Below are 70069 nucleotides of genomic sequence, written 5' to 3' on the forward strand. Positions count from 1 at the left end.
AGTGATTTTGACTGGTAGCCTTGCGAGTATTTCCACTATAATGTCTTCAGGAATATTGGAGACCGAATCCATCTTAGAATTCTCGAGAGCTTGGTGCGCGAAGATCACTGATGTTTATGGCTGAAGATCGTGAAACAGAGTTCTGCAGAAGAACAAGCTCAAACAGAGGAAGAATTTGACCGGATTTTATTAACAGAGGTGTTTGGTAGCATTCATGCATTTACATGAGATTTAGTTTCAGAAGTTTGACAAAATGAGATTTTAAAATATGATTGGTATTTAATAGATTTGAATTTGAAAAACAATAAAACTATTTTTAGTCTTAAATTTATATAACTTACTCATAAATTTTAAATCTTCTTCAAATATTTTACAAAACATCATTTATCCAAAATCTATATTATCAATTCACATGATTATATTATATATAAAATTTGAGAAAATCATATAAAAATATTTATATCTAAAAAATTCAATAATTATATTTTTCCTTCTTAAAAAAAACTTCATTTTCATATGTACTAAGCAATTTTTTTTTAAAAAAAATTTTATGATGTGGGAATTGGTTTTCTATGTTTTAATTTACTTATACGGATGTATGAAGCAGCACAAAAAACTTTACTGGTGTGAACTCCTAAATGACACATGCCACAAGGCACAAAGGCCAGAGTGAAACTGAGTTTCCAAAGATTCGAGTTTTTAAAACACCTTTTCAAATAGATTCCTGGAAAACCTTCAATATGTCATTCCGATATGTACTGTGAAAGAAATCGTTGGTTTATTAGGGTAAAATTGTTCGGTAAAACATTTTCTGCATGGAACTTGATTTGTTGAAACCATATGGTGGATAATGGAAATGGTTGGGGCAAGGACATGGAGAAAGTGATCACTTATTCAGAACCAAGAAGCATTTACACTAATGAGAACTGAGAAATATACAATATCAGATGTTATGTTCCACAAAAAAAAACATTTTGTGATTGCCAATACCAATTCTGGGATGCCAAGAAATCGCCGTGATCCATTAAAAAGCATCATTACAGGATACCCAAAAAAACATAAATGTTCCATAACAGCAGTTCTAGTTTGCACGAGCCAACGACCAAGAAATCACCGATTTTCCAACAAAAAACGGCATTCTAGGAATTCCACTTTCACCAACTGGAACTTCGTAGTGTCGGCAATCGGTCTAGAAGCAGGACCGGACATTAAGCATGCTTGAAGGTCAATTGGCATGTTCCTCAGTTTTTTATCATCGTGAAAATGATCGACCACATTATCTAATTCTATGTGACCCAACATAAAAGGACACTATATTTATCAAATGTCATACTAAGGAGTTAATTCTTGTTAATTATGAAAGTAAAGATGAAAAGATCCACAAACTATGAAATTTCATCAACTAATCAAAATCGAAATATATCCGTCTGAGCAAAGTTGGTGATAGCAATTTAGCCAACTATGGTTATCAACCAGACCTTTTAAGGGAAGAATTGGTTTGAGAGATAACATTATATTCCACAGCCATTTATAGATCCAAAAGTGAATAATTTTTCGCACCAAAAATTAAAATACTTGGCGAAAAAGGGATTAATGTGATTGCAATTTATGGAATGAACAACACACGAATACATTTAAGCAAGAAAAGAATGGTAACTATTACTTGCATGAATGTTACTAGACAAGGATGAGAAAATCAAGACACAATTTCCATTTACAACTCAAGATTTTCATCAGCTTCCTTCCAAGCAAATCACATAATATATTGTGTGCACACATGAAATAACTGGTTTATGCCAGTTGATTCAGTGCATTATTTGAAACTATGAAACAGAAGCCGTCATTATATGTTCAACGCCTGCTTGATCCTAAATAACATTATAAACGACAATAAGGAATAGGTTGTCATCCGTTCTTAGAGAATTAGCAACATACTATTTTTTTCTAATGGAATCAAATTTATAATGCCATCATAATTTGAAATACTGGTTTATGATATTAAATGACATACAATACCAAGAAAAGTATAGGCACCTTTTCTGCTATCAATTGAGATTATCCTTTATCTTCCATTAGGAAAAGGTGAAACAAGGCTCTCAAAATAGATATCCACTTCCAGAAACTTCTCGACATTACTTATTTCAGGAATCCTGACAGAATTATCTCTCGGATTGTAAACTACAAAATGCATCCCAAAGACCAACAACAGTTCTCCATTTTGTAGCATGAACAATGGTTTCGAGTACAACAATTTCCCAGGAATATCCATGTAAGGGATGGTAGCCACTTTAGTCCAAGACTGCTTAACACCATACTCTTTCAAAACCCACAAATCTGCATTGATACATTGATAGTTGCAAAGAACACAAATGCAGTCTCCCAGCACCCCTAGAGTTGAGCCAAATTCTCTCTCGCCATAATTTGGTTGCTCCACTATCCCATAATCCTCATTTTCCATATCAAGAGAGACAATATCCCACCGGAAATCCAAACCAAGTTTACCAGAGGTGGACCAGTGAAGCTTCCGCTAGCAAACTTGCCCGAATCATCTAGAGGAACACCGCCCTTGAAATCATCCATCCTCTTCCAAGAATTGGTCTTCAAACTATAAATCTTGACCATCGACTCATATGCACCCACATTTCCAAACACACAGTAAATTCCCACAACCTTGTAATCGTCATCACACGCATTATAACCAAAGCCATATATATTGTAGAAACCTCGTTTGATATTGACATTCACAGGCGGCAATTTTTTCGATTTTCTGGTGGATGGGTTCCAAAAGAACAATTCTTTTTCATTTAAAGCCACGCAAATCAAACCATTACAGGAACCCACAAACCAAACAGCTCTTTGCCTATATTTTTTAGGATAATCAATGCTACATGCATCAGTAGAAGGTTCTTGCATCAAGGAGCTCAATGGACAATGTTTGAGGTCAAAAGTGGGGCAGCAGATGGTCAACATGATTCTGTAATTCGATAAATTCCCATCCACTCTAAAACTATCGAGGTGGCTTTTGATGAATTGACGGCTATAAATTAATGTGAGCCACGATTTAGAAACACACCTGAACTTCAAGAGTGATTTGACTGGTAGTCTTCCAAGTATTTCCACCATAATTTCTTCAGGAAGAAAGGGAATTCCTCCATTGACGAGTGTTTGAGCTTCAGGGGGCGCTTTGATTTTCTTGGACTGCTGATGGGCTGAAGAATCTGGCGAATCTCTCCCAGATTCCATCTTAGAGTTCTCGATCGATGCTTTTATCTAGACGATCGAAAAATTACCCTAAGGTCATTGAAATGAAAAAGAATATCTTTTCTGTTGCTTGTTTGGTTTTATTTTTAAAAATATTAAATTATTGGCGGCAGAAAGGTAATTTCAGCTATTACGGTGGACATGGTCGATACAAAAACCCTAGCGCCTATAAAAGAGGCCCAACTACAAAAACCCGACACAGAAAATTCCCTCCCTTTTGCCCCATTTTTCTCGCATCGAAAACACACATTTGTGGTGAATTCACGCGCACATATAGATACACTCACACACATTATACGTTGTATATATCTGAAAAGTATTTGTTTATGGATCAAGATCAGCAATGGCTGATCAACTGCTTGAACGCGTCGCTCGATCCCGACCATCAAGTTCGAACATTCGCGGAGACCTCACTTCAGCAAGCGTCTTCGCAGTCAGGTCCATCCACTCTGTTTTTCTGTTGATTGAGTCGATTGTTAAACGTGATGTTTCTGTCTTTGATTCTGATAATCTTTGTTACTTGGATGGTTAAAAGGTTTTTAATTGAGGATTTGCAATTCATTTCACGTGGTGATGTGAAATTGGTCGGTTCGGTTTAGTGTGCTTTTTAGTTTTTGAAGTCGGGTTTTCCATTGGAGTGGAGATGAAACTTCCGAATCTTTCAAAGGAAAACCCAAAGTCAGGAACTTGGAGATGAAACTTTAAACTCAAATACATGCAAATTGTGTAGTTGAATTTAATTTTTCTCGATTAGCGCGTTACCTTGGAGGATCGAAGCAGGTATATCGATTATTTTGATGCAATTTTGTAATGATTTGAGAAATGACATGAGTATTACTGTTTCTGAAAAGTCCTTTTATGATTTGTTTTTATGCTTCCTCATTGAAGTATGGGAACTGATTTTGTTTCTCTTTAAATAGGCTTTGGTGTGGCCTTAGCTTCCGTTGCTGCAAATCGGAAACTCTCATTTGGATTGCGACAGATATCCTGTGCTCCAGTTGTTTTAATAGCGGATCTTTTCCATGTTTTAGTAAAATAAATGTCTATTCAGTGAGTGCAGTTTGTTCTTCTTTCCTTTTGTATTTTGGTTGTGTGCTTAACAATCTTTACTTAGCGGCAGTCCTGCTAAAGCAATATATAAAGAAACACTGGGATGAAGATGAGGAAGGCTTTGAGCATCCTGTTGTTTCCAGCGATGAAAAGGTTATTCCTTTTTCTTGATGCATGTCTCCTCATGGATCAAATCTACGCATTTCAGTAGAAATGGGAATGCCTTGGTCTAAAGATCTCGACTTTGAATTTTTTACTTCATTTAGTTATCTAAAACTTTAGTTTTACTTTAATTTAATTATCTAAACCCTCTTTAAGGTTGCAGTTTTTTGTGTCCTTTAACTGCTATTTGTTATTGTTTCAAATTTATCACATGCCTAACTGGAATGGCCACAATTGTCTGAAACTTGGGCCTTTGAATCTTCTTTCCGAACTGATTCCATTTCATACTATGCTTCCCCGGGTTGGTTTCATAAAGTGGAAACTGGAAACCACAAGAAGTTAGATACCTTTTAACTCTGTTACATATAAAATGACCCTCATTCTGTTAATTTTTCAGGCATCCATACGTGGAATACTTCTTTCATTGTTAGATGATCCACAAAAGAAGATCTGTACTGCAGTTAGTGTGGCTGTATCAACAATTGCACAGTATGACTGGCCGGAAAATTGGCCAGATCTAGCTCCTTTCCTTCTTAGTTTGATTAATGACCAGAGTAAACTGAACGCTGGTGAGTCCTTTGTTTTCCTTTGAAGTTTTGGATTCATTTTTTGTGAGTGAATCTAATCTTTGTTGCTGATTGTCCCAGTGCATGGGGCTATAAGATGCTTGGCACTTATTTCTTCGGATATGGATGATAAGATCGTTCCTAAACTTATACCAGTTTTATTCCCGTGCTTGCTCACTATTGTGTCATCTCCTCAGGTAAATGTCGTTATTACCTCCATATCGTAGTTATCTAATAAATTACAAATAAGCGATTGAAACACTGGTTTAAAACTTTTAGGCAATAACTATCATGTTTAGACAAGCAATATAAATTGTATCAGTCCATCACTTTATCAGCAAGTATTGGAAACTATGGCTTGCGGTTGCACTAGGTTTATGATCCGTCTCATGAGAAGAACTAGTCATATTAAAGGTACAGTACAGGTTTTGGTTAATAAAGAGATCACCAGCACAACTTGATTAATCACTTTATACCCCTTTATTTGTTACTTTACATAATAATGGATAGGCTACAGGTTTGCACTTGTGTACGGGACGCATAATCCTAAATAAGAGCCTGAAGAATTCTTTTGTTTCTCCAATATTTGGCTCTGGGAACCTATGCCTTTGCTGACTTGTTCTAGAATTAGTTATATTTTTTATGTTCTGTACTTCTATTAGAACAATTTATTCTATAGATTAGAAGATGTATTTAATATATAATTTAGAGACAATAACTTCATCCTTGAGTATTTTTCCATGTCAGAAAGGAGGTTGTTTTCTAAAAAGGTGCTTGTGTAGTACTTACTGACTGAAGAATGCTATTTGTGGTGTTTGTCCTCTGATCATATTTTTTAAAAAGGTGTTTGTGTATGACTAAGGAGGGTGTGAATTGTAGTATATTATGTGGCTTGGTTGAAACTCTTCATTTGTCTTAGCTTCACCTGATGTTTTTTTAACTCAACAAATCAGAAACTTGATGCAACAATAGAGGAACTCGAGTTACCTTTTACCTTTCTTCTGGTTACATATCCATGTTCATTTCTATTCAAGAAGTATATGAGAAAAATTTATGCTTTATTTGTTGGTTTGCAAAATTATTCTGAAATGTTTTATTTGATCTTATCTTTGATTTTTTTCTTTTTGGATATTTATCACTACAGATCTATGATAAATGTCTCAGGTCTAAAGCTCTTTCAATAGTGTACAATTGTACTTCAGTGCTCGGGATTTTGAGTGGTGTATATAAGGTATATTGCTTCTATAAGTTGGCTGATTGAATGAATGTATTTTATTATTGCTAATGATTAGTGGATTGATTACTGGTAATTAGATGGAAACAAGCGCCTTGCTGTTACCAATGCTCCAGCCTTGGATGGAGCAATTTTCTTCAATCCTAAAGCACCCAGTGCCATCTGAAGATCCTGATGATTGGAGCATTCGGATGGAGGTTGTTATTCTTTTGGTTTGTCTCTCATGATGCTCTGTGAAAATTTCTGACTTCTAGAACATTTTTTCCATTATTGGTATCAGGTTTTAAAGTGCCTGAATCAGTTTGTTCAATACTTTCCAGCCATAGCCGATACTCATTTTACAGGTATGTTGCAGTAATCTATTGAATGTGCTGATACATTTACTTTCCTTTTACTTGTTCTTGTTCTTTTTTCTTTCTTTTTTTTTGACATCGTGGTGGTGTTTCAGTTATTGTAGGGCCATTGTGGCATACATTTATAACATCCTTGGGAGTCTATGAGCGATCTTCAGTTGAAGGTGTTGAAGATTCCTATGATGGAAGATATGATTCTGACGGTGCAGAAAAAAGTCTGGAGTCCTTTGTCATTCAGGTTAATTATAATAATCACTGTGTAATGATGTTTGACAACTTATAACTGCTACTGTAAAATATGATTGACTACGGCACTGGTGTTCAATGCTGAGATTTGAATTTCCTTTGAAATTTTAAAATTGTATAACATTCTTATTGGTTTCATGTGGTTAATTTTGAAATATCAGACGCTGTTAGGGATTGGAAGTTTGTAATGTCTTGACGACAGTGTATTAGTTTCTTTTATCTCGCGGACTACTCATCCGCTTCTTATGTAACACAAACTAATTATTATATAAAATTAATGTTTCGTATCAAAAAAAAATTTTGCTTTGTGTTTGACACTGGCAGTACCACATTATCTTTACTAGCAAACTTGTGGTCTTGCTTTAATTTCCTCTTTAGTGCTTGATTTTACTTCTTTACTTGCAGACTGAACTTTTCTGTCCTTTTATACATGATTTTATCATATTTGACTCGTTATTTGAAAACTATCTTGAACATATGGACTAAGGATAATGGAATTTGTTTGTTTTTCCTACTGGATTTAGGACTTTATGCATTGGCTTTTATCTTTTAACTTTACGTGTAATGTCCACTTTATTATTTCTCCAAAAAAGTTTTGAGTTGAACATTCAGTGTACAACATTGTTATCAATCATGCATCCGTCTTCTACGGACCAGAAAAAAGTAAAAAAAATAGTTTAATCCAGATCTATTTATCTTTTCTAGGAGTACTTATTTGGGTTTATGACGCAAATTTCTTCATTGGACCTTTTGGCCATCAAAAGACATTGGCATAAGGAAATGAACAAAAAAAGATGCTGAATATTATCAATCAGTGTGTAGAATCAGCATGTTTTCTGACATTTTATATAGCACCAAACCTTTCTCCAAGCAAGTTTATATGAGCCGGCTTTCATATATCTGGTCATTTATAATTTCAGTTAAGCATTCAATATGTGCCTCGTCGATTTATGTAAGGATATTCAGTCAAAAGATTGTTGTGGTAAAATTCAAATTGCAACATTGAAAATAACAGTTTCAGTTTGTACCCTCTGTAAAACCTTCGAGTGATTTGAGAAACTCTTTCATATTGTAAAAATTGGAGCACCTGTTCAGGCATAAGCCTGTGATTTACCTTTTGACGTATGAGTATGCTTTCTTGTAATATTTTCCTTGTTTTTGTTGTTGAGAGTAAATTATTGGCATTCACTTGCTAGCCTCGTGACATGCCTGATTATCTTTGGATGCAGTTATTTGAATTTTTATTGACCATTGTTGGAAGCCCAAAATTTGTAAGGGTATGCTTTGAGACTTTTTAAATTTTTTCTCATTTTTGTTACACGAGGCTGTCAGTTTCCATAAATGTTAATATTTCTCCAATTCAGGTTGTTATGAACAATGTGAAAGAGTTGGTTTACCATACCATTGGTTTCCTACAAATGACAGAACAACAGGTATTCTGTTTATGCTAGTTGGTTAATGAAACTGTAATCCTTTATGTTCTCTTTTATCAATTCTGAAAATTGAAATCTTGACTTATAACAATTAGTTGAAGTTTTTTGAATGGAAACTCTGGTGCTTGGTGTTTTGTTTAGGATGACAATTACTTTAATGTTGCTGCTATTGTTATGCATCCTTAAGATGGAAATCCAAGGAAGAAATAAAGAAAGAATTTGATGTGTTTCGGTGCTTATGTTACATCTTCAATCCTCGATTCTATATTTTTTTGGTTCAGTTACTGACATTTGGTTTAGTTTTTTTTCTTCCAGATTGTCATACATACTGAGGGCCCGATGTCATCATGACTCTTGATTGCATAGAAGCTTTTGATTTTAATCTTGTCACACTTGTAGATGAGCGTCTTTTAAAATTATTAATTTTGTTAACTTTATTGGTTTTTTCTTTGGTCGGGATTGGGAAGGAGATAAAGAAATGTAGCATGCTGTTAGTTGTAGAATCTCTTTCAGTTTATCCTAATTGTATGCATGTTCCACCTTTAGTGACATCACGTTTTGCATAAATTAATTTCACCTACAGATAAAATTGCATCTGTGACTAATTAACTATCTTAAATCAAGGAGAATTAGTACGTGAAATCCAGTGTGTTTCCTTTTTCTTTTCTACTAAAGTGGGTAAAGAAATTCGAATAGATGATGCGACTCTACTTGGTTTTCTAATCATCAGACACAAATGTTATTTTGTTTACCTTGGGATGGTCCTACTGCATAGTTGATTAATGAGTATATTGTTTTCCTTTTGAGTTAATTATTACCATCTTTTTCACATGTAACTTGGATTTAGGTTCATACCTGGTCTCTGGATGCTAATCAATATGTTGCTGATGAGGATGACAATACATATAGTTGTCGTGTGTCTGGTAAGCCAGTGAGGTGGTTCTGGAAATGCTAAACTTTGTTGATTGGTTATTGAAAATGTTTGTTGTGGATACATCTTTATATTGATCTTTTGTTAATGTGCATGTCTCTTTCTGTTTGTTTGCATATAAGTACGTGAGGTATAAAGAATATTGGTGGTGTGCTGGGAAATTATACTGGACATGATTCTATTTTCTCAGCATGTGGACATGTAATTCTTTCTCAGCATGTTAGTTGCATGGCCTGGCATTGGCTAGAATCGTGGCTCTTGGGCAGTTAAAGATTTAAATTGGTCTGACATTCTATATGTGGATGAAAAAATCTTGAATATATAGGTTCTATATTATTGGATAATGAGTTCTTTACATATAAAAAAGAATTTAATTGTGCAAAGTATTTGTTAAAAGTTGGCATATATTTTCTTAATGAGATGAGATAAGTTTGAAAGCTTGTATATGGTTAAGCTTATGGTAGTTTTCATGTTATATTGTCTAACTCTACCAACAATAGAAAATAATTTTCAATGTAATACTGTAATCAGAAGTGGCATATATTAGACCTACATTGCCCGAAGAAAATTTGTCATGGTCAAAGCTTTATAGTTATATGAGTGGATGTTCTCACATATTAGCACAACAAACCGCTGGTCACTGCAACTCAGAAATTTCTTTCATTGTTTCAAAGATATTTTGTGTCTCTCATTAGTAATGACGTTAGATACTATCCTCTCAGGACTCCTTGCTTTGCATTATTGTTGATATTGCCCATAGCTTATTTTAGTGTTGCTCTGGTAGTTAAATTGGCCCTTCATTTTGTTCTGTTCCTTTCATGTTGCGTCGTGGAGTTTAAAATCTGGAAAATCACATCTTCTAGGTGCACTTCTATTGGAAGAGATTATTACTTCTTGTGGAATGGAGGGATTAAATGCTGTAATTGACTCTTTGAAAAGACGAATAAGTGATTCTAAACAGCAGAAAGATAGTGGTACTCCAGGATGGTGGAAAGTAAGTTGTAGTACCACTTAATGATTTGAATTACTGTTACCTAAAAGAGTGACGCACATACTAAAAATTTATGTTTCACATTGATGTGTGTTTGGGATCCCTCCTCAATCCTGATTGCTATAGCATTGGAACGTCCATCTGGTTAATCTTAACTTGCTCATATGCAAGGTCAAAGAGTTATTCTTCCTTGGAAATTTATTTGAATTGGTTGGTCAGCCTCGTACTTTCTGGCAGAAGGAGAATTGTTTTAAAAGAGTGTAAGGCTTTTTTTCATTTTGTTTAGACCATATAAGGACTTATCACCTGAAGGTATGCTGAGAAGCATTCAGGTTATTTTTTTATGGAAGATGCTTAAGCTGGTTTCGATGTCAAATGGAGGATTTACTTTGTTTCCAAATTCTTTTAGGGAACTAAGTTTGATTTCTGCTGTCTATCAAGTTCCTTTATAAGGAAAATATGTGAGAAAAAAATGGGATCATGCAAACTTTATTGCCACACAGTCAACCTTACCGTGATTTAAGACTCCTTTTCACCTGTTTTATCTCTTTATTTAATTCCCTATGTATTCTGACAGTTGCGGGAGGCTACTCTTTTTGCCTTGGGTTCTGTATCAGAGCAGTTGCTTCAAACAGAGGTATGCCATCGCTCCATAGATTTTTTATAATCTGAATGATTAGATTTTTTATAATCTGAATGAGAGCACTGTCAGGATTCGATTCAAAATGAATACTTGGTTTAAAATATAATATATGTGTTCTATGTGTATCTTCTCTTTCAGGCTACTGGACCAGCGATGCAAAATATGCTGGAGCAAATTGTAATTGATGATGTGGCAACAAGTGAGATGAATTTTTCACTGGATATTATATTGTCCCAGCTGTTAACTATGTTTTGCTGCACATTTACCTTGATATGCAATTAATATCTTGTTCATCTGCAGGTGTACATGTCTATCCTTTTCTTTATGCACGCTTGTTTACATCCGTTGCAAAGTTTTCTTCTGTGGTATTTATCTGGAAACCCCTGGTCACTCCTGTTGTCCTTACCCCTGCTCTTTGATATCTTCATGCACAGTCTTATTTGTGTACCTTTTACTGTGCAGATGAACCAACAAGTGACAGAGCATTTTTTGTGTGCTGCTATTAAGACAGTGGGCATGGATGTGTGAGAAACCTGAACTCTCGAACCCTTTTCACTTGGTAATGTTATATGAGAATGGAAATCATCACTGCTTTTTACAGGCCCCCACCTGTGAAAGTTGGTGCATGTCGAGCGCTTTCTGAGCTCCTACCAGATTCTTCTGGAGCAATTCTTCAGCCTTATGCTCTCGATTTATTCTCGTCACTTATAGATCTTCTCAATAATGTGAGTTGGCATTTGATATTTTAAATTGATATAATATACTCTTGCTGACATTATGTTCCTGACTGCTTCATAGGCATCTGATGAGACCATGCACTTGGTTCTTGAAACCCTGCAGGCAGCTGTGAAGGCTGGTTAGTCTAAATAGTCTTGATAAGCAGTACAGTTCCTCATGTAATATGTGAATTGCTTTCAAGGTTTGAGGTTGTTTTCTTTTTAGGTCATGGGATATTAGCTTCGATTGAACCAGTTATCTCTCCTATTATCCTTAATATGTGGGCTTCACATGTCTCAAACCCTTTCATAAGTATTGATGCTCTGGAGGTTCTGGAGGTAAGTATATTTTTTTCAATATTTATTTTTTTCATCATTTAGATAATGTTCTGAGTTTCGCTTTAGTGAACTCTACTAAATAAAATTCGCAGGATGGGTCATGAAAATTAGGTGAGAGGTATACCATATACATAATTGTCAATAAGCTTTTCTGAGACCTAGTGTAAAAAAAGGCAGGTCCTGGATGTTTCATCTTTTTTTTTGGATAGATTATAGGTATACAGTTCATTTGGATGCAATTATGTCTTGGTAGATTTTGAATTCAACTGTCTGAGTTCTCGGACTCTCACAATGAACAATTAAAAATTATTTTATGAGTAAGATCCTTCATCCCAGTCGTACTTCACTAAATGGAATTGTTTGTACCTGTGCTTTTTATGTTCTCAGGCGATAAAAAATGCAACCGGTTGCATTCATCCTCTGGTTTCTCGAGTTTTACCTTATATCAGACCAATTCTCAGCAATGTATGCCCTGCAAAAAAATTTCTCGTATTTCGCTAGAATTGGAGAACTTTAACAGTTCATGTTAGTTTTATTCCTCACGGTATTGTTAGCATTTCTCAGCCACATCAACAACCTGATGGATTAGTTGCTGCATCGCTGGATCTTGTAACAATGTTAGTGAAGGTTAATCACCCCTCGGAGAACTTTGCTTTATATATATTTTTGGTTTATGAGCTATTTAATAGCCAAGACTTTGGAGGGTTTTTTTTACGTATGTCTATGTGACATTATGTTTTCAGAATGCTCCTATTGATGTGGTAAAAGCAGTGAACCAAGTTTCTTTTGACCCTGTTGTTAGAATAGTCCTCCAGAGTAATGACCACAGTGAGATGCAGGTTATCTATACTTTTCTTTGGAACCTCTTGCAATTTGTGCTTGTTGTCTGCATGTTTTCTAGAATGGGTTTCTTCTGGTAAGAGATATGAGCCTAATGGTTTTACTTTTACTCCAATTAGAATGCTACTCAGTGCTTAGCTGCCTTTGTGTCTGGTGGAAAACAAGATTTGCTTGCTTGGAATGGTGATCCTGGATTTACAATGAGGAGTTTACTTGATGTAGCTTCAAGGTGATGCTCTTGTTTCCTTCTGTTTGCAATACTTTTGGAACTGTTTTTAGGTCATTGTATTGTGAAAACTCTCTGTAGAATCTTTATTTTAGGGTTTCTAGGGGTTAGTTAAATATATCATTTGTTAATTCAACATGGTTTTGAGATAATTTTTTGTGGCTGAAACTCAATATTTGTGGTATAAGAAAAGAGTTTGGTGGAAAAATCGACATGGCTGCTATAAAAGCATAGAATGGTGGACTCTATCAATACTTGGAATATCATACAGCAGCATAGCATTGATCAATGTATAAAATATTTGCCTCTCTCTCTCTCAACATGTGTTTACAGAGCTTCAGTAGCTGATAATCAAAGAGATTGTCACTGATTCATTGTTCTACAGAATAGATACTTCTATTACAGTGTTAGGTTGTGATAATTGTTTATCAGTACGTACTGAGACTTAGAATAAGCAGCAACTTAACATTGAGTTGTGCTTCTGTAAACTTCTCCATTGCATGTTTGTGCAGGCTTCTAGATCCTGATTTGGAAAGCTCTGGATCACTTTTTGTTGGTAGTTACATTCTACAACTAATTTTACACCTGCCTTCACAAATGGCACATCATATTAGAGACCTCGTCATTGCTCTTATCAGACGCATGCAATCTTCTCAAATTGCGGGACTGAAAAGCTCATTGCTTCTAATTTTTGCTAGACTGGTAAACTTACAGTATGATATTGATATGTTTGGTCTGTAATGCATGATCACACCATGAGCTTATTCTTGCAACATTTATTTGAATGTGTTTTAGAACATCATGTGTCTTTTTAATCCAGAATGCTATGATCTTTTTAAGTACCTTGAGGAATACTTATCTTGGAGCTTGAGAAGTAAAGTGTATAAGCTCTTCGCATCCAATATATATTTGGTACCCGGTTTGACAGCCACTTATCTGATATGTTAAGTGATAAGTGATTTGCCATACTAGTGTCAACAGAATTACCTTTTTCCCTCATAAAAGCTTAAATATTTTACCTCATCAGATAGATAATTATCTTATGATTGTGGCATTGCCTGCTTTCAAATATTAATATGCTTGGCATGACATGACCTAAATGGTACATGTTCTTCTGCAATGCAGGTTCACATGAGTGTACCTCATGTTGAACAATTTATTGATCTGCTGGTCTCAATCCCAGCTGAAGGTCATCAAAACTCCTTTGGATATGTAATGTTTGAATGGACTAGACAGCAAGGCAAGTAAATATGTCATCTCTATTTCCAATTTTATTTCTGTGTACAAGATTTTGTTGTTTGTTTCATGATACAACTATGCAGCTTAAGTATGAATTGAAGAGTTACCTTTGTCCCATGTAGATTATGTAATAAAGGTTTACTTCGGTGGTTGACTGTATTTTTTTTTACCTACATTACAGAAATTATCTTTGCTATAAATGCTTTTTTAATCGTTGAATTAAATTTCATTAATTAAAAATATATACAAATAAATTGGGCAAATACACAGGAGCATATGTGAAGTTTACTCAACTATATATCATCCACAAAGGAATCACGGGGATGTGGATTATACATCTAAAAATATGTAATTTAATTTAAATAAAAAAAATGTAAACATGCGTCCAAATTTTCAAAAAGCTTGTTATTTCTTGTAGACCATATAGTGTTAAATCGTAAAAGACAAGAATCTGGCTTTCATAAGCTGAGAAGTTTCCTTGTTAACCTTCTTCTACCACTGGAGCATGCTTTTGAATTTGAGAGCATGATTTGATTGATAACTTTCAAATGACTTCACTTTTATTGGAATTTGAGATGCATTGCTTTAAGTCGTAAACGAGTTAAGATTGAAGGTGGGTAAATTTTGAATTTGTGGAATTCAATAGTATCCAAGCAAGTGTGATAAATTTGACTCTCGAATTTGAAGTTTTTTCTTTTCTTTTTTTTTTTTTTTCAAATTCTCTAATCCGAACACATTCTTGCAGTAGTTTACAAATGATTCTATTGATTAACTTCAGGGGAAGTTCAGGGAGCCTACCAAATTAAAGTGACAACCACTGCTTTAGCGTTATTGTTATTGACTGGGCATGTTGAGTTGGGAAATATCAAAGTCCAAGGCCATCTTACCAAGGTTTTTTTTATCTTGTGTTGCTGGCATTTGTTGTTCCTTAAAGTGAATTCACTGCATAATGTATTACCGACAGTCTGCCGCAGAGATAACCACCCGTTCCAAAGCAAAGCTAGTACCAGATCAATGGACACTATCACCACTTCCCGAGAAGGTACTTAACTTTATTTTTGGCTTCCAAGGCTGGGCTTCTGGCGAAATCTTGAAAGTTTTGACAGCTTCCCTCGACTTTTCGTTTGCTGATAACGAGTGAAAGTGGATATTTGAAATTAACTGTTTTATTTAGCTATGGGAAAACCAAGGAAATTGAGGGAAGATGGACTGTCATATAGATGATAGTTTAATTTGGCGAAATAGTCGTATATCAATCAATAATAAGAAACAAAGGTTATTACAGATATGCAACACATTCTGATTGCAGATATATGTTATTTGACGTACTTATTTCTCCCTGTGCGAATAGATTCTGGCTTTGTTGGCAGACTCTTTACTTGAAATTCACGAGCAAGTGGATGGTGATAATGAGGTATTTTTACGTCTTTTTAGCATTTCTATTACCTTGTCCAAGACTTCGTTTATAATCAAAAGTTTTTGCCAATCCATCATGGCAGGACAGTGATTGGGAAGAAGTTCAGAATGGAGACAAAGAACACGAAGACAACATTGACAATTTCCAATATTCGGTTGGCACTGCGTCACAAGGCAGACCTACATATGAATATCTTGATGCCATGGCCAAGGCCTTCGACGTGGTCCGACTATTGCTAAACTTTATGATTTTCAAATAGTGCTTTTTCCCTTTACTGAAGGAGTTCGGTTGTCATAAATGTTTCAGGACCAGGATGATGACTATGAAGATGAATATCTCAGCAGTGCAGATCCACTGAACGAGGCATCTCTTTTTACACACAAATTTATTTTAACCGTCTTAAAATTGTAGCTCAATTCTCTGTGCCAATCTATCTTTTTTCACCCCCATCTTGCAGATAAATTTGGTTAATAATCTCGTAGAGTTCTTCATGAAGTTCTCCGACCGCGACAAATCATATTTCGAACTACTTTTCCAGGTTTGATAATATTTATTTGGTGAAACTCAACATGTGCGCTCTTGGGAGTTTGATTCTTTTATCTACTGGTTTGACCATAACTATTTCTGTGATTTCTAATGCAGAGTTTAACCAAAGACCAACAAAATGCTGTTCTAATGGTTTTAAGACGGTGACAATTGTGCTTATTATTTACTCATTCATTACACTTAAAAATGAATCATCACTGGCTGTTTTTGTGGTTGTCAATAATTTTTTACTGTAGTTGTTTAGAACAGTTTTCACTTCGTATTTAAGTGTGTGTAATTTCACCTACTACACAAATACGCATATGGTTAACTCATAATTATGAAATTACGATTCTGCTTTGATATCAATTTGAATATTTGTTCTTACATTTCCCACCGACTGTGTTTGGTGGATGGTTGTCTCGTGCAAGTTATTCTTTCAACTCTCTAATTTTTCATAGGTTTATTGATTATTTTTATTCAAATTGTATATTGATTTTTTATAGAGGATTTTAGCGAATTTAAGATAACATAAAGGTCTTTTTAAAATATTGTGAACGCAAAATCTTTATTTTTTCCACGTTTTTATTTTATATATATATTTCATGATTTTATTTATGATAATGTCTATTTCATTTTTTTAAAAAAAAAACCAAATCCAATATTTTTCTTCTAATTTTCTTTATACTTAAGATAGGTGATATTTTTAATCTTGACATATCCAACTTCAAAAAAGTATGTTAATTGAATATAGATTGACATCATTTAGGGAAAAAAAGGAAGATTAAGAAACAATACATGAAAATTTTATTTAACTATCAACCACCACTTTCAACTAAGTACTTCTCCTGTTTAAAAAAATGTTGCTTCTCCATAATTTTCAGAAAAATTAATTGATTATCTAGTCGTTTTTTATCAAATAAATTGAATAATTAAATAATGCAATATTAGTATTTAATATCGAGCCTTGTGGCTCTGGTGACTTTTAATTGTCAGTAAATTGAATATAGATTGGTCGTTTACTAAATGGCAATTAAGGGCATCTCCAACCCTTGCATCAAAAGGTGCAAGGGTTGTTCTCCAACGGAGCTCTCCTCTGCGCCAATTTGGCGCACAGCCCTATTTTGTTTTTTAAAATTTTTTTGTTTTTTTTTCATCTATTCCATGACCGGAACAGGGGAGGACCCGCCAACAGTCAAAATGAGTAAACCTTTGAGAGATTTTTCTATTTGCTTTAACCATCTTAACAATCTCACATTATTGGTTTACCCTGCGGCGGATGTCAGCGGTTCGAGTCCGCTTATCTCCAACTCATGATCCTTTTGAAAAAATGAACTTCATTGATTGATTCACCTGCTCGTTGACTAAAAGGAATGTATAAACCAATGCTTCCATAGATTCGATCCTGGTTTACAATTATAGCTTCCACTAAAATGATTGATGTCTCAAAATTGGGACCGAAATTCCGTTATGGTCCAATTCTGACCGGTAATAAATGCCAGGGCTTTGCAGTACCAATAAGATCCCCATGCTTCGTTAGCCCATACTGCTCCAGAAAGAATTCCTATGGTTTTCAATTCGCCTCTGACCATCAAATGAAATGTTGCACCTGGACAGAAAGACCCTATGAAGCTTCTCACTGTTCCCCGGGATTGGGTTTGGGCCTTTCCTGCGCGCGAATCAGAAAGGTACTTTTCAAGTTTGAATTTTTNACTATATATATGTGTGTGTGTGTGTGTCTTTTCCAAATTCACTACAAGGAATAAGGAATAGAATATGGTATTTTCACCAAGTCAATAATATGCATAGTGACAAAACTATCTTGATGTTTCTTGTTAATTTTATGATAAAATATATACTTTTAGAATATTATTTTTCATCAACCATTTTTTATACATTAATAAATTCCATTTTTTTTGTATATATAAAACGTCATACTAAATGGAACAATTATGTATTATTCATTTGGAGCACATAAAATACAAAATTTCAAATCCTTGAAATGGATTATTGGAAAAAAAAAACCAAAGTTAAATAATTCGTAAAAATTCAATATTATACATAATAATATTTACTAATTATGTAATCATATACCTTGCAATGAATACAAATTATGTAATCCTATATCTTGTAAACAATTTTTTAAAAAGAAAAAAAGAAAAGCTAAATAATACGTAAAAATAGATATTGTACGTAATAATATTTACTAATTATGTAATCATATACATTGCAATAAATTCTAATAATTACGTAATCTTATACTTCGCAATAAATGTCTTTTCAATCTTAGATTGACATTTTTAGAAGATGGCATGGGAATAAAAATAAATTTGTTATTAAATTTTAAAAATAATTGGTTTAATAATATTGCTCAGGAAAAAATAATTCAGTTAATATAAAAATTTTTCAGCGATTTATAATATACTGCTTGATTTTTTTTAAAAAATATATTATAATTAACATATTTCATGTAAACAAGAAATATACAGTAAGTTATAAAGAAATATTAAAAATCATTTTTTTAAAAATATATCAAAATTGCGTAATACTTTGAAGGTTATTTATTGTCTTCATATATCAAAAGAATCGTCAAATGATAATTTTGTCAGTTAATATTATTGTAGTTATATATATAATTTTGATACGTGATTGTCATATCATTGATGAATACAGAGACGGACACGGTTAGTGGACAACAAAAATATATATATTAATAAAAGATGTGAAGTATTATAAATTTCAAAAATAACAAAAATTATCCTACTCGAACAATTATTTTAATTAAATATCAAATCTCTCATAGCTTGGATGGTAGAGTACAATTAGCCGCTACCAAAATGCATGTTCAATATCTCCTTGTATCAATTTTGAGACTACAAAGAGCACATGAAAAATAATGGCTGCGATTTTAAGATTAAAAAAAAAATATAGCGTATAATTAATTGCTAAAAAAAAAAATAGAGAGTATAATAAAGTATAATTATAATTAATCAATTGGCTTGCTGACTTTTTTTAATTTTAAAAAAAACGACGCTTTCTATTTACTGGAGTAAATCTTTTTTTAAATACTAATTAGTATTTAGAGTAGGTTATTGTGAGACGGTCTCACGCATTGTCAACTCTACGGATATTCACAATAAAAAATAATACTCTTAACATAAAAATTAATACTTTTTCATTGATGACCCAAAATAAGAGATCCGTCTCACGAAATACGATCCGTGAGAGCTCCTCACACAAGTTTTTGTCTGGTATTTATTGGAAGGAAATTTCATAGAGCCGAAATACCAGAGAACAGAAACTAAAATAAAAATAATTCTGCAGTTCTCCTCCAAGCATAGCACAAGAACAATGGCATCAGCAACACCCAAAGCAAATCCATATTCCCCTATTCACCCTCAGTTCTTTCCGCTCCAAAATTTTAATTTTTCCTGCAACTTCCCGATCAAAATCCAATTTTTCTCAGACCCGTCGAGTTTAAGGCTCGTGTCTGTTCATTCTCACAATCCCCAACTCGATTCCATCAAAATGGATCATACTGCATCTGGGTACGGATCGGGCTCCGAAAGAGATACCCATTTGCATGAAGTTGCCTCGCCTTCTTCTGCCATTGATTTCTTGACATTGTGCCATCGTTTGAAGGCATGTGTGCATGTCTAATGTTGCATGTTCTCGAGACCTTTGTATTGATGAATCTTGTGGTAGTCTGTGTGATGCCAAGATGCGGTTGATTTGTTCAGTGTTTGCTTCGATTTTTTTTATTTTTATTTTTTTGCATATGATGGGTTAGAACATTTTGAATTTGAAAAGTGTTTTGTGGATTGCTTGCATTGTTCTTTTTGTTGAATTCATACATTTTCTAGTTCGGTGATGAGATTCAATTAGGTGGTTTGATTGATTGATTGATTGATTTTGTAAGCTTATTGTTTTGAATCACGAGGCATTTATCTGATTTTCTTTCCAAGAAGAAAGACTGAATCAAAGGGCAAAGTTTAGAAGATCCGTCCTGTTCGTCAGAAATAAGTAGACCATGTTATCAGATATTTGCATAAACACTATGTAAACCATGCTAGCTGTAGTTACCTTCAGGGATGGATTCTCAAAATAAGTAGTTAAATCGGTTCCATTTGTGTGATGTACATGGACAGTATCCATTAGTAAAATGTGGGGGATCGGCATGGTCCTTTCATTTGTGTACAAGTTTCCCTTCAATTCGAGATGATTGGGGCTGAGGTAACTGTAGGATCACACACCGAACTGCAAGCTACAATGAATGGGGCATTCGACTGTATTAAGTTTCCGTTTTCCTCAAGTGTGCACAGAAGTATCAATAAAGAGTTCCGTCTGCATTATTTTTTTGGGCAATCTTGTCAATAAATTATAAATATATATCAGGTGTACATCTAAGGTAGGACTCAATATTGTAGTTACTTGACAGGGAAAATTAAAGAGGAAAAATGGAAAAGAATAAAATGGAAGACAAGATATTTGCTGCTTCTTTGATGGTTTACTCATTTATATTTTGGAAACTAACACATTTTGATGCTGTCTCTCTACAGTCTACGAAACGAAAAGGATGGATTAATCATGGTATAAGGGGCCCCGAATCTATCGCCGATCATATGTATCGCATGGCATTGATGGCTTTGATCGTTGATGACCTTCCTGGCGTTAACAGGGAAAGGTTGTCTTTAATTGTTTCTTGTAATATTTTTTCTACTTTCCGGTCTTTAGTAGCTATGCTAGTTACTATAATGGGTGGTAAGTAGTGCATTTTTGTTTTGGGAGTCCCATATTGAGGGGAGGGGATAATCTTATTGTAAAAAATGCAACCCCAAATAACTCAATCAACCAGCTTTGTAGAACTTGAAGGAAAATTCTGTATCAGAGAAAAAACCAATCCAGCAATGAAGAATAGAAAACATACACGTCAACCAACTCTCACTCTTGATTTCCAAATCCTCTTGAAGCTGTTTACTCAGAGATTTCTTCCTGTGCATGCTTCATGTGTGATTTTTCTTCAACTCCAAAACACCTTGCCCTCCACATTTTGTGTGACAAACCCTTGGGTCTTGGACTCGCGCTAGCTGGGCCATTCACCATATGAGTCCAATCTAATGTCTCAAGTGTCACATCATCTCATGAGAAAGAATTGTGGGAAACATCCACACAACATATCTTGGGGTTCGTTGGTCACGAGCTTGTTAAATTTCTTCCTATTATTTTGGCACGAAGAAGGTGAAGTCATAGAGCCTTGTTTCTCCTTTGAACTACACTGGACCTAATACTGTTTATTTTTTGCTGCTTGCACCTATGAATATAATTTTATTGAAGTGCTGTTTATGAATGCATCCAGGTGTATCAAGATAGCAATCGTTCACGACATTGCAGAAGGTGATTACGTGATTCAGCTTTATTTTTGCTCATTGATTATTAATGTTTTACAGTAGCAAATAGTATCAGTACCTTCTTCATTTCTCAAAAGTGTAACCTACTCACTTTGTATTCGTCCTTCATGCCACCATCCCTTTTTTTTGTATCACAGCACCTCAATATGTTTCATTTGATTTGCATCATTTTTGTAATATAATTATGTTCTGTGTTGTTTTTTCTGCTCATTTACATAGTCTTTCTCCAGTTTTCTTTGTATCAATATCTCAAAACTGTTCCTATTTGTCGGTTTGACAACTTTCTTGAGCATCTTTGAGATAGGCTAAGTTAAAATCATCATTTCTGAAAAGAGTTTGGATCTGCTTGGATTGGACTATTTTTCTATTGTATTTATCAATGATTGGCTATAATATAATGTGATAGGAGAAAAATATGACGTGTTTATTAATCGGAAAGTTCCATGCATTTAAACTGATTGTCAGTTCACAAGTCCGGTCTTATGACCATTCAAATTGTTGAAATTTCTATTCTATTTTCTAGCTATTGTTGGGGATATAACTCCATCTGATGGTGTGCCAAAGGAAGAAAAAAGTAGACTTGAACAAGCAGCTTTGGACGAGATGTGCATGGTTCTTGGCGGAGGGATGAGAGGTTTGACCAAGGCTTATGAATTATAAAAAATTTAATTATATCTTCGTTTCTTTTTTATTGCATCAGCTTTTATGTTTAATTTTGCAGCTGAAGAGATTAAAGAACTATGGCTGGAGTATGAAAACAACTCGTCCTTGGAGGCCAATCTTGTTAAAGATTTCGATAAAGTATCTTATTCTTGCATTTCTATACCATAACTGAATTCAAATCCTAAAGCAATATAATACTTACATGATTTCTAATTTTTTAAGGCTCAGATATACATGTACTAAGCAATTTCCTGTTTTTGTCTATTAAAATTTTACATGAATATAACGTTGTTTTTAATTTTATAAACCTTGGAGAAATATCTATCTGATGTAATTTCATTTCCCTTTATGCATTGTCAGATAGAAATGATTCTTCAAGCATTAGAGTATGAAACTGGTAAGCGATGGGTCACAAAAAAATCTGTTTGGTATAGTTATTTACACAGAAATTGGAAGAATATGTTCAGTCTATGAGTTTTAGATCAGATTTCCATATTTGACAGTAAATTTTTTTGTTTGTAATTTTCTCACAGAGCATGAGAAGGTTTTGGACGAATTTTTTCTGTCGACAGCAGGTAATTCACTTCAAGACCGAATCGATCCTCATTTCATTACACTCAATCTCGTAAAGAATCATACTTGATTGAATATGTCATGCAGGTAAATTTCAAACTGAAATTGGAAAAAAGTGGGCAGCAGTGATCACTTCCAGAAGGAATTCAAGATTGGCAAATAGACCTAACTAATAATGTATTATCCCGGTTCGTTCTTTTTACACAATGACATCGGTTCGTTTTTTTCTTGTCGCGGGTTCGAGATCATGTTCGAGTTATGATTCATATAATCTTGAAAAAAAACTTTGTTTTACTAATGTATTACCAAAATCTGTTGTACTTTCTTTTCCTGGTAAATTAACTCGTGTTGTGTTGATAGTAAGTTATTGGATGTACCCGTCGTATAAACTTTTTTAGAGTAATGCTACATGTACAACCAAATTCATACAACAATTCTTACCAAACAAAAAATTCAATACAAAAATTTCATTTATCAAAATATCACGATAAATTCAATACAAAATCTCACGAAATAATAACAAAATCTCATGATATAATAACAAAATATCACGATATTATTGTTGTACATATCGTTGTACGATATTTTGGTTGTAATTATATCATTATTCACTTTTTTAACACCTTAAAAAGAAAATTAAAAAAAATTAATATCTAATTATTCCTAACTTACGTAAAATCCCATCCAATCTTAGAATCAAATTTAGGTATGGAACCACGTAATTTATCCATCAATAGCTCTTTAGTAATAATATATAATAAATATTCATTTGGCCTATAAGTCTACATGTTTTCGCCTTTTGTTCAATATGATTGATAGGATCCTTCAAATTTATTACATTAGCTTTTGGACAATTAATTCATGAAATGTAGTAAATATATCACGTGGTAGGGAACCTAACATTGTCGTGGAGGAATTCTTTTATTAATAATGGAATATGTGTCGTGTGACTTGATTTTATAGATCTATATTCGTGAGACGTATTGATCTAGTTCATATCAATAATAAAAAACAATTTTTATTGTAATGACCATAGGCTATCCCGATCTTGGGCTCCCTCAAGGGGTCTTTGTCCCTCACGAGTTTTCCCATGCGACATTACTCATAGGACTTTTTCAGTCCAGTCACTGGAGTTTTTACTTTCTCAGGATTAGAACCCAAGACTTCTTGGATATATATAGGTGTTGTCATTAATCTTGGTACCAATTGAGCTAATTAAATATTTAATTTCAATAATTTTATATTTTATATCCCGAAACCAAATGATTCCATAGGAATAAGCGTGCATAGTGGAAGAGTGAAGCAACATTTTTCATCATTGTTTTATCCGAATGAACTTAGTGGTGTAGTATCCTTTAGTAGTTACGTTACATGTGTCTTGCTTAAACTAATCAATTCAGAGCGCACAAATTTTGAATCAAATTAATTATTTTATATTTTTTTTATTAATCATGATTAAAATTAAAAATGATTTATAAATACCAAGATATAGATAAACATAAATAAATATTTTCGTAGTTTTTAAAATTTTGAAAAGTAACAAAATGAGACATAGGATCCTGATTGAACACGATATAATAAAAATGGAATTAGTTTCGAGAATGAAATAAGAACGTGAAAAGAATTATTTTATTCCGTTCATATGTTTGGTATTATAAAAAATGGATCGAATCGTTGAATCAAATGAAGTTTAAGTTTTATGTCGAGATTGTTACGCGAAAGATTAATATAATTAAGGTTAATTGCAGGAGAAATATACGAATAGACATTTCGTTAAGAATGGATATTTTTGTAGAAACATAAAAAGAATGGAATAAGTTCGAAAAGTACGGTCTCGCGAATATTTATCTGTAAAATAATATTCTTACCATAAAAAGTAATAATTTTTTATGGATGACCCAAATAAAAGATGTCTTACAAAATACAACCCGTGAGACCGTCTCACACAAGTTTTTACCAAGTTCGAGAATGTTTATTTTCATATAAAACCCATTTTCAAGAGTACGTAAGACCCGTTGTAGGTAGATTATAATAACTTTATTAAAGCATGTTTTAAGATAATTTTTATTGGTCCATTAGTTAAAAAGATCGAATTTAATGATTGGTTCTTAATATGGGAAGTTGGTGAAAAATCTCCAATCAAAACATTTCTTTGGATTTACTCTCTACCCACAAAATTGTGGTACTATGTCATACAAATTGTGGTGTACTTCATGTGGAAATGTGGTACACTTCATATGGAAATGTGGTACTAAAAAAGTACCCAGGGACTGAACACAAAAAAAACAACGGCTGGGGACGGAAAGCCAATTTCCCATTCTTATTAATAATATAATGATTATACATATGTCAGTGTCAACTTTACCAATATGGCCAAGTATTGTTTTTTTCTTTTTCTTTTTTTACCCAAAAGTGAAATTTAGTTTTAGTTACGTTCAAGGGATTTTCTTTGAAGCGTATATTTTTATTCGGCAGTTATCTCACAATTTATATATGTGAAAATGGTTGGTTCGATCTATATATAGGATAAAAATTAAATTTTTTAGGATAAAAATATTTTTTTAGGCTAAAAATAATTTTTTTCACGGATCAGATTGGATATTATATCAGTATCACAAAAATGACCAGCGAGACTGTCTCATATGAGTTTTTGTGATTTTTATCGAGTAGTTCTCTTGTGAGATGGTTTCACGAATTTATATCCGTGAGACAGATCGACTCGTTCCATATCTAAAATAAAAAAGAAAATATTTTTGTGCCCATTTTCGATTAAAATTAATACTTTTCATGGGTCGAGTCGAATAAAATATAAGTCTCACAAAATTGACCCTCGAAACTATATTACATGAATTTTTGTGATTTTTATTTTATTTTTATGTAGAAAAATATTCCTTGCGTTTACTTAATAAAATTACAATTAATGAAGGGGTCATCGCTCAAATAAAGGAATAGAAATTATAATGATGCAAACTGGAATTATTCGTCCAGGATGATATTTAAGAAAAGAAACAGTCTTCCCAACAGTCATCTCCATGATATATTGCAATATTGCATTAAAATTTTGGATAATACACGAATTATTTGACATTGATAAATTTTTTAAACGAAGAATTATAAGAATCTTAGGAAAATACAAACAAAAATTTATTTTATTAATAAACATAAAATGTTAATAATTCTATTTGAAAATACACAAAAACTAATGGGAGCCTCACAGAATAATTTTGTGAGATAAATATTCTATTTGAGTTATCCATAAAAAAATGTTACTTTTTATGTTAAAAATATTATTTTTTATTGTAAATATGTGTAGGCACGGGCGGAGCCATGTGTTGTTCCACCCGGATAACTTGTTTTTTTCCGATAATTTTTATACATAAAAATTTTGTCTTATTTTCCGGTAGTATGGGGGTTTTATTTGTCAATATTATCTCAACCATAGTTTAGAAAATTATATCATGGATAGAAATGAAAATCTGTCTCCGTCGTTTTATTTAAGGTTGATCTGTTTTATAAATAAAGATTTATAAAATGAAAAATAGACGTACATTTGAAAATACACACTTTCAAAATGTGCATGGCGGTGCTATTTTTATAATAAAATAAAACAAATGATGCATGCGAAAAAGTACAAAATAATGAAATAATAAAATGTTTCAGCCCATGCAAGCAAGAAAAGCCATCACCAGCGCACAAATTTTTTCCTTGTTTTTAAAAAAATTCAAAATTTGAATATTTTGAGAATAAATTTTTTAACATTAAGTTACAAACTAATTATACCTATTTTTTAATTTAAAAAAATCATGAAATTGTAATTTTGACCCGTATTTTGAACTTTGTACTTTTGCGGCTGAATCTAGACAATACAACGTTTAATTGCCATATATTATTTTGGTCTTATATCATGTGAATTTAATAAATTATCTCTAAGAAGATTTTCTTCCATGTGATAGTTTAATAATAATAAAATTTGTACAAGAGAAATAAATTAATTTAGCGTATGATTAAATAATAGCGATTAACATAAATAACAAAATGCAACAATATTATATATTTTTCACCCTGCTTTTAAGTTCCTAAAACTTATAACAAAATTTGGGATAAATTTAATATTTTATATAAAAAAAAATGATTTCTTATTTAAAGCTAAAAAAACATTTACTTACTTATGACCAATGTGGTAAAAACTTGACCGGCAACAACATTAATTGTGTATGCAGATCTATTTTATCCACATCGTATATCACATGGTATTTGCATATTATATTAACTGGTTAATATTTCGAATATTAATCCATTTTTTTTATTAAAAAAAAAGTCTCAAGACACTGTCACTTCTTGTATATACGGATGATAAAAATTTCGATATCCAATCCAAATAGACGAGATTATAAAAGGTTTTTTTTTGGACTTGATTGAATAATCGGTATCTGAGTATGGAGCTCGGGAATGGAAGCGTATCTGATAATATCTTACTTATACCCGATTACATTATAATATATATTTATATATTTTTCATACACATGTATATTTATTAATATTAAAAAAATTTATTCAAATATGTTTTTATGGAATAATGATAATTGGATGGAACTAAAAAAATTAATGGTATATTTCTTATGCAATTTTTGTAGGATAATAGTGTATGGATAAACTATTTATAATATTTTATTATTTTCTTCTATGATATTTAGTTTGTTAATTTTTATCTTTAATTTTTTTTTATTATTTTTATCTTAAGAATTAGGCAAACATGCATGGTTTTATCGAAATAATTCATATTTGAAAAATATAATTGACGATAAAATATTTGAGTAGAGTATGTACATTTTATTTCCGACGAGTATGTGGATGACGATGAAAATTGGATACCCAATATATATGAAAGTAAATATAAAAAATGAATATGAAATGAAATCGAATAATGTTAAACGTATAACCAATATATCACTACAATGATATTTACAACTATTATTATATCACGAAATTTTACTATTATATCGCGATATTTTGTAATTAATGTATGGTGATATTTTGACAAATTGAATTTTTGTTGTTGGAGAAAATGACGTATATATAGAATCACTACATGAAATCCTACCAGAATTCGAGTCATTGAACATGGTCATCCCTAATTTGTATTGAATGCTAGTTTGGTATTTCATTTATGTTTGACAGACCCTATTTTCTGTGTCTCGACTCTTGTATTCAAAATTTCCAAGAAAATAAGAGAAGTTTCCATTTTCGTTTAATAATTAAACCTAGCTGCATATGTAATCTCTAATTTGCTGATGCAAGCTTTGTTTATATTTTCACATTCAAACAGAGGGGATGACAAATCTTGGTGGGATTTTTAGCATTTGTAGTCTATCCTATTGTCCTTCGAAAGCAATGGTCTTCTTGTCTGTAGCATTTGGATTTTACAATATTACACCAGAAGAAATATTCTGCGCGTGAAATTATTGCTCATTCTTTATTGTGTTACTGGTGTTCTCTGGCTAAACGTTGAATTTGTGTTAAGTGGTCTGTGTTTTGCCCGTTTTTGTGTTTGATGATTGGGATTTCTTGTTTATCCTCCAAGTGTGATTTGAGAAGCTGGGATTTGAATATTTGAATACTGATTTGTGGGTTCAGTTGAGAGCTGATTATTGGGGTAAAAATTGAATCTTTTGTATGACTTCTGATGTATTCTGTTCTTGAATATGAAAGAATTGGTTGATTCAATCTCTGATTCCAAGTTATATTGTTTTTGTAGGAATATGATTTAGAATTTGGCTGTAAAATGATTGAATTGGTCAAAGTTTGTTGATGAGATTTACATCTCCATCACCAAATTCACCAATTGTTGATGCTCCCTCGAATCCGCCACCATTTCAGCTGCCCATTTCTCAGAATTCTGGTAGTGCACCACCGCCTCACATTGTTTCGCCTCCACTGCCTGCAGCCACTCCACCACCGGCCACCGTCGTAAGCCCACCAGAGCCATCCTTGCCACCGCCTCCTCCCATGTCTTCTCCACCACCGACGTCATCTCCTCCTCCACCTTCTCAGCCTACACCATCTCCTACCCCACCATCTCAGCCTTCTACTCCACCTCCAACAGCGTCTCCACCGCCTAATCCCCCGGCTTCCTCACCACCTCCTCCTACTCCACCGTCTGATCCTCCTATTTCACCACCTCCCCCTTCAACTAATCCACCACCAGCCCCTGAAAGTCCACCTCCACCAGTAACACCTACGCCACCTGAACCTCCAAGCAGTTCCCCCCCTCCTCCTTCTGCTACCCCACCCGAAACCTCACCTCCACCGCCCCAGACTCCTGATAATTCGTCGCCACCACCGTCTCCTATACCCCCGGGAGATTCACCTCCACCGCCAGATGTGCCTGTACCACCCCAAAGTTCACCTCCACCCCCATCTCGTAGACCTGCGAATTCACCTCCACCGCCACCGAACTCTGTGCCACCAGGTCCACCCCGTTCTCCCCCTGCATCTCCACCATCTTCAAATTCTCCTCCAGGAAGATCTCCACCACCTGTAGTAGGACCACCAACACCACCATCTCCCCAGGTTGTGTCACCACCATCCTTGTCACCTCCTTCGACTCCCCTAGTTCCACCAGGTAATACAAATACCAGTAATTTTGATGGCAATTCATCAAATGGTTCACCATCCCCTGGAGGTGGTGGGATAGGCACTGGAGGAATGGTGACAATTGTTTTAGTAGTTGGTTTTCTATTGCTCGGTGTCCTTGGAGCTACTGCATGCTGTGTGTGGAAGCGAAAGAAGAAGAACTTTGGACAAAACGGTGGTCACATTTTGCCAACTTCAGTTGAACCTTCTACAGAATCAGGTGCTGTATTTAGCGCATGCTAATGAGGTTTTCAACAGTAACATGAACTCTTTTAAATGTCGCAAATGATTAAAGAAGTGCTCTCATTTGTGACTAGGTTCTGGCATGGTGAAGGTGCAAATATCAGGATCCGGTTATGGAAGCGGCTCTGGCAATGGCATCTCTCATTCACCTCGCGAGCCCCGTGGGTTGGGGAATTCAAGGTCATGGTTCACCTACAATGAATTAGTTGAGGCCACTGCTGGGTTTCCCCCTCAGAATCTCTTAGGTGAAGGTGGATTTGGTCCGGTGTACAAAGGAAAACTTGTGGATGGTCGAGAAGTAGCAGTTAAGCAGTTAAAGGTTGGTGGAGGGCAGGGGGAGCGAGAATTCAGATCAGAAGTCGAGATAATAAGTCGTATACACCATCGCCATTTGGTTTCACTTGTAGGTTATTGCATTGCAGAGAATAGAAGGCTGCTTGTGTATGAATATGTCCCAAATAATACTCTCTACTTCCACCTTCATGGTAAATTTTATTGCTTAGTGTTTAACGTAATGTTGGCCAAAAGTGTACTTATGTTTTCGTTTCTCCTGTTAGGTCAAGATAGGCCAGTTATGGATTGGATTACACGTGTGAAGATTGCCATTGGCTCAGCTCGTGGCATTGCCTACCTTCATGAAGACTGTAAGCTATTTATCCACGTTGTTTCCAATACATCAATAAATCTATCAGAATCTACCCCTCCAGATTTGATATTGTTTGAGGATTTCCTACTTGGTTATTTGTAACATTTTTCTCTTCTCGTCTTTCATATTTATTGTGCAACTATATATTTATCTTGGTTACTAACAGGATAGAATATTTATGAAATACTAACTCCTAGATGTACTTTGGGAAATGAGAAATTGCTGGGAGCAGAAGTAATTTCCCCCCTTTTTTGGTTGAAATTTGTCAAAGTTGTACTTTTTTATGTGTAGTTACGTGGTTCTGTTTTTTGGAAGGTCTGTAAAGAAACTGGTGGCAGTTTTACAAACGAATGGTTTCAGAAATTAGACGTCATTTAGTTTTCAAGCTATTGAAAAAATTATGGACAGTAATCATTAATTGGGTGGTTCACCCTGAATCATTGGTTTGGTATTTTAATCTTTTATTAACATTTGAATATCTATATCTTTATGCAATTAAAAAGACATTAATTCGTTAAGAAACTTATCAATCTTCAGGTCACCCCCGTATTATTCATAGAGATATCAAGTCATCAAACATCCTTTTAGATAACAATTTTGTAGCACGGGTAAGCCTTATTTATGAAGAACTATAATTTTTTTTATATCTTTCAGACCATCTTTATAATATCTACATTTCAGGTTTCTGATTTTGGACTCGCAAAATTAGCTATGGATGCTAATACACATGTTACAACACGTGTAATGGGAACCTTTGGGTAAGTTGGCATCCATTTAATTTAATTGTTCAAAAGAAGCTAAATAGGAGCATCAAAAGATTGTATTTTTACCATATCTTCAATATTTTTCCCCTGGTTGGATTGGTCCAGATACATGGCTCCTGAGTATGCATCCAGTGGCAAGTTGACTGACAAATCCGATGTGTATTCCTTTGGCGTTGTGCTCTTGGAGTTAATTACTGGACGCAAGCCTGTCGATGCATCTCAGCCCTTAGGGGAGGAGAGCATAGTAGAGTGGGTAAGTTAATTAAAGACACTATTCATGAACCCAAGGAACCTTGACCTGTCTAGTCAAATGACTTTCTTTTCACTCTGGCATGTATGACTGAGTAATATGTAAGATCTATCTGGTTGGGGCATTAAGGGCCGTCTATCTAGAAGCATTTGGTCAGATCCCTTGTCCAACATGATTCTCATCATACAAGTTGCTTGGATATTTCTAAGTTTTGACCTTTTCTTTTTAATTGCTATTATTAGTTTATGTCAACTGTAGATAAGTTTCTCATTAAGTTGCTTTGCCTGTGATCTTTTGACGTTTTGAGTCCACTTATTATTCATTCGTCGGGCTGTGAGATTCAAAATGTCAATCATTCAAATCAGATTGGTGTCACTTGGTATGCTAATTGCAACCTGGACTCAAGTTGCTCTGTGCCATTACACAACTGCAAAATTGTTTGCATAAAACAGAAATATAGACATTCAGAAGTTTCACATCTAACATTTATATCTCCCAGGCCCGACCTTTGCTTAGTCATGCGCTTGAAACACAAGAATTTGGGGAGTTGGCAGATCCAAGGCTTGAAGGGCAATATGTCGATGGCGAGATGTTCCGAACAATTGAAGTTGCTGCGGCTTGTGTACGTCACTCATCCGCGAAGAGACCCAAGATGGGACAGGTGACACTTTCTAGGACAAATCATGTTAACTCTAATTATAAAAAAGTGTAACACCCATATATTTCGTCGCACCTCCTACCTTTCATGGTTTTTAGAAAAACATTCAATGTCTCTTGTAAAATGCATGCTTTTCCTTGTAGAAGTTGTGTAATTATTTACACCTTTCCGTGGCATTCCAGGTCGTGAGGGCTTTAGAGAGTATGGCTACCTCGGATTTGTCAAATGGAATGAGAGTTGGTGAAAGTGAAATATACAACTCCGCTCAACATTCCGAAGAAATTAGATTGTTTCGTAGGATGGCATTCGGTAGTCAAGATTATAGTACAGATTTTTTGTATCAAAATAGCTCCAGTAGTGATGGCAACCAAGTACATAGCCCAAGAAATTGATGCACAGAAGTTCCAAAGTCTTCCTGTCAACATGAATAGATTGGTGTAAAACGTAAATGCGATGGCGGGTAGACTGGGAGGTAGCACTATCTCTTGCTCTGACTTAGATGCTAGATTGGTGTAAAACGTAAATGCGATGGCGGCTAGACTGGGAGGTAGCACTATCTCTTGCTCTGACTCAGCTGCATCTAGTTTAGATTCGGGTTTTCAGACGTGAGTCAGTTTTTGACTGAGTGGTCTGATTTTGGCTCGGTTCGGTTTTGTTTGGTATATATCATGTATTCATGTGCTTTCTATTTGTTGGGGCAATTCTTTTCTGTAAATAGAAGCACAGTTTTGAATTTAGCAGTATCCATTGGAATAAAGTTTCTTTCATTGTTGTGCAATGGATTGTGCAAAGTCTCGGACCTGTTGGACGGATGTAGCGTGCTAGAAAAATAATTTTCCAGAATGTGATTTTGTAATGTTCCATAATTTTGTTTCGATCGCGATATCATTAAAGAACTCCTATTATGTTGTTGGGATAATGACAATTTCTTTCCAGGATTTTCATAACAAAGAACAAAATTTATAGACTCTAATTTGTATAAAATTTCCCAAAATAGATTAGAGAAATTCGTACAACACAGTTCAGAAATTAAATTATATTTATAATGTTGAAACATCTTTCACAAAGGATGTGATTGTCCAGCAAAAGATGTGACTGTTTGAATAAATATATATTTTTTTGTGAATAAGCACTTTTTCATTCAAATCATTTCTGAATAGATATTGATTTAAGGGCAATTTGGAGAAAAATAGATCAGTCTATTATTTATTTAAGATTAAGTATCCATCAATTTTTTTTATTTTAATATCTGACAAAAGACTAACTTAGTTTTTACTACATATTTCATGCATTTTTACCTTTTTACCCTTTTATTTAATAAAAAATTATATAAATACATATTTTAGTTGGTCATCTTCTCTTTCCACTCATCATTCCCGATGCATTTGGATAACATGTAAATTGAATTTAAATATTTTTTTATTTTAAAAAAACAAATTCGCAACTAATTGAACTTTTTGAAATACCTAGTTTTACTTACGAAATACTTAATTTCAATTTTAAAATATTTGATTTAGTAAATGAAATACTCGGAATGTATATTAAAATACTGAATATTCGAATATGCAACGCAAGTTCACCAAACGCTCGCATTTCCATCTAAGATCCATTTGAATGACATGTTCATTTCATTTTATTATTTTTTTATTGTTAAAAAAACAAATTCGCAACTAAGCATTAAAATTTTTCAAGTACTTAGTTTTACTTGCGAAAACCTAATTTCAATTTTAAAATATTTGATTTGGTAAATGAGATACTAAGAATGAGTATTAAAATACTGGATATTCGAATATGTAATGTAAGTTCACCAAATGCTCGCATTCTATCCAAGATGCATTTGGATGACATGTTCATTTCATTTAATTATTTTTTTTATTTTTTTAAAAAAAAATTTTCAACTAAGCATTGAACATTTTGAAGTACTTACTTTTATTTGCGAAATACCTAATTTCAATTTTAAATACTTGATTTGGTAATTGAGATACTCATAAAAGTTAATAAAATACTGGATATTCTAGTAGACAATGTAAGTTCACCAAGTGCTCGCATTTCTATCCAAGATGCATTTAGATGACATGTTCATTTAAATTAAATATTTTTAGTTTTTAAAAGAAAAACAAATTCGCAACTAAGCATTGAACTTTTTGAAATACTTAGTTTTACTTGCGAAATACCTAATTTCAATTTTAAAATACTTGATTTGGTAAACGAAATACTCAGAATGGGTATTAAAATACTGATATTAGAATATACAACGTAAGTTCACCAAATGCTCGCATTTCCATTCAAGATACATTTGGATGATATGTTCATTTGATTTAATTATTTTTTTTATTGTTAAAAAAAAAAAACAAATTCGTAACTAATCAAGTACTTTGTTTTACTTGCGAAATACCTAATTTAAATTTTAAAATACTTGATTTGGTAAATGAGATACTCAGAATGAGTATTAAAATACTGGATATTCGAATATGCAACGTAAGTTCATCAAGTGCTCGCATTACCATCCAAGATACATTTGGATGACTTTTTTTTGTAATTTACCGAATTATTAATTCAGTACCTACCCATAATTTTTTTAACTAAATCAAGTATCTCATTAAAATTCAGTACCTACCCATAATTTTTTAGAAATCGGTACCTGACAATTCTATACATTTAGTTTTAACTACCCATAAAACAAATTTTACGTTTTTTTACCCTTTATTATTTAAATAAATATATTGTTTTATCCACAAAAAATATATCATTTTTCTCCATTTGTAATATAATTTTAACAAAATATTGTTTCTCAATGATCATGGAATAAAAATAAATACTTATTTTGACATACAAAGTACCTATTATAGGGTTTCAGATACTTGATTTCGCTCTTAGAATACTCCAAATATATAAAAAAAAAAAATACTATATTTTCAAGCATTCACCATAAATTCAGTCATTATTGGTCTTTTCATGAAAAATGCATTAGGATGACTTATTCATGTCATTTTATTTTTTAAAAAAATACATAGGTCATCACTCATCATGAAATAAGATTAAGTATTTATTTTGACCAACAAAATACCTATTTTGAAGTTCCAAGTGCTTGATTTTTCTCTTTGAATACTTCAAACGTGTAAGAAAATACTAGATCTTCGAGCTATCACAATAAATTCAATAATTGTTGGTATTTTCATAAAAAAATGTATTAAGATGACTTATTCATGTCATCTAATTTTTGAAAAATACAGTTTATCACTCATTGTTGAATTAGAAAAATTACTTATTTTGATTGATCAAATACCTATTTTCGGGTTCCAAATATTTGATTTGGCTATTTGAATACTTCAAAGTGTAAGAAAACACTTAAGTTTCAAGTAATATTAAGTGACTTTTGATTGTGTCATTTGTGAAGTTAAAATGTGATACTTAAATTGGTACACGGAGTATCTAATTAGAGTATATAAATACATGATTTTACCTCGTAAATACTCATATCCAATATATAATTTGAAGTTAATATAAAGTGCCACCGATGATGATATTCGTGAAGCAAAAATGTGATACCTAAATTAATACAAATAATACATAATTCGAGTTCACAAACACTTGATTTTACCTTTTAAATACTCAAATTCGATTGAGTATGTCAAAATATATAATTTGAATATAATATTGAATATTTTTTGATGATGAGATTTGTGAATAAAAAACGTGCTACCTAAATTGGTACAAATAATACCTAATTTGATTTTACATATACTTGATTTTACACTTTCATTGTCTAAGAACTGTATTTCTCAATTATTATTCTCAGTTATTCAATTTTTAGCAGCGATACTTCAGATGATTGTTTACTACTACGATTATTAAATAAAAACTCAATGAAATAGCTCAAGGACTAAATGATGAAATAAATAAGCTAGAATGATTGATTAAAGTTCGATGAGAAATGAATTTATTGGGAATCTCGGTTCACCTACCCCTCGCTAATCTACTTAATTCGTTCGACAATTATCTATGCTTTCGACGAGATTTCATATCCAATTGAACACACCCTCTCAAGCTATGTCAAACTAATTCAACTCAGTGAAGTAATTAAATCTCTTTAATTATTTATCAATAGTGAATTTCATGTCGTTTTATTAAATCCCATATCTTTCAACCTACTGGACTATGATTATCGACGTGTATCCGACTTCATATTTATTTGTAAATTGTAAATCTACGGATTATGCTACTCGTTCCTATCACGGGCTATTCTCTCGAAGAACATTGTCCGGAAATCTTCAAATCTTCGCTCTAAGCCTTTTTTCTCTTTCAAAGCTTTGTGGCTCCTGAAAAGTCCTTGAACATGTCATCCAAATGTATCTTGGATGGAAATGCGAGCACTTGGTGAACTTACATTACATATTCGAATATCCAGTATTTTAATACTCATTATAAGTATCTCATTTACCAAATCAAGTATTTGAAAACTGAAATTAGGTATTTCGCAAGTAAAACTAAGTACTTGAAAAAGTTCAATACTTAGTTGCGAATTTGTTTTTTTAAAAATTTAAAAAACTATTAAATGAAATGAACATGTCATCCAAATATTCGAATATCCAGTATTTTAATACTCATTCTGAGTATCTCATTTATCAAATCAAGTATTTTAAAATTTAAATTAGGTATTTCGCAAGTAAAACTAAGTACTTGATTAGTTACGAATTTGTTTTTTTAACAATAAAAAAATAATTAAATGAAATGGATATGTCATCCAAATGCATCTTGGATGGAAATGTGAGCATTTGGTGAACTTACATTGCATATTTTAATATCCAGTATTTTATTATCCATTCTGTGTATTTCATTTACCAAATCAAGTATTTTAAAATTGAAATTAGGTATTCGCAAGTAAAACTAAATAATTGAAAAAGTTCAATGCTTAGTTGCGAATTTGTTTTTCTTTTAAAAATTAAAAAATATTTAATTTAAATGTACATGTCATCTAAATGCATCTTGGATAGAAATGCGAGCACTTGGTGGACTTACATTGTCTACTAGAATATCCGTATTTTATTAACTTTTATGAGTATCTCAATAACCAAATCAAGTATTTAAAATTAAAATTAGGTATTTCACAAATAAAAGTAATTACTTCAAAATGTTTAATGCTTAGTTGCAAATTTTTTTTTTAAAAAATAATTAAATGAAATGAACATGTCATTTAAATGCATCTTGGATGGAATGCGAGCATTTGGTGAACTTACATTGCATATTCAAATATCCAGTATTTTAATACTCATTCTGAGTATCTCATTTAACAAATCAAGTATTTTAAAATTGAAATTAGGTATTCGCAAGTAAAACTAAATAATTGAAAAAGTTCAATGCTTAGTTGCGAATTTGTTTTTTTAACAATAAAAAAATAATTAAATGAAATGAATATGTCATTCAAATGAATCTTGGATGGAAATGCGAACATTTGGTGAACTTGCGTTGCATATTCGAATATTCAGTATTTTAATACACATTTTGAGTATTTCATTTACTAAATGAAGTAATTTAAAATTGAAATTAAGTATTTCGTAAGTAAAACTAGGTATTTCAAAAAGTTCAATTAGTTGCGAATTTGTTTTTTTTAAATAAAAAATATTTAAATTCAATTTACATGTCATCCAAATGCATTGGGAATGATGAGTGGAAAGAGAAGATGACCAACTAAAATATGTATTTATATAAATTTTTATTAATTAAAAGGGTAAAAAGATAAAAATACACATGTAGTAAAAACTAAGTTGGTCTTTTGTCAGGTATTAAAATACAAAAAAAAAATTGATGGGTACTGAATCTTAAATAAATTATAGACAGATGTATTTTTTCTAAATTTCCCTTGATTTAAATCGAAAAATTTATCTGGTTCGTTCCAATTTATTATGACACATTTTACTATTCAATTACTAAAATACTTAGTAATCTAAATAATAAATCCTAATAATATTAATTAATTCTGATTTACTGCTCAAGTGCTTATTTTTTACTATTAAATATAATAATGTAGATTTTTCTCCACATTAGTCAAAATCTAAATACAATTTGTTTAATGCATTTTCACTTATTAGCATTTTATTTTATTTTATTTTTTCCCAGTATAAGATTTGTTTTATATAGTTATCACTAACTATTTTTAACTTAGAGTTCATCACTCGTGTTGCAGGAACATTATATTTTTATTTATGAAATAATATATATTTGTTATATTTTAATTTAATTTGGACGGAGAGTTAAAAATATGAATATAAAAATATTTAAAATTATATTGAGTATTAAATAATTTTTATTTATTGGTCAGTTAATTAGGTAAAGCATTATGTGGATAAGGTTAAATAATTAAATTTAGTTTATTTAAAAATAGGCTAGATACTTATCATTTCATTAATAATTAATAAATGCATGAAAAACATTAATTTATTAGCCATGTTAAGAAAAAAATAACCTTGACTAATGTAGATAGCTGAGATAATTAACAGAAAAATAAATATTTATATTAGAAATAAGAAGAGAAAAAGACACATAAAATAAATAAAGTTAAGCGACAAATTTTTGGTACAATAAACAGTAACAAGAAGTATTATTTTTCCTTAGACATGCTTAATGGATCGGTTTGGACCGAAATTGGGACAGGTATGAGTCCACTTTTCAATGGATTGAATCAGTTAAGTATTTCTTGAAACTGTTCTGATTCCAGTTCTGAGACAGAATCCAGCCCATTATCAGATCGGAGTCGATTTTTTTTAAATTTAAAATAATAGGTATTTAATCGTCGGGCCCAAATTGCAAACATATATTTTTTTAACCCCGCAAAAATACAAGATCATGTTTTAACATTTTCACACCACTTTTCTCTCAACTCTTCATTTCTCAACAATCAATTTTCTGTATTTGCTATCATTTGTCAACATATATTCAATAAATTTTGCTATAATTTTATCTACACTCAATATTCTTTTTATTATTATATACTTACTATTTTGCAGTTTACTCACATAAATAATTTGAATTTCAATGACACCATCTTCAAGCCCTGGTGGTGGTGGAGGTGAATATATCTCCGACTTTGGTGAAAATTTTGGTTACATCGCTGACTTTGATGAAATCGAACCTGGTCACGAGAAGGAAGAAGTCATTGAACTCATCGACAAAGATGTAGAGACACAATTGTCCACCGAGCAATGATGGCAATGAGCACAACGACAGCTCGAGCAAAACGAAGCAAAGATCACTTCGATAATGAAAAATAAGGTAAGAACAACTCTTTTGTCATATGTAAAATTTGCGAAACCAAATATTCTAACAAAACGGATGGTGGTTCCAGTAGTACCAGTACTTAAAAAAACATTTAATCATGGTACATAAACTTGACTCTGATATCTACAACCATTCGGTGGGGAACCAACCCGAAAACAAATTAATCCTTCAAGTTGTATAACTTTTACAATTACAAAAGAAATTTCTCGAAAAGACATCGTTAAATTTGTTACGAAATATTGTCAATCTTTTATATTAACTGAACAAGAAGGTTTTGTTGATTTTACAAGTACTATTTAACATGGTTTCACAATATTTCTAGGCATACACTTAAGAAATTGATGTTTTTTAAAAAATGATGTACTTGATATAATAAAATAGTAATAAACATTGAGGTATATGGATTTTTGAATCCAAAGCCAATAGTGATTTTATAAAATTATTAGATTACAAATCAATGACTCTAAAAGAGTTTTAGCGCCCCAAAGAGGTGATATACATTTTCCCTTAAAAAAAGATGTGAATAAATTTATTATTCATAATAAATATTTTTATCTGTTTTGCATAACCTCAATAGTAAACTAAAGGGTTTAGTGATATTGTAAACCAAGAGTTTTTATACTAATAAAAATATCATTGATACAAATGATTCATAGTTTGGTATAATCGATTGACTTGAGCATCCAAATTATACAAATAGTTATAAAAAAAAACGATTGATAGTGTACAAAGATGTTAGTGAAGAAACTATAAATTTCTGGATCGATAAATATGAAGATTTTTTTAATCAAAGATCCAGAAGTTTTATGAATTCTTATTTATGCATTTTCAAATTTGATATATTATCATTGGCTAAATTTGGCAGAAAATGCTCATATTATCTGGAATAAATAAGTAGTGATAAATGTGGGCTTACGAATTGCAACTTGATTGCGAAAATACTTGTCATGCCCGGGCTCAGGTGCTCAGGCCCGCGTGACTGCACAATAGGCTCTTATAGAAACCACTTCATATATGTTCCCATTTTTTTAAAATGATTAACCCAAGTTGTTATATGAGTATATTGTAAGCCCTTATAAAACATTTTAAACTCATTGTAAACAAATATGGGACAAGAGTATCATTATCACCATTCCATCAGAATGCGATGTCCTCGTCACAGCCTGTCCCTCGATTCGCCACCACCGAGAATCTAGAGATGAATCTTACAGGCTCAAGAGATGGCCCCTGTGATGTAACACTTTGCCCCACGGGTTCAAGAGGTGGCTCCTCCCACACAACACTTTGCCCTGCATAGCACTTATCTTTCAAATATTACCTGTAGAGATAATTTGACAACTAATATTTGGATTAATTTAAAATATGAGTCTTATCTTTTTGTTACATGTCATTGGATTGATGAAACTTAGACTATGCAAAAAATAATTTTAGTACTAGATCATTTAGAACCGTCTCATAACACATACAGTATAGTTAGATATGTTTTAAATATTGTCATGATTTATGATATACAAAATAAAATAATGTCGATCACATTAGATAATGCGAGTATTAATACTCTTACGATTAAATACCTTAAAGATTCATTAAAACTGATTTTATACGATAATTTTCTTGTTAGATGTCCATGTGCTAATATCAACTTATGTGTTAAATGTGCATGTGAGGAACAAATGTCTATCGTAATAAAAAAATTCAAAGTATGTGGAAAGTTATTACGTGAAAGAAGACATGAACATGATTGGAAAATACTAGTCGAATCAAGCAAGATTAAAATTAAAAATTTTCTCTTCATGTTGAAACTAGATGTAATTCTTTATATCACTTTCTTCATACTTTCATACATTTTCAAGATTTAGTTACTCCATATTATAATAATATTGAGGTAGAGTCTTTAATGTTGACTGACGATGATTGAAATTTTTTGACTAACTGTGTTTCTTTATTAGAAATTTTCAAAGAAGCAACCTGAAAATTTCTTGCATTAACTACCCTACTTTAATCATGTTGCTACATTTGATTTTCAATATATTTTATAAATTTATTGAATATCGCGATGATGTTGATATACATGATTTTGTTTCAAATATGAATTTTTTTAAAAAAATATTGGGAGAATATCTCAATTGTGCATAGATTAGCAACATTACTTGAACCTAGTTAAGGTGGGTTAGACATGTATTTTGAATGTTATGCTAAATTTTTTTGGAATAATGTTGACCATCAAAATAAATCAATTATGCATTTTCTCCAAGAATTGTTTGATTTGTATGCTAGTGAACATTGTAAAATGAATGCGCAGCCGGAGGAGAGGCCGACATAGAAAAGCAAAAGTGAAGCAATCAACTTCTTTCAAAGTTTGAAACAACAAATGTTCAAAGAAAAATCGTTGACAAAAACAAATTACAATGAAATCCAAATATATCTAAGCCAACATATTAAGACTATAGAGAATTTCAATGTTCTTGATCGGTAGAAAGTAAATTATCAATTTTACCCAGTATTAGCGGAAAATGCAATACATGTCATAGCTGTTCAAATTTCAAGTGTTCCTTCCTAAGCAGCATTTTCAGTATGTGGAAGAATTATTGGTGACAAAGAACTAATTTAAAGCAAAAAACACTTGGCATGCTAACATGTCTACGAGATTGATTTGCAGTCGAAAAAGAATATGACCGGTGGAGTTATCGACGAATTTCAAAGTTTAAGCCCCGATGACGATTCAGAGTATTCAAAATATATTTTCATAAACCGTGATGAATTTTAGATGTTTAAGTATAAAAATCAATGTTTAAATTATTTTATTTATATAATTAATTAGTATTGTTTCTATTCGAAAAACTAAATAAAAAAATTTGTCCATTAATAAAAATAATTTTATATTAAAAAATAATATAATTTAGATTCGGAACAGGTTCGAGTCCAACCGGAACCGATCCCCAATTAGGATTGGAACTGGAACCGGAAGTGGCCGATCACTTCCAGAAGCCCTCGACCAAAACCAGAACCAGGGAATAGTTAAGCATGTCTAATTTTTCCTACCCTATTTTATGATGAATCATGTGAGAAATACATCTTATCTCCGATCCCAATCGATTAATTAATTCAATTTCAGCACATGATTTCACTGCAATACTGTGCAACGAATCAACCAAAACCCACATCTCAACTGAGAAAGGTAACACTCCCTTCCTCAAATCTCCCGTCTTTGAATTTGAGCTACTATGTATGACACTTGTATAGCTCCAAGAATTTCATTTAGAACAAGGTCATCTTTATATTCTTTAAATGACTACTCATACTACCGAAATGAAAGACACCCGTTCGCCTGTACATCACATTCTTCGTCGAGATCTTGTTGTTCTTGCTGTGTCAATTCAGTTTATAGAGTGCCCATAACACCAAGTTATTGCTACGATTCATACGGGTTAAGGCAGTCCTATTTGATCCAACGGTCGTGTAGGAAATTGATTTCTGGTGGCTATGATGAGTGTTTTTATTACCGGTTTCCAGGTTGTGATTTTGATAGAAGCTGTTATTGTGGTAACTTTAGGGAGATGGCTTTTGGCGGGAGAAGATCTGGGTTTAGAAAATGTATGGTTTTTGAGGGAAGGGGTGAAAGGTGTGATCTTGGAGGTGTTGATGAGGCTGAGGTTGTGCTTAGTTTGTTGGCTGGGGATGTTGGTGAGGAGAGTTTTCATGTGGGAAAGAAAACGAAAAGATTAGTTAAGAAATCCTCGGTGGAAAAGAGAGAAGATGGTGAAGTTTGTAACGAGTGTGGGAGTAAGAAAAGAAGAAATGATTTGGGTGTTCACGGAAGTGGGACACGGAATAAGTATGAAGTATCCACATCTAGCTCAATGAGGGGCGATAATAGAAGAGAAGAAATGGTTCGGAAGGAAGAAGAAAGGGAAGCTTTATCGAGGAAAGAAAAACTAAAGGCTCGGCTACAAGAAGAAAAGAGGGAGGCCTCAATAAGAAAAGAGGATAAAACTAGAGGAAAAATAGAGAGGGAAACCTTGTTGAGAAAAGAGAGCCAAAAGGCCGATGAAAACCAAGAGAGAGAATCTTTGTTAAGGAAGGAGAATTGGGTGGCACATGCACGGGAGGAAGGGAATGAAGATTTTTTGAGAAGAGCAAATCACGGACATCGAGTGAGGAAAGATGGATCTAGTTACTCTTCTTATTACTCATTTTCTTCAGCTGGTGATTATGAAAGTGACAATGAAATTGATATCAGGGACAAGAGATTCGTGGGAGAGTTGTCAAGTGGGTATGTGAGGGATTCAAAGAACAATGAGATGGTTTACCAGGAAGCTACGCAAGAGAACAAGAGGTTTGAGGATTATGAAGAAGAACATGGGGCTAGTATGACAAAGAAGAGCCCTGCACGACGATCCCATGCTGAATCAATTTTTGTTGATTCGGAACTCAGAAAGAAAACAGAGAAGAAACTTACTGATATCTCAATTGAGGAGATAGAAAATAGAAAAGAAACCTCAAAAAAGGAATCAGAACTTTCGCTGGTGCATGAAAGTGAACACAGAAATACTTCTGATTCCAACATGAAATACGAAGACAGGACATCACAATTAACTGGAAGCACTGGATTTGTTAAGGAGAGGGCTCAAAAGAATAGGCATGCTGATAATAAATTTTCAAGGCAATCTGAAACAAAGCTGAAGCATAAACATTTGGTGGAAATCCCAGGCACTGAAAGAGATAATGTTAGGACTTCCCATGACTCTCAAAAGATATTTAGTGGCAAGGATGAGATTTCTCCTAAAGTAACAAGCTCCAGCCAGGAAGTGGTCGGTGAAAATCAAACAACCGTTGGACTTAGTACCAGAGAGGAGGAATATCAAAGGAAGTCTCTAAAGGTTATGGAGCAATCACAAGAGATTGACATTAGAAAGAACTTAATTTCTCACCAAATGTTTGAGACCAATATTAAAACCAGGGAAGACTACTCAAGTAAAGTTCTCAGTTTAACTAATGACGCAGAAAGGCAGGAACACTCTGATCAGGCTAGCAGGCTGGTGGAATCAAGGGGAAAGTCCCAACAATCGGCAACAAAAGAAAGCACTTCAATCTTGAAGAAGCATCCTGACAGTCAATTTACAAAGCAAGAAGATAACGTGAGCTTAGCCTTTGGTTCATCTTCAGGATACAAAAAGCAGTATTCCTCAGAACATGCTAAACTTATTAACAAAGGGGATTACATAAGTGGATCTGATAACTTGAATAACTTATTGATCACTCATGCCACAGATTCTGTTGGAATTGTTGTAGAGGAACAACATAAGATTGATCCAGAGCTGTTGGTGAGACCTCCATCTTCTAAATTTGGAGCTACAGGTGTGCTAACTGTTGAGTCAACTAGTGTAGTAGTTCGTGGTAAGGTCAGTGATGAAAACTTACATAGTGATTCTACTGCATTACCTAGGCGTCACCTGGAGAGATCTCCAGCATTGCATCATGAATCATATGGTGATGTCAAGAGCAATGCAGGGCAGCCTTCAAAGTTAATATTGCAGGACGGTGAAATTGGATCAGCTGCCCGATTACAGGAATCCTCAGCCCACTATGTAGGTGAGTTTGTTGACAAGGCAAGGCATGAGCTTTTGAGTTCTAAAATCCAAATGGAGAAGAAAACCTATGGAACTGAGATTGTTCTTGAGGAGAAGCATGACCAAACGAGTTTGGTTCAATATACTTCTGGAGTTTCTCAGTCGAAGCATGACACAAGACATTCAAACCAGGACTCTAGCACACAGGGGCCTTTGAATGAGATGTGGAGAGAAGATGAGCCATCTGTTGAAGAGCCAGCAAAGGCAGGACTACAGGAGGATGCAAACAGTGGCAATGCTATTGTCAAGAGAACTGGCAGATCCTTATGGAACGTCATAGCAGATATTGTCCAGCTGCGGTGGTCTTCAGGATCCAAAAGTCAAAGCACTGTTGGAATGACTGGTGGCAGGAGTTCACCCAATCAGTCAACAAGTAGTGAGACATGGTTCTCTGGTCATGAAGCTGAGGAAAATGAAGGACCAATTGGTGAGAAAGAAATGAGACACATGCCACAAGAACCTATGTCTGGCATTCAACGACATGAACAAGAAAGCCACTCAAAATTTGAAGAAGGTTCTAGCTCATCAACTTTTGGGGGCCACCTTGAGCATGCAGAAATAAATGCATCATCTTCTTCAGTTGTTTTAGGAAGTGGTTCTTCATCGATGGACATTTCTTTGCCTTCCATTGAAGAAACTTCCAAAACAAATCATGGATCATCATCATCTGCAGCTGCAATAGCAGAGCCCTTAAATACTTCTCCTGCATTACGACTGCGAAGATCTCCTGTTGTGAGACTGATTTCAGAGGGTGGAGAATCAAATGCATCTGATAGTAACATGAGTGAGCAATTAAATACTAGATCAGTGGAGCAATCAGAAGCAGCAGTTATTGTGGGGGAAGCGAAAGGGAGTAAATATAAGAGAAATGACCAAGTCATAAAGGATAGATTTGATGTATGGGAAGAAGCATATAGGATTGAATCAGAACAACGAAAAAATGACGAAATGTTTATGAGAGAAGCACTCTTGGAAGCCCAAAAAGCTGCTGATAACTGGGAGGTTCCTGTGGGGGCTGTGCTAGTGCAAAATGGCAAGATAATTGCTCGTGGATGCAACATGTAAGTTCCTAAGACGTGCTTTTCCTTTTATATGAATGTTATGCAGAAATCAAGTTACTCATGATTGGCAATGTTTCAGGGTAGAAGAGTCACGTGACTCCACTGCTCATGCAGAAATGATCTGCATCCGTGAGGCCTCAAACATATTAAGGACATGGAGGCTTTCAGTAATATCTCTTTCTCTGTATTTCACAACAAAACATATTTATATTTTAATTTATCCGGATAGAACATTTCAACATTCTGCAAACTTGACTAATATGAAACCAACATATTTTTTGTGGGGTGGTGGTACTACTTGATTAGTTTTCTTTAATCTATTTTACTGGGGCATGATGTATCTGATTTTTCTAATATCATAATATTATCAGGCGAGAGGTTACTGTAGTTGGTATTGATTAGTGAAGTAATTAGCAACATGAACAAGGTTTTTCTTTGCTTTAGTTTCTGGTAAGTTTAGGAATCTAACAAAAGAAATGACTTATTAACCTGTAATATGGTGCCAAAAAAAAAAAGATTACCTTGTTGCAGCATAAACTTAAGTAGTCTACAGTACACTTGTATGTACCTAAATTTTGTTTTAACTTTACATTAAACTCAGTGAACTACTCCTTATTAAACATGTTATTTTTCTTCTTACTGATTCTTTTTCTCTTTTAGTTTTTCCCAGTGCAAGGATGAATATGTAACATAATTTTGATGAAGAAGTTCTAAACATGATTTTCTCTTTGAAATTGCTAGAAATACCATGTATGTTACTTTGTAACTTTGATGTGGAACCCAAGTTAGAAAGCACTTTCCTAAGAAGTTTTCTTTTATAGTTTTATCTTTCCTTGCCCATCTTTACAAGAAGGGGGATGTTTTCTGTTTGAGGGAAAAATAAACCATTAGATATTTAGATCTCTTGACTTGAAACCTTTCATTTGTTCTAAATGTTGTCTTCGAAGACACACAAATGAAAAAATGCATGCTAAGTTTCTGGCTGTGTTTGGTACCATAAAACTAAAAAATAAATAAATGTTCGACTTTGTTTTTTCAACAGGCAACTACCCTTTACGTGACTCTTGAACCATGCCCAATGTGTGCTGGAGCAATACTTCAAGCTAGAATAGACACTGTTGTATGGGGAGCACCTAACAAGCTTCTAGGAGCTGACGGCAGCTGGATCAGGTAAGCAGTTAATAGTCTCTGGTTATTTTCAAGAAATCCTGAATCTATGATGTCTTCTGTGCTTTTGTTGGATATGATTTATTGTAATCTCTTCTTCATTTTGATCTGGGTAAGTTGCTTGCTAATTTTGTATGTTATTGTATTTCATCATAATCATTACCTGATAGCAACTTTATTCAACATTTTAAGTTTGCTTATCCAACTTTCTATGCTTCTTGTCCTCTCCACGATGGATCTCCTCTCCATTATCCTTGTTAAGTTGATAAAAATTCTTACTTCCTCAGTCAGAATGTCGGTTCCAAAATTTTTCCAACCAGGTTACTGATCTCATTCCATTACAATTTCCTTTCCTTTACTTCTGCCAGTTAGTGGTAGATTTTACTGCAACCTGATTCCAAGGAAGCATTTCAGACTTTATCATTGTGCTGATAATGCAGTTAGTTCAATGTTTGGGCGCATTTATCCGTTCATTATTAAAGCCTAAGATGTTGCTTTCTTATGTAGAAGAGAACCTCCCTCATACCTGGTCTTATCTTTGTAGTAGGGGAAGATAAGGAAATATTATTGTGCCAGCAAAGTGGAAGCATATTTAGTTTATTTTCAGTCATTATAATAAAAAAGTATATTCTAGAATTAGATTCGATATAATTAAGATTATGATATATTTTTTAAACAAATTTATTTTTATTTATGTTTCACCGCTATATATAGTTGATTGTAATCTAAATTTGTCCGCTGAATATTGTATAGTAGATGTAAAGTTTCATGTCCAAAGCATGTAAATAATGTATTTTGTAGTATTCTCTATTATGTTTCTGCTCTTTAAAAAATTAAAACTCAACATTATTTATTGATAATTTCTATTAGAGCTTGCACGTGCTTGATTGGTGGAAAATGAATGTGAAAAATGTTTCACTCGATGGTATCTTTCTTCATTTCCCCCGAACTTTTATGTTCCCATTAAATGGTTGTCTGCTACTCTTCTTGATCGATCCCATCAACAATTTTCATCATATTGGTATTAGAAGGATTATGAATACTTTCATAAAGAGCCAACAATCTTGATCTACGTTTGCAGGCTTTTTCCAAATGGAGATGAAGAAAATCGCTTGGACCAAACTGATAAGCCACCTGCTCCAATTCACCCTTTCCACCCAAATATAACAATTCGACGAGGAGTGTTGGCGTCAGAATGTGCGGATGCAATGCAACAGTTCTTTCAGCTAAGGAGGAAGAAGAAAAACAACAAACTAGACCCTCCCACGCCTCCTTCATACCTTCCCATTACACACCATCCTTCTAAGTTCATGACAAAGATTCATGATGCCTTCCATATTATGTTTTGTTTGTAGTTAACCGGGCAATAGATTAGACTTTCATCATGTTCCAGGATCATTTCGGTAGCTGCAGAAATCCATCAGTTAGATGAGCAGGTTTCTTTTGTACAAGTTTGTATTCTGTTGTATTTGATTTGCTAGTTTTTTAACGCACTTTTTTCCTCGCGGGTGTAATTTTTTTTGCCAAACCTTTGGTTATGTTTGGATTAACTCGGTCTCTTTTGAAAAAAATTTCTGGAAATAAATAGCTGAAGTTATGTGGAAAAATGTGGTGTATATTCGATATTATTTTATGATGAAATATATTATTATTTTTCGAGCTATTCTATAGTTTAAAATATTTAAATTGTATGAATAACATCTTTTTTTCAAGTGGGAAGTACTAGTTCCACTTTTGAAACCAGGATTGCAGATTGCTTGTGCAAAGACAGAGATGATAGGACTGCTGATCCGAGCTTTTTGTTTCAATTCGAGTCAAAACGCTGATATTTTATTAGTCTACTATCCGTCTAGACATCATCCATTACAGCAGAGCAAAAAATGCATTGCTCCCACCAATGTTTATTTCAATTGAATGAGATATGACTCAATACCAAAATATGGTGCTTTACAAAAATCAGAATTATGTTGAAACCAACTGTTTGGTTTAAGGTTTTTTCCCACCTATATATAGCTGTACTCTGCATTATTAATAATTTAATGTTCCACATGATTTGTTTTATCGGAACGAACGGAATAATTTTATTATATTTTTATTCTGCTCATAAAAATACCATATATCAAAGAAAAGATGGTATGAATTTAGATCTTTTAATAGAGATTGAAGATTTACAAAATCGATTCCAACTTGAAAATCAGAGATCGTTGTATGATGAAGACATTTTTTTCTTAGTATGCACACCTTGCCCTATGATAACTTTCTTGGTGTATTAACCAGAGTGCATTTCACTTTGAAGAAAAGCCCTCAAAACTCCAATAGAGAAAGGACAGTGTAAAGTGATATTCTAGATTGATTAATTACTTGATGCATCAATGATATAATTTCATCATTGTCCTAATATAATTTCATCATTGCCCTTTAATCTGTTCGATTATATGATTGCAACACATAAACAATATTTCAAGCCACATGTAGCATTCAAGTGAGAACTGCATTTACTCTCATGACATATCACCAAACTCTTCCAAATTTTAAAAATGTGTCGCAATTTTGAGTTATAAATTTACAAATTCATGCACATCAACTCTACCTCCACAAAATGGGAACTTTACAATGGATTCATTTCCCAGCTTTCTTCTGCATTTTCTCGGTGATAGCTAATGGCCAAGGACCGGCATCTTCGCCTTTTAATACGCCAGCTGCCCCGAATATAGTCCCACCGTCAGTAACTGCGCCTACTTCAAGTCCAACTACCCCACCTTCACAATATCCACCAGTCTCAAGTCCATCACAGTCACCTGAATTGCTGCCTCCACCACCAGTACCACCGCCAACAGTTCCACCACCTGTACCACCGCCAACAGTAACAGTTCCACCACCAGCACCACCGCCAACTGTTCTGCCACCAGCGACGTCCCCAGCACCAGTGCAAGTGCTGCCACCAGCATCTCCACCCGTGATACCAGAACCAGTGTCACCACCTACCACACCACCAGTACAAGCACCTGCACCAACAATAACCGCACCTGCACCGGCACCTGAATTAGTCCCATCACCTGCACCAGCACCTGGAAAACACAAAAAAAAGAAGCAAAAGCATAAGCATCATCACGCACCAGCACCGGCACCGGCACCAACTATCTTGAGTCCTCCGGCACCTCCTAAAGTTCTAAAAACCGATGAAACAACACCAGCACCAGGGCCAACCTTAGATTTGGTAAGACACCTGCCTCAAGTTTTGACTATATTTCGGATGAAAGGTGATAAAGAAACTTACCGATATATCAAAATATCATAAACTTGATGATTCCTCAAAATTCATTTACAGATTGGAGGGGTATCCATTCATCAGCTGGGAAGAACTAGAATGCCGGCAATTGCAGGACTGATTGTGGCTACCCTTTTGGCTGCCATGGTATTCTGTTCCTAACATTTTACAGGACGAGCACTCTCCTGTGGATGCATTCATTAGAAAGATTTTGGTGAGACATGTGTTTATTGGCATACAGAAGGGGATCAGAGCATCACACAATTTTCAAATATTTAATTTTCATTATTTCCTCATTTGTATTGTTTTCTTACTACATAATGATATGAAATTAATTCATTTATTAAATTCAATACAAGCTTTTCCATTACAGACGACTGTGAAATGAAGAGAGTTTACTGTAGCATCTTTGTACTTGTATCTAAAAATATTCCTGTCTATAAGTAGTACACTGCCACAAGCCCACTGTCATCAAGTTAGCTTGAAATACTGGGAACATCCCGAACACATTGTTAAAGATAGCAAGCAATAAAAACACAGAACTCATACATTCAAAGGAAGAAAGTAGCTTAAATTTATGAATGGAAAAAACAGAAATCATAGTTAATCTAGACTATGTGGCTTAAGTTTATTAACAGAAGAAAGCAGCAACCATACCCACAAAAGGTTCGAAGAATCTGTCAGAAGTAGCATGGCATGCTAGACAAGAGATTATGCGACAATGACGAAGGAACAAAATAGAAAATCACAGCTAATGATCAGGAACATAAAGCAAGAGACTTCCCTAATTATGATGCCACACAAGTCCATATCATTCCAAAGCTAATAGATTCAAGAGAATAAGGCAACAGGCGATGTGAGAATTCTAAGATCGGCAAACAATTTCACAATTTATACATATTACAGAACTCCCCATAATAATAAAATTAACTTGTCATTAAAGATTTGATTATCATGCCATGGCATTTAACAACATGAAATATATATACACAGAAATCTTGGTCTAAATGAATTGATTATATCTACCAAACATCAGAACAATTATATATTCTTGAAAACTACAAAGATACATGAGTATGTGTGATGTACATTGGAGACAAACACAGAGCAACGAAACAAGTTTGATTGCCTGCTCCAGTAGAGCACAAGCAGCAATATGCGCACCAGCTGACTGTCCCATGAGGAAAATTCTAAACGAAGAAAAAGAGAATGAGTCATAATTGCTTGATAGTTAAGAGTATTAATCTTGAGCAAGTGTAAAAACTGTTAAACTGATAACCGCCATAGGAGGCAAAATGAAGAAATCTATGTATTATTGATCAACTGCCAAAGAATACGTACAAGGTCCTATATATACGAAGTAAGAAGCGTGAATGTAAGTAAGTAGAACTCCTAGACTAAGATGCGACTTTCCCATATGGACCAACATTACATGGACTAGCATTACATGGGCCGAGTATACACGGGCCAAAGTATCATATACCAACACGCCCCCTTCAAGCTTGGAACAGGTTCTTGACACCAAGCTTGGACAAGAGAAGATGATGTCGAGCAGCACCCAATCCTTTGGTGAAAAGATCAGCTAGCTGATGTGAAGAAGCCACATAAGCGGTCTGAAAACATCCTGCTTTAATCTTATCACGAATGAGATGACAATCAATATCGATGTGCTTCGTACGTTCATGAAACATAGGATTTGCAGCAATGTGCAAAGCCGCATGATTATCACAATATAACTTGGTAGGTTCGACGAACAAGACTCCCATATCAGACAACAACCCTTGTATCCAAACTATCTCACACGAAGTGGTAACCATGGCTCTATATTCAGCTTCGGCAGAAGATCTTGAGACGGTGCTTTGTTTTTTAGTTCGCCATGATACAAGTGAATCTCCCAATTTAATGCATAGACCTGTTAAAGATCGACGTGTCATGGGACATGAAGCCCAATCTGAGTCACAGTAGGCAGACAATTTCAGGGCGCTTTGAGATGACAGAAAGATTCCCATGCCGGGAGATCCTTTGAGGTACTTGACAACTCGCAAGGCAGCAGCCATATGAGATCGCTTAGGAGAGTGCATGAACTGGCTTAACCGTTGAACTGCATAACATATATCGGGTCTAGTGATTGTTAGATATATCAAGCGGCCAACCAATCGTTTAAAAGAGTCCGGGTCAGTTAGCAAACTGTTTGATGTACTTGCCGATGTAGAAGGAAGTAAGACATCAAAGTTATGAGATGTGAGCTTCTGATGTTGTTCAGTTGGAGTGTCAGAAGGTTTGGCTCCAAGAACTCCAGCATCCGCAAGAAGATCCAGAGCATATTTCCGTTGATTTAAAAGGATACCACGGGTGGAACGTAATATTTCAATTCCCAAAAAGTATTTCAAAAGACCAAGATCCCGAAGTTCAAGTCGAGAATGTAAGAATTTCTTCAAAGCAGTGATGACATCCATATTATTGCCGGTGATGACGATATCATCAACATAAACCACTAAAAGTGTGGTGGCATGAGCATCATGATGAGTGAACAAGGAGTGATCATGCTGAGATTGCACAAATCCAGCTTCAGTCATTACGGCAGCAAACTTTTGGTTCCATTGTCGGGAAGCTTGTTTTAGCCCATACAAAGATTTGCGAAGTCTACATACTTTGTTCTGTTCTTGGACATGATAGCCGAGGGGTAGTTGCATAAAGATCTCTTCATCCAAGTCACCTTGGAGAAAGGCATTGGCAACATCCATTTGAAATAAACTCCAACCTCGGATGGCTGCTACGCTGAAGAGACAACAGATGGTGGTAATTTTAGCAGTGGGAGAAAACGTGTCATGGAAATCAACTCCAGCTTGTTGTGTGTAGCCCTTAGCAACTAATCGTGCTTTAAATTTATCAACACTTCCATTGGGCAGGAGTTTCAGCTTATAAACCCATCGACACCCTATCGGCTTGACATAGGGAGGTAAATCAACGATGTCCCAAGTATGGTTAGAATCAAGAGCTGCGAGTTCCAAATCCATTGCCTTCTTCCACCTAGGATCCATGATTGCCTCTTTGTAAGATCGGGGCTCAGGAATGGAAGAAAGGGCAGTTAGAAAACTTTGATAGGACTGTGAAAGATTTGAGTAATGGATATGATTAGAAAGAGGATAGTTGCAAGAAGTAGTGGAGGAGTTAGATAATGTGGGACATGAAAAATCTTTAGTCCAAATGGGAGGGTGAGCAACTCTGGAAGATTTTCTCAAGGGAATTAAAGGTGCATTACCAGTGTCTGTGACATGAATGGATGAAGGGGTGAAATCAGCTGATGAATGCTGATCTGCCAATACAGGGGAATCTAAGAACAAGTTGGGTTCAGGAAATATGGGTTGAGGCCGAGACTTTACAACAAATGGAAAAGTAGATTCATGAAAAATAACATCTCTTGAGATGAAGACTCTTTTGGAGTCAAGATCTATCACTTTGTATCCCTTTTGAATAGTGGAATAACCTAGAAACACACAAGCCTTGGCTCGAGGAGAGAATTTATGAGAGGTATGCAAAGATGATGCATAGCAAAGACAACCAAAGACCTTTAAATGAGTATAAGAAGGTGGCTTGCCAAAAATGACTTCAAAAGGAGTTTTGTTAGTGAGAAGGGGGCTGGGAGTACGGTTTATGAGATATACGGCAGTGAGAACACAATCTCCCCAAAAAAAGAGGGGGACGGAAGAGTGAAAAGATAAAGCTCGAGCCAAGTCAAGGATATGTCGATGTTTTCTTTCAACTACTCCGTTTTGTTGAGGAGTATATGGGCAGGAGCTTTGATGTAAAATCCCAAGTGACAAAAATAGTGATCCACACTCAACTTTAAAGAAATCAGAAGCATTATCGGTTCGAATGGTTTTAACTTTGAGGGAAAATTGAGTGGTAACCATAACAAAAAACTGGCTTAAGAGTCTAAGGATGTCCAATTTGGATTGCATAAGATATGTTCATGTCCCTCTGAAAAAATCATCTACTATTGTCAAAAAATATTTCTCCTCATTATATGTAGGTGTTCGAAATGGACCCCAAATATCCATATGTACAAATTCAAACAAAGTAGAGGTTTTGGACAAACTAGCTTTAAGAAAACTCAATCTTGTTTGTTTTGATTTTGGGCAAATTCCACAGTGAGAAAAATCTATATTCTTTGACAAAAAAGGTAACATCTGCATTCGAGTAAGAGACATATGGCCTAATCTGTGATGCCACAAGTCATGAGTAACAGAGGTACATGAAATGAAAGTATTACATTGAGGTATGTTAAAGGCTATATGGTGTGCAACTTGAGAAGGCTGGGATGGTGATGATGACAGGTAGTAAAGTCCATGTTGAGCCCTACCAATCCAAATTATCCTCCCACTTTTGCAGTCCTGAAATATACATCAGTGAGGGTAGAATGTGACATAACAGTCATGGGACTTTGTGAACTTAGAAACGGAAAGGAGGTTGAAATGAAAATTGGGAACATATAACACATCGTGAATGATAGTGTTGTTTAAAATAGCCACGGATCCTTTAGCACTAACTAAGAGTTGAACCCCATTTGGCAATCTCACGGAACTAGGGGAAGAACACAAAAATTTAGGACCACGCAACAATGAATAGTTACCAGTCATATGCTCATTGGTCCCTGTGTCAATGATCCAATCTGTAGAAGCAGATCCATGAAATTGTCCAGCCATGTTCACAACATTGGTGTCCGCTGCCTGCAAAGTTTTAGCATCATTAATGTTTGATGAGTGTAGAGTAGTACCTCCCAATAGTTGCAATATCTCCGCATATTGAGCTGGGGTAAAACTTGAACCAGCTCCAGTAGTGATCCTTGGCGACACCTCGTTGTCAACTTCAGCAACATTGTGAGCCATAGTCTTCATCTTGGGTTTGTCAAACTCTCGATTAAATCGTGGAGAGCTTCCTCTGCCCTGTTGTGGTTTGTAAAACTTGTGGCCGGGAGGATATCTTATCAACATAAAGCAATGAGCCTTAATATGCCCATTCCACCCACAATGTTCACATGTAAGCACTTCCTTTCTCCGTTCATCGCCCCGTCCTTGTCTAGCATAGAAAATTGAGGTAGGTTGATCTACTGAGGACAACATGCGATGAGATTCTTCTTGAGAAAGCAAAGAAAATGCCTGGCTAACTGATGGAAGAGGCTTCATCATCAATATTTGGCTTCGAACATGCATATAGCTATCATTTAGACCCATCAAAAACTGCAATAGACGATGTTGTTGATCATGTTCAACATACTTCCTCGCTGCAGCACATTCACATGACGGCATAATGACCAAGGAACTGTATTCATCCCATAGCTGCTTGAGCTTACAAAAATACACCGAAATTGTGTTGTTTCCTTGAGTCAGCTTCCCAAATTCTCGGTGAATAGAGAAGATTCTCGAACCATTCACCTTATCAAATTGATCTTTCAAGTCTGACCAAACAACAGAGGCATCGCTCGAATATACAATTCCACTGAAAATACTTTTCAAAACAGAATTCATAATCCAAGATAAAACCAAGGCATTGCATCTCTCCCACTGGTTCAAGGTAACACTTCCTTCTACTGGTCGCACACATGTTCCATCAATGAACGCTATCTTATTCTTCGCACGAAGTGCAATTAACATAGCACGACTCCAAATCCCATAATTTTCAACTCCTGTCAATTGTTCACTAACAATAGTCATACCTGGAGCATCAGATGGGTGTAAGAACAGAGGATCATTGAAGTTGTTGGTTGCCATAGATCTATTCGGCAGAAGCTGGGAAAATTGCAAGGACGAAATGAAATGCTCAACGATCTCAATCGATTGAGTCTAAAATCAGCTGCGAACTAAGATCCTTGACGGAAAAGATCTTCGCGAACATCAACCCAGCTGCTCTGATACCATGTTAAACTGATAACCGCCATAGGAGGCAAAATGAAGAAATCTATGTATTATTGATCAACTGCCAAAGAATACGTACAAGGTCCTATATATACGAAGTAAGAAGCGTGAATGTAAGTAAGTAGAACTCCTAGACTAAGATGCGACTTTCCCATATGGACCAACATTACATGGACTAGCATTACATGGGCCGAGTATACACGGGCCAAAGTATCATATACCAACAAAAACAAACAGGCTACCTGTTAGGATCAACTCTATAATCAGCAATATTACTGCAAACAAATGAAATACCTCGAGAAACATCATTCACCATGTCACTAATTGTACCATGTGGGAAATTCCTATAATACAAAAGTAGCTATATCTCTAAGCCACACAAATGGCCATTAACATAATCTTGTATAAAGTAGTTGGCAGACAGATGTATCATTGAGATTGAATTTCAGATGACTCATTTAATGCATGAAAAATGGGGGTTATATAAGATATTAGATCAAAGAGATCTGTCTGTGTATTAAAATTAAGACCTGCCGACCGCTGGGACTACATTGTTCTGTCACTGTGGATCAGACTGAAAGTTAAAATATTTCACACTGATTTCTCCCGAATGATCTGAGTTAGAATAATTGATCTCAGCATTGCCCCCATACTTAGTGCCAGGACAAATCTTGTAAGCAAGTAAGCAACCATCGAGTAAAAATGATCATTCAATAGGTTAATATACTTGTAGTCTATGCAAAGTACAATGATATCTCTTTCTGATAGATGTTGTTCTGATTGTCAGAATTCATCAAGAAGAAAGATCCAACAATGAAGCTAAGCAAACGAAAATTTTAACTGATTGTTTGGAACATAAAATCTTGGATAAAAAAAAAAAGAAATATTAATGTATGGATTTGTATATATAAAACTTCTCTTCAGCTGTGGCTGCGGAAATCTAACTTGCCAAGTCAATCTTCTATTTCCCCTTCTAAATATTGCTAGGTTCAGTTCTTTGGTGCTCTAATTTGTCTGACACTAATTTTGAAACACCACCAAAGGTTCTGTGTTTCAGATCATACAACGATGGCCATTTTCTCTTAAGCATTACTTCGTCAAGATTCGTAGCTGTCCAATTCGCACATATGTGTTTTTTCTACACAAATAACAGTGAAATATAACAGTCCATGTTTCAAATTTAAATAATTTGAGCAGAGCTTTTTTTCTAGTACTATTTTGTTAGAAGAAACATACATTTCCATATTAAAAAATATCAAAGCAAACAAGAATGACTACATACCCAATAATCCAGGCTCCACCAGTTACTGGCTTTGGTCCATCTCTATTTTTCGGTAAATAGAGTTCAAGCCTGCACAAGAAATCTTGATAAATATCCCATGAAACAGTTACAAATAATAGAGATAAGCATCAAACATTCAATAAGATGTCAGTCTAACTAGTTGTAGTTGAATTAAAATATAACATCTAAAATACATCCTACTAAATTCTATCTATTTCTGGCTGGTCTCCATAAACTATACCTCTATGGATGTCGCCAGAGTAGAAGTAATTATATCCAACTGCATCTGAAATTACATTTCTTCAGGTAATGTAACTCTCATATTCATCTTTTGATAAAAATATCGAAAAATGCTGTTTTAACGACAATGGATGTTCAATATATTTGCAAACCTTGTAAAAAACAAGGGAGAAGAAGGAAAGCATAACACCCCCAAGGGCAAGAATTCCTGTAATCCTATAGCCTACCATGAATAAATTTAAATGATTCAAACGTGTTTAGCATAAAAATCAAATATATGTTTGAACAAATGCTGTGCTTGAAGATCTATAAACTAAATGGATCACAAAATGAACACTTAATTGCATAGAAACGTGCAACCACTGGTAACTATTATATCTCATTTATTTTCTAAATTAAAAATTTTAAAATATTTATTTTGATCTATAATTTTGAATTTATGAAAAAACATATGATATGACATATATATCTCGCCCACTTTCCATTTTTTTAAAAGAATCACTAAATATTTTTTTATTCTTACCTTCTCTTTTGAATTATAAAAATATAGAATAGATTACTTCATTCTTATAACTAAAAAGTTTTAAAATTTATTAATTTAATTGAAAAATTCATGCATGTAAATAATCGCTCGCACTAATGGCTAGTTTTATATTATTTCTTAGTATTATATTTCTTTATTATTTTAATAATTTCAACAATGACAAATTTTAACGTTATTTTTTTCCGAGTCCACTCTTTTTTATGTTTCTAATTAAAAGTATTAATTTTAAACAGGCATATATTTATTTGTTTCTTGAAAAAATATATACATAATAAGCAAAAAATATGAATAAGAATCAAGAAACAAAAACACAATTCATCCGTAATGTATGCATTTAAAACTATAATGATATGATTATAAACTAAACAAGGTCAACAACAAATACAGTGTAATTATAGAATTATCTATAAATTAATAGATGTATAAATCACAAAAAAAATATGTCAAATTTTTTAAATAAATCATATTATTTCCAATTTCAGGATAGACTTGTGTTGTTTTGGAAGTCATCTTTAATGTTATTATATTATTTAATTTGCTGCTTTATTGCTTTATATTTGTTAGCCTTCCCTTTAGTTCTTTAACATTTTTTTTTACGAATTCTTAATTAGGAATGACATTGATCGGGTTCGAGTAAGATTCTATGTTTCTGTCTTCATCATAATTTATTGTATCCACTCTCATCCTCAGCTCATCCTCATCCCCATCATATATTTAACTTTCAACCTTATCTTTATACTAGTTGGAGGATCAAGTACCCATATGGTCATATCCTACTCAAATATCTTATTACTGCCTACAATTATATTTTTTCAAAATGGAATTATTTCGATAAAACTATGCTTATTTACCAAATTTTTAAGAGAACAATAAAAAAATTAAAGATAAAAAAATAGCAAACTAAACATCAAGTAAATTAGAATTAATATTTTTAATATAAATAACTACATAAATGTATGTATGTATGTATATACATATATTTAATAGGGTATTCGGATCGAGTATAGGTATGAGTTAATCCGCCTATATTATCGTACCCGATTATCCATTTATTTAATCGGGTGAAAATCTCAGCCATACCATTTTGTATTCGAGTCGGGTATCAGATTCTCTGTCAGGTTTAGAGGAAATTTTCATCACTATTCTTAATGTGTTCATTCTATAATTAGTTCCTTCTGCTTAGAGAGCTGGTATGAGACTTGTCTTTACATATGTCACCAGGAACTAAATCGAATTGAATGTAAGTTATACTCATCTATTTAATGTCATCTAATGCATTATATATACTTATTTCATATAAACAAGCACAAATTTTTCTATTTTTGTCTTTATATTCTTATATGAACAAAATGTTACATTTTGTTTTCCACATGGATATTTGACACCGTGACAAAATATGGGACTGAGTAGTTGACATCCATGCTGTTGATTTATACGATTGAGTTCAAGCTACCGTAAGAGTACTACTCTAAGAGTTTATCTAACGTCTCGTGTTTTGTTGTATTAGCACTATCAACATATTACTCATGATGTATATATTGACAATTACATGTCCATCTATGTTTCATCACTCAATGGATTCAATACATATAAAATAAAATGTTAATTAAAATGAATTTTTGAGTTATTGAGGTTGCCTCAACTTCAAAGCTACAAAAGCCAAAACCCTATATCCCACCAACATCACCACCAAAACACCCACATCCGAACCCAGATTATCAATCCCAAGATTCTTTATAGCTGGATTATCAATCACCCTGCAATACCCTAAATTCTATCCACACTCATAAAATTCATCCTCCTGATACTGCACCCCAACAAGAAGCTTGTAACAGTAATGACTAAACGAAATGTACTTTGACCAGTCGATGAATGTCGGAATGTGCTGGATGTAATACCCACTTGCTAGCAAAAACACGAGCATTAGCACTGAAGATAGCGTTCTTCCTTGGTTTAAGTCCATTAGGACAGCACCGAGAGCTAGCCCGAGTCCTTGTGCTACTAGGACATTGAGTAGGATGATGGACAGGTTTAGTAGGAAGGTTATTAGGTATGGCTTTAGGCCATCGATCCAATATGAGATGGTAACAAATATTGTTGGAAGAACAAGTTCCATTGGCAAGTCGCCGATCGTTCATGCAAAGAAGTAGGACGACAGACGATACATTTTTGAGGAACGTTCTCTTGTTAGCATCGGTCTTTCTTGTGGGAAGACGAATATAGCATTAAAAAGTGGGAAGAATCCCCAGAATATTGAGAAGAAAAAGAGGAGCCCCACCTGTTGAAATGTGAGAAAAATGGATCATGACATACTCTAGTCTATATATAGATTACGGCAACTGTCTATACTCAATCCACGTATATATATTGGCATTGAAAGGATTGTTGCGCACAAATTTACAGGAAATAAATATGTTGAAATTAGTTTATCAGATGTCAGTGTTGTGCTCGGTGTTGTCAACACGGCACACAACACGACAGCGAAAATTAATTATTTAACACTCTAATATAAATTTAATAGACAGACACTTGGATTAAATTATGTACAAGTACTAATACTTGTGTGGTGCCTCATGGCGAAATTTCACTAGACAACAAGTAAATCGTTTACACCAAAACCAATGCTAGTGAGATTAAACAAAACTAAATTCCTTGACAATTCAAGGAACTAAAAAGCATCAAAAACTCAAAGTAAATACACGATGCATAAATAAACAAAACCGAAAAACACCCTTAGACCAATACTTTGCGTCAGTATTGTTCTTCGAGCGTTGGCAACACCAATCAGCAACACGGTCCGTGGTTCAGAAATACTCAAGCTCCGAATGCAAAATGCTGAATTAATTCCAGCAACGCTCCTGTAGACGTCAGTCGATCTTCTCTACTTGTCGCGCACCCACCTTCAATGATTATTCACCTTTTTACTAAGTACCTCTCTCTCTCTCTAAATCTTCAAGGATCCTTCCCACCTATAAACAAGGAAATTGGAGTTTAATATGAATCAAACTCTAATATAAAACAAATACCTTATATCTTATAGATAAGTTTCCTACTTAATTAAATAATTCCTAATAATAGGATTCTCCATATCTAGGAAAACAGATCTATCAAATTTGTCGAGAAGTGCAAAATCGAAATAAAATCTTAATAGATTTTTGGAATAAAATATTCCTTTCAATCTCCCTCTTTTTGCATTTCTGGACAAAACTTCCACAGAAAACAATGGACATTCGTAACTCCCCCTGAGATATGAATCTAGTAGCTCCCCCTGAGATTGTTTGGTGAATCTCCCCGTGAGATTGACAAGTTAGTTCAGACGCTCAACACGTACCAAAACACGAAAAAAAAACAATGTTTAACACAAGTAACCCCAGTTCATATCTTCAACAACATATATGAAACACGAACAAAGGACTAAGAAGAAGCAAAGCAAAAACTAAGTCCAAAGCATAAGCAAAAACCAAGAGCAAAGCATAAGCCTAATCAACTCGTTCATCAGTGTCTTCCTCATTATCACCGTCGTTCCCATTATCACCAGAGGAAGGACCACCAGCAACATCTTGTCCCATTTTTGGTAGTGCATCATCTCCCCCTTTTTGGCCAGAATGCACGCCTACCTCGAGGATTAGTCGATAATGCGCAATCAGATTTTCATAGTAAGCGATTGTCGCATTGGATTGGGATATCTGTGTGTTTGTAGAGGCAATGGTGTCACGAGCCTGTTGGATCTATTGAAGTCCGAAGGAGATGTGAGCATGGACCTCAGGAACCATCAATACGATATAGTCTTCAGAGGCAGAGAGTGATGAAATAGCAGTGTTGCCAACACCAGGGGCAACACCTGGAGCAACACCAGTAGCAGTTGGTGAAGCAGAAGCAGGAGTAGTGTGGGCAGTACGCGGTCTAGCACAGGGCGCAGATCAAGGAAGATCAACAATTCTAGTTCCCTTAAGATTTGCGGAAGGGTGTTATAGTACTCATGGTGTAGGGTGAGAAATCATATATGGTGTCCCGTACAAACACCCTTCCATACTTAACAGATCTCCGATCACCAACACTGGAGACCAAATTGTAGTAAAATTCGAGGATTGGTCTACGAGCATAGGGCATCTCTGAGTTGACAGTGGAACTTAGTCTGCGAGATTGAATAAAGGCAGTCAGATTGTATTTACCGTATGCTTCGAAGTCAATGTTGCATTCCTCGATAAACTCTATGTGAGCATACAAGTACCATTGAGCCACAGCCAGCTCCGAGTAAAACTTAGTGGAGAAAGAGGAGGCAAGATTATAGTCCTCCAGATCAGTGTTGTCAGCACTTGGCTCAACACCATCCGTGAATTCCTCAGTCCTCGCTGCTTGATCAGAGTCGTCCTCAGGTTGTTCGACTTCAGTCATAAACTCAGAGTCTGATTGGCTCGTTTCGAGGGACTCAGATTGAACATCACCTCCTCTATCCACAGATTCTTGTCTTTTCTTTGAGTCACGCAAGATGTTAAGGAAATCAGCCAGTGATTGTTCATCTTCAGAAGAGAAACCTATATCTGGAGAGGGTTCAGGAGATTTATCAGTTTGAGGAGCAGCGGAGGATGATGGAGCAGTTGTCTTCTTCGTGCGGGCTGACCGCTTTCGATGAACCATCTCAAAATTATTATCATTAGAATCGTCTCCAGACGAAAAATCTGGGTCGAGAGTGAAATATGTGGCCATCCGCGGTTTCTTCGGGGCGTCAAAATTGGGGCTATATCTTGCCTGCCTCTTCGATCGCCGGAGAAAATTGGAAGGCCGTGGAGGAAAAGCCCGCCTATAAGCTTCGTAATCAATTGGCATGTTCGGATCCCATGGGTTTCCAGGTTCACCTGGAGCAATTTCCTCAAGCAGGACAGGCTCTGGAGGAACTACTATAATCTGCAGAGGGTTTTCGAGAGGAGTATCAGACCGTAGTGTTGGTGATGGTGTTGCTCTTTGGTGGGAATCACTACGACTCGCTCTTAATTCACTACGAATATCCTGTGGATCGAATTGATTATCTGCCATGATCAAAGAAGAAAATGTGACGATTTTACACGAGGAACAGAATATAAGACGAGTCCAGAGTGATGGTGAATGAAAATAAAGCACAAATAGAGACAAATACGAAAGATGAGGGTAAAGTAAATAGAGCAAATTCAAGCGATGGAGTATATAAACCCTATTTGCAATGGTAACTATTTGATTCGGAAACAGCGCACAGTAACGGTAAAAATGAAACCGATTCAATCCAGTGCAACGGTAATTTTTTTTTTGAATTCTCATCACGGCTTAATCACAATTTTAATCCTTAATTAACAGATAACAAAGGTTTGGGTGTGCATTTAAACATTTTCACAGATGATCCAAATCAAGCCCACATCGATTACACCCCATGAACATAAGAAGTCACCTCTCTTCAAAATGGGTAAGAAAGATCTCATCAGCTGGTTTGTGTTAGAAGCAGATAGCCTACTGGACTTAATGAATTCACGAAACAAATATGCACGTCCTAATGATGCCTTAAATTTAGATGATGAGTCAAAGTTTCAGGCAATGTGGAGGTGAATCTGTGTTGGTACTAAGTGTTGACAACTCCATAGTGCAACACCACTAACATGCACAACGTTCTTTTAAAAATTTTTAGGCATGGTAGCTCCCATTCTAGAAGAACGGTCTTCAAAGGACTCATCTAGGTAGCTTTTTCCATTCTTCTATTGTCTCTTTAGAAGTGGTAGCTCCCACAATAGAGGAACGGTCTTCAATGGACTTCTCTAGGTAGCTTTTTCCAATTTCTTCTAAGCTTATAAAATTTTGTTCTTCTTTTATGTTTTTCACCTGATAAGTGTCCTTGAGGGACTCAATTTACGACAGTAGTATTGGATATATCCAAGAAATTCTCGAAATTTTTTTTCTCAGCAGTTAGAAACTGAGTATACAACACTCATTTATCATAGAAGGATTGTGCACAGTCAGGGTATACACTTTGAGAAAATTGTCAACATGATGTACATAACACAAAAAAGGATAATTTACGATTATGCAGAATGTCTAGTATCCTAATAATAGTCATGCATAAATGGTGTTGTCCCCGGTGTTGGCAACACCAGTGACAACATGTGTGTGTGATTATTGTACGCACATGCTGAGAGAGTTCCGAAGATTGGAGAATCTCTCAAAATCCAAAGGTTTCGTGAATATATCAGCCAGTTGATTTTCAGTCCCAAACGGATAAAAAACAGAAGAAGGTAGCGGACCAACCAAAGACGAAGCAACTAAAAAAAATAGACAAACAAAACAAGAGAAGAGGAAGAATAAACCCAAGAGTTCAAGATAAGCTCGCGGGGAGAAGGGGAAGAAAGCAAACACAGCAAAATCTTGCCAGTCTGTACAAGGAGAAAGCAACGCAGCATAGGTGCCTCCGAAAAGGTGGAAGAAGAAGGACGTAGACAAAACACCAAGCAAGCTTTTTTTGCTGGGATCTTTTCACTGCAACCGGAGGAAAACAAGAGCCAAGGCAAGCAAAACATAGAAGGACGAGGGAAACGAGGAGTCGAAGAAGCAGTGGTGTAACCGGAAGCTACGGGTGTGGAGGAGAGATGAGCACATCCCACGTGATATTGACCGGCTGTGGTGTAGTTGAAGGGACACGTGGCTCAGGGGTTAACTGCTTCCGGAATTAAACTGGCCATTTTCCGCAATAGCATGCTTTAATGTAATATATCACGTGGTATATGAAAGCGTATATAATTTTTAAATGGCCAGTCTATGTACGGTTCCCGGTTAAAAGAAAAAACACGCATCACTTCCACTTCACCACAACCAAGGGACTATATCACGTGGGCTCTGCTCTTCTCTCCACCACACCATGTTGCTTCCGGTTGCACCGAGGTTCCTTCGTTTTTCAGTTTTCCTCCTCTTCCTTTGTTTCCCTCGCCTTGGTTCTCGTGCTCCCCCAGTTGCAGCGAGCAGAGTCCAGCAAAAAAAGGTTTGCCTCGGGTGTCTCTTCCATCTTTCTTCTTCCAGCTTCTCGGTGTCACCTGTGCTGGGTTGCTTTCACCCTTCTACAGCCTGGTAAGCCTCTACTATGTCTGTTTTCTTCCCTTTCGTTTCCCCGTGAACGTACCTTCAATTCTTGGGTTTATCCTTGTTCTTTTCTTGTTTTGTTTGTCTTATTTTTATAGTTGCTTCGTCTTCGATTGTATCACTTCCTTGTTCTGCTTTTGTTTTGTTTGTTCTGCTCTCTTTGACATCCCTCCGCCTGTGTTTACTTTGCCTCGGCTTTGTCTTTCCCCCCATTACAGCGAGCCACTTCCAGCAAGAAAGGTTTGTTCGGCGCGTCGTCCGTGGTCCTCTTCTTCTTACAGCTTTTCGCTCTTATCTCTGATGTATGCCTTTCCCTCCTCTTGCCGTTGGTAAGCTTTTACTGTGTTTAATTTGTCCCACTCTTTTTTCGTTCCCCTCTCTCAAATCTTGGGTTTCTTCTTCTTCTGTTGTTCTTTGGAGTATGGATTCTTTTGGGTGAGTGAAAGAGATTTGGGGGATGGTAATTGGGCTTTTGGAATTGATTGGATTCCAATATAAATTTTAAAAAATTGTTATTATCGATTCTCTTGATTTTGTTATAATCATCAGCCTCGTTATTGATGGGAAATATTATAAAATAAGCACTCATAATATCTATCACAGCCTTCATAATCTTATATTGATTTGTGATAATCACAATAACATCGAATTCGAGCTTTTTTATTTTTGTAGTTTTATAAGTGAATAAAAAATGAGCCACTCGGCTTGATTTCCGTAGAGGAATTTTCATGGTATTATTTTATTTCTCATTTCATGTCAGTGTAGGAGAACGGCTACCAGAGGTGATTGGCGTTAGTAGTGATCTAGATGTGAACTGTGGTTGATTAAAATTGATACTCTTTCCGTTTAACTTTATGGACAACAATGTTTGTTTAGTTTTTTTCCTAAAGGTTGAATTTTGAACTGCAATGCCAGTCTTGTTTCTCCCTCTCTTGTATATCAAAAGCCGATTTTGTATCCTCACACATTAGCTTATACATGAAGTTTAGACTTGCTTAGATACTGGGTTCTTCTATGTTATAAATCATTGAATTGGCAATAAATTCATGGAGGAGGTTTTCTTCCAAAGCAAAAGATTTTTTGTTTTTGTTTTTTTTACTTTTTTTATTTGCCCATGGAAGAAAAGATGAAGCTTTTAAGGAATGAGAAAAATCGAGGCTATACTACTGTTTTTGTGATGAACACTTGGATCCTATCAATCAAATACATGGTTTGTGCTATTCCCTACTACTTTCTTCTGTTTTTGAGGTTATGATATTGTATTTGTCATATATATTAAGGAAGTGGCCTTTTAGAGAATCATCATGATATCTTTAGTACGACAGCGCTATGGCTCTTTTGTTTTTCAAAAATATAATTTCCTACACGATATTAGTATGTTAATAGCTCGATTTTCTAGCTTTTGTCTATTTTTTTAGCTTATTTCTAAAATACCCATCAGTTTAATGTGATGATTGTATGCACACTAATAATTTTTTTTACCATTAGTGTTTTAATTCTTGATGTGTTTTTTTATATCTCATACTATGAATGATTTATTTTAATGATATCGTACATTAAAATGTTGAACTCTCTATTATATTCCTCAAGATTACGGCGGACATAAGTATTATAATATCCCATTCCAATATACGATTTAAAAATCTTGTTTTTAGAAACCAAATATATATGTCATGTGCTCAAGCATATATGCCTTTGTCAAAAATAGGCAACGCCATCTTTTAGATTCGAATAGATTTAGGCATAGTTGCATCAATTAGTGAATCGAGACTATTGAACCCCACAGATTCAGCCATTTTGGATTGTTGCTCCGGCGTGGCGGTGCTACGGCGGTGGGGTAAGGTGCCGCTCGGCTTCACGGCCTCAACAGAAATGGAATTACGGTACATTACAGATAAATAAAAAATTGTTACACTCATAATACATATAACTTTAATAATTACATTGTTAAATAAAACCTAAACAAATATAAACACATGGTTAGTTAGTCTGTATAAATAATCATGTGTTAAAATATAAATATGGGTAAGACACCTCAATTTTAAATTAAGAAATAAAAAAACTAAATTCCTAATTCTAATTTCTAATATTCTACTGTCTCCACTCTTCGGCTCTTCGCTCTTCCCTCTTCCCTCCCTTTGCGCCTCAGCTGCTCAGCCCTCAGCCCTCAGCCAGTCGCCGCCTCTTCTCAAAAAGTGAGTATACATTTGATTAAATCGTATATACACCGAAATTGTATAACGCAAAGATCTCTCCTAATTTGTATATCTGAATCGGTGTTATTGAGATTTGTTCAAGATAGAATGATTTCTGGTATGTTGGAATCATTTTAAACGTGATGAATTGCTTTAGGATTGTGAAATATTATTATTTGTTGGGGGTTTTGTTTTCTCTTTGGGCTTGATAGATTTTTGGGTCGTGTTATTAATAGTAGAGAAACTTGTTTTTTTGTGGCTTTCCTGGTATGATGAAGGTGCATTGATGTTAATAGACTTTTCTGTGACTTGATCTACTCAAGAGACTAAAGCTTGTTTGTCTTGATTCCAATATGCCTTCAAGTTTTTATTTTTCATCAGTTGGAGAGTAAATAAATGGATTTGCCGAAAATGTGTTTCACTGGACCAGTGGACTGTCAATGTGCAATAGTTCATTCATTGTATCTGATCCATGTTTCACTGGACTTGCTTTTGAATATGTGAATTACTTGTGAGTTGCTCCCATCTCTGCTTAATTATAAATCCACTCTTTTGTTCTTAAGGTTTAAGCTGTCTTTGGATTACGTTTCTTTATTGGTGTTTGACTTACGCATTTGAGGTGCCAATTAGTGTACACTTTAATGATCATATTCCAATATTCTGTGTGGCTAAAATCGTTTGTGCCAAGAGTGCTCCACTTTTCTAAGCGGCCCGACATTTTATTTTAAAAAGTAGTGTGGTGGATTGGTTGTTGGCATTGCGTTTCGAGAAGAAATGCTTGAAGATGTGGTTCGTTTTCCTTCTGAGAAAGTAATCTCATGTAGCATCTTAATGTTTTTATTGGTTAGACATCGTTTAGTGCAGATAATGAAACATTAGATGATTATAGATTTTTGTTCCATACACTTATTTCTGATATGTATTTGCATCTAAAATATTGTGAAATTAAAAGATCAATGATTGGATAGAAGTTATTGTTTATTTGGCTGATAAAAACAAGAAAATTTATTGTGAATTGTTAGCAATCAAATTGAAGATGCAAACCAACGAGTTACTCCACCTCTGTATTTCTAACGAGTTGCCATGTTTGAGGAAAAATATCTTGTGGTCACATTGCTGAATGGAATATACGATGTATAAAGTCTGTATTTAGGGGATTTTATGAGATTTCCTGTGTTTTTGAAGAAGAGGTTAAAAAATTGTGCTCCTTGTGTTGTCTGTGCATGAGGTTGCTTGGTTTGGTTTTGGTACTATCTGTTGTTGTATAGTTACAGTATGTATGAATATATGAGTCGATGAATCACTTGCATTTTCGGCTTATAGAAAGAGATTTGATCATCTCCATGTGAGCTACTGAAAATGGATCAAGTTTGAAAATGATTTATTGAGGCTATTTCAGTGGTGTTTATCTCAAGTATGCTAAAAAGAGTTGTCTATTTCATAATCATAAGCTGATCATTTAACAATTTTTTGAAGAAGTTCCTACTTTTCAAGCCCAGACTTTGGTGCTCTAATACACAAACAAATCAAATTCAAGTATGGTATATGATTCTTGATTGAACTACGAGTAGTTGAACGATTGTAAAATCATGGAAGTCCGACTCGGTTATAACACATATAAGGGAGATATCTAAAGCCTTAACGAAATCTTTGAATTAGAACTTGGTTTCAGTTCCAAAATAAAAAATGAACTAGAAATGATGACCAACGGCTTGATTCAAGTTCTTAAAAGTGAAAAGGGTTTAATTATATTTGTTTTCTGTAATTTCAGATTTTAGGTGGATTATTGAATCCAAGTGGTGAGTTACGTTATTTATTGAATAAAAGATTATATTATATTTAATTTAATGATATTTACACTTATTAATTCAAAGATTATTAATATCTTTATTATTAACATTATTATTATTATTATTATTATCTAATATTATGTATTGCTTTCAGATGTGTACAACAAATAAGTAAACTTAGCAAGGGTATAATAGTAAATTTATTAATATTTAAAAGCTAATCATATCTTCAAAATGTTGAACCAAACAATCTTAATAGTATCACATAATGTTTGATTAATAATATATCAATTTTGTTATCTATAGCATAATCAATCATTTATTTATCTCATCACTTGTACCAAACACACCCTAATTAGATATATATACAGTTATCTATAATAATAGAATAACCCAAAAGTCAAGTGCCAAGCGCCACACAATCTTCTTATGTAAGCTTCTTCTCATCGGCGCCTCCTCTCTCGTTTCCTCCCTCACTAACTGCTCCCACACCTCACGACCGGCGCGTTCTTCTGCTCTTATGAATAATTTGAGGTGCAGTCAGTAGCTTTAATGATTCTTTTTTTAAAAGAATTTTGTTTTTCTATCCATTTTTTTTAA

At 34.4% G+C, this 70069-nt stretch overlaps 8 protein-coding genes and 1 pseudogene across 20 annotated transcripts in view; 7 read left to right on the forward strand and 2 right to left on the reverse strand.

Annotated features, from left to right (window-relative positions):
* Window positions 1–1553: 1553 nt before the first annotated feature.
* Window positions 1554–3354, reverse strand: LOC140989209 (F-box/kelch-repeat protein At3g23880-like; annotated as a pseudogene).
* A 77-nt stretch (window positions 3355–3431) lies between these two features.
* LOC140989208 (uncharacterized) lies at window positions 3432–16541 on the forward strand. 5 transcript variants are annotated; one of them, XM_073458349.1, is made up of 33 exons: window positions 3432–3699; window positions 4182–4243; window positions 4372–4464; window positions 4871–5042; window positions 5121–5236; window positions 6184–6270; window positions 6354–6470; window positions 6554–6617; window positions 6722–6864; window positions 8102–8149; window positions 8237–8305; window positions 9153–9228; window positions 10100–10230; window positions 10805–10864; window positions 11009–11069; window positions 11171–11235; window positions 11333–11394; window positions 11472–11595; window positions 11669–11726; window positions 11813–11925; window positions 12313–12390; window positions 12490–12552; window positions 12669–12764; window positions 12885–12994; window positions 13504–13693; window positions 14117–14231; window positions 15009–15121; window positions 15195–15272; window positions 15582–15644; window positions 15730–15870; window positions 15954–16010; window positions 16105–16185; window positions 16290–16541. In XM_073458349.1, the coding sequence occupies exons 1-33, from the start codon at window positions 3588–3590 to the stop codon at window positions 16338–16340; spliced, it is 3069 nt and encodes a 1022-aa protein (XP_073314450.1). In that variant the 5' UTR covers window positions 3432–3587; the 3' UTR covers window positions 16341–16541. The 5 variants fall into 5 exon arrangements, 4 of the variants coding, with proteins under 4 accessions (XP_073314450.1, XP_073314447.1, XP_073314448.1 ...); XM_073458346.1 differs by having other exon boundaries at window positions 3470–3699; window positions 4182–4464; XM_073458347.1 differs by lacking the exons at window positions 3432–3699; window positions 4182–4243 and having other exon boundaries at window positions 4424–4538.
* Window positions 16542–19444: 2903 nt separating this feature from the next.
* On the forward strand, window positions 19445–23173 carry LOC140990704 (5'-deoxynucleotidase hdd1-like). The gene is made up of 8 exons (XM_073460538.1): window positions 19445–19814; window positions 20732–20856; window positions 21529–21566; window positions 22104–22214; window positions 22302–22381; window positions 22604–22640; window positions 22777–22818; window positions 22904–23173. The coding sequence occupies exons 1-8, from the start codon at window positions 19524–19526 to the stop codon at window positions 22987–22989; spliced, it is 810 nt and encodes a 269-aa protein (XP_073316639.1). The 5' UTR covers window positions 19445–19523; the 3' UTR covers window positions 22990–23173.
* A 4827-nt stretch (window positions 23174–28000) lies between these two features.
* Window positions 28001–32780, forward strand: LOC140989688 (proline-rich receptor-like protein kinase PERK9). Of its 3 annotated transcripts, none has more exons than XM_073459018.1 (9): window positions 28001–28487; window positions 28572–29669; window positions 29767–30177; window positions 30250–30336; window positions 30876–30946; window positions 31020–31096; window positions 31208–31355; window positions 31852–32013; window positions 32193–32780. In XM_073459018.1, the coding sequence occupies exons 2-9, from the start codon at window positions 28625–28627 to the stop codon at window positions 32400–32402; spliced, it is 2211 nt and encodes a 736-aa protein (XP_073315119.1). In that variant the 5' UTR covers window positions 28001–28487; window positions 28572–28624; the 3' UTR covers window positions 32403–32780. The 3 variants fall into 3 exon arrangements, with proteins under 3 accessions (XP_073315119.1, XP_073315117.1, XP_073315118.1); XM_073459017.1 differs by having other exon boundaries at window positions 28002–28469; XM_073459016.1 differs by having other exon boundaries at window positions 28001–29669.
* A 9485-nt stretch (window positions 32781–42265) lies between these two features.
* On the forward strand, window positions 42266–48766 carry LOC140989738 (uncharacterized). The gene is made up of 4 exons (XM_073459106.1): window positions 42266–45976; window positions 46056–46143; window positions 47019–47146; window positions 48225–48766. The coding sequence occupies exons 1-4, from the start codon at window positions 42510–42512 to the stop codon at window positions 48496–48498; spliced, it is 3957 nt and encodes a 1318-aa protein (XP_073315207.1). The 5' UTR covers window positions 42266–42509; the 3' UTR covers window positions 48499–48766.
* Window positions 48767–49596: 830 nt separating this feature from the next.
* On the forward strand, window positions 49597–50785 carry LOC140989739 (uncharacterized). The gene is made up of 2 exons (XM_073459107.1): window positions 49597–50360; window positions 50472–50785. Exons 1-2 carry the CDS (start codon window positions 49743–49745, stop codon window positions 50571–50573), a joined length of 720 nt encoding a protein of 239 aa, XP_073315208.1. The 5' UTR covers window positions 49597–49742; the 3' UTR covers window positions 50574–50785.
* Window positions 50786–54515: 3730 nt separating this feature from the next.
* On the reverse strand, window positions 54516–56182 carry LOC140990184 (uncharacterized). Its single transcript, XM_073459764.1, has 3 exons — window positions 54962–56182; window positions 54719–54805; window positions 54516–54632 (listed from the first exon to the last, which is right to left on the reverse strand). Exons 1-3 carry the CDS (start codon window positions 56180–56182, stop codon window positions 54516–54518), a joined length of 1425 nt encoding a protein of 474 aa, XP_073315865.1.
* Window positions 56183–64735: 8553 nt separating this feature from the next.
* LOC140989526 (uncharacterized) lies at window positions 64736–67519 on the forward strand. Of its 3 annotated transcripts, XM_073458744.1 has the most exons (3): window positions 64736–65472; window positions 65703–65724; window positions 67271–67519. In XM_073458744.1, exons 1-3 carry the CDS (start codon window positions 65167–65169, stop codon window positions 67384–67386), a joined length of 444 nt encoding a protein of 147 aa, XP_073314845.1. In that variant the 5' UTR covers window positions 64736–65166; the 3' UTR covers window positions 67387–67519. The 3 variants fall into 3 exon arrangements, 1 of the variants encoding a protein (XP_073314845.1); XR_012177502.1 differs by having other exon boundaries at window positions 64736–66694; XR_012177503.1 differs by having other exon boundaries at window positions 64736–65786.
* A 9-nt stretch (window positions 67520–67528) lies between these two features.
* LOC140989525 (arginine--tRNA ligase, chloroplastic/mitochondrial-like) overlaps window positions 67529–70069 on the forward strand; it is a 9697-nt gene continuing 7156 nt past the window's right edge. Inside the window, exon 1 of one of the 5 annotated variants that reach the window (XM_073458738.1) lies at window positions 67529–67679. The gene's annotated coding sequence lies outside the window, so the exon portion shown is untranslated. Of the gene's footprint in view, window positions 67680–69699; window positions 70004–70069 lie in introns of those variants that run through there. The other 4 variants (XM_073458743.1, XM_073458739.1, XM_073458741.1 and 1 more) reach the window with 4 other exon arrangements.

The sequence above is a fragment of the Primulina huaijiensis genome, chromosome 12 (assembly GCF_012295235.1).
Source record: "Primulina huaijiensis isolate GDHJ02 chromosome 12, ASM1229523v2, whole genome shotgun sequence".
Classification (NCBI taxonomy): domain Eukaryota; kingdom Viridiplantae; phylum Streptophyta; class Magnoliopsida; order Lamiales; family Gesneriaceae; genus Primulina; species Primulina huaijiensis.

Bases quoted from the DNA above. Each gene is read 5' to 3' on its own strand.
- LOC140989208 (XM_073458346.1), top strand. From the start codon at position 3,605: ATGGCTGATCAACTGCTTGAACGCGTCGCTCGATCCCGACCATCAAGT. The intron at 8,150-8,236 runs GTATGCTTTGAG...TCTCCAATTCAG, and splicing joins GAAGCCCAAAATTTGTAAGG to GTTGTTATGAACAATGTGAA. The intron at 16,011-16,104 runs GCATCTCTTTTT...CCCATCTTGCAG, and splicing joins GTGCAGATCCACTGAACGAG to ATAAATTTGGTTAATAATCT.
- LOC140990704 (XM_073460538.1), top strand. From the start codon at position 19,524: ATGGCATCAGCAACACCCAAAGCAAATCCATATTCCCCTATTCACCCT. The intron at 22,382-22,603 runs GTATCTTATTCT...ATGCATTGTCAG, and splicing joins TTGTTAAAGATTTCGATAAA to ATAGAAATGATTCTTCAAGC. The intron at 22,819-22,903 runs GTAATTCACTTC...TATGTCATGCAG, and splicing joins ATTTTTTCTGTCGACAGCAG to GTAAATTTCAAACTGAAATT.
- LOC140989688 (XM_073459016.1), top strand. From the start codon at position 28,625: ATGAGATTTACATCTCCATCACCAAATTCACCAATTGTTGATGCTCCC. The intron at 30,178-30,249 runs GTAAATTTTATT...TTCTCCTGTTAG, and splicing joins TCTCTACTTCCACCTTCATG to GTCAAGATAGGCCAGTTATG. The intron at 30,947-31,019 runs GTAAGCCTTATT...TCTACATTTCAG, and splicing joins ATAACAATTTTGTAGCACGG to GTTTCTGATTTTGGACTCGC.
- LOC140989738 (XM_073459106.1), top strand. From the start codon at position 42,510: ATGTATGACACTTGTATAGCTCCAAGAATTTCATTTAGAACAAGGTCA. The intron at 45,977-46,055 runs GTAAGTTCCTAA...GCAATGTTTCAG, and splicing joins ATTGCTCGTGGATGCAACAT to GGTAGAAGAGTCACGTGACT. The intron at 47,147-48,224 runs GTAAGCAGTTAA...CTACGTTTGCAG, and splicing joins GCTGACGGCAGCTGGATCAG to GCTTTTTCCAAATGGAGATG.
- LOC140989739 (XM_073459107.1), top strand. From the start codon at position 49,743: ATGGGAACTTTACAATGGATTCATTTCCCAGCTTTCTTCTGCATTTTC. The intron at 50,361-50,471 runs GTAAGACACCTG...ATTCATTTACAG, and splicing joins CAGGGCCAACCTTAGATTTG to ATTGGAGGGGTATCCATTCA.
- LOC140990184 (XM_073459764.1), bottom strand. From the start codon at position 56,182: ATGGCAACCAACAACTTCAATGATCCTCTGTTCTTACACCCATCTGAT. The intron at 54,806-54,961 runs GTTAGTGCTAAA...TGTATATTTCAG, and splicing joins CAAATGGGGTTCAACTCTTA to GACTGCAAAAGTGGGAGGAT. The intron at 54,633-54,718 runs GTTGCACACCAT...GTGGCATCACAG, and splicing joins CACCATCCCAGCCTTCTCAA to ATTAGGCCATATGTCTCTTA.
- LOC140989526 (XM_073458744.1), top strand. From the start codon at position 65,167: ATGTACGGTTCCCGGTTAAAAGAAAAAACACGCATCACTTCCACTTCA. The intron at 65,473-65,702 runs GTAAGCCTCTAC...CCCCCATTACAG, and splicing joins TTTCACCCTTCTACAGCCTG to CGAGCCACTTCCAGCAAGAA. The intron at 65,725-67,270 runs GTTTGTTCGGCG...TGAACCCCACAG, and splicing joins AGCCACTTCCAGCAAGAAAG to ATTCAGCCATTTTGGATTGT.